The sequence below is a fragment of the Akebia trifoliata genome, chromosome 2 (assembly GCF_017979445.1).
Source record: "Akebia trifoliata isolate Shusen 1 chromosome 2, ASM1797944v1, whole genome shotgun sequence".
Lineage (NCBI taxonomy): Eukaryota > Viridiplantae > Streptophyta > Magnoliopsida > Ranunculales > Lardizabalaceae > Akebia > Akebia trifoliata.
This window is the reverse complement of record NC_141376.1, coordinates 32,557,655-32,629,743: the sequence shown is the minus strand read 5'-3', so window position 1 is coordinate 32,629,743 and position 72,089 is coordinate 32,557,655. Positions and strand designations below refer to the sequence as shown.

The 72,089-nt window shown below is 34.7% G+C and overlaps 4 protein-coding genes across 4 annotated transcripts in view; all 4 read left to right on the top strand.

Moving 5' to 3' along the window:
- Positions 1-3,200, top strand: part of LOC147410183 (uncharacterized) — a 7,559-nt gene extending 4,359 nt beyond the window's left edge. The window contains exons 7-9 of the mRNA XM_086432426.1: positions 1,957-2,073; positions 2,376-2,475; positions 2,909-3,200. Of these exons, the coding sequence (XP_086288552.1) occupies positions 1,957-2,073; positions 2,376-2,475; positions 2,909-3,066 (375 nt within the window). The 3' untranslated portion in view covers positions 3,067-3,200. The remainder of the gene's footprint in view (positions 1-1,956; positions 2,074-2,375; positions 2,476-2,908) is intronic.
- Positions 3,201-29,905: 26,705 nt separating this feature from the next.
- On the top strand, positions 29,906-34,701 carry LOC147410182 (small ribosomal subunit protein RACK1). Its single transcript, XM_086432425.1, has 2 exons — positions 29,906-30,842; positions 34,385-34,701. The coding sequence occupies exons 1-2, from the start codon at positions 29,997-29,999 to the stop codon at positions 34,484-34,486; spliced, it is 948 nt and encodes a 315-aa protein (XP_086288551.1). The 5' UTR covers positions 29,906-29,996; the 3' UTR covers positions 34,487-34,701.
- Positions 34,702-39,180: 4,479 nt separating this feature from the next.
- Positions 39,181-55,041, top strand: LOC147410181 (beta-glucuronosyltransferase GlcAT14A-like). Its single transcript, XM_086432424.1, has 4 exons — positions 39,181-40,033; positions 53,360-53,435; positions 53,531-53,649; positions 54,169-55,041. The coding sequence occupies exons 1-4, from the start codon at positions 39,523-39,525 to the stop codon at positions 54,687-54,689; spliced, it is 1,227 nt and encodes a 408-aa protein (XP_086288550.1). The 5' UTR covers positions 39,181-39,522; the 3' UTR covers positions 54,690-55,041.
- A 6,389-nt stretch (positions 55,042-61,430) lies between these two features.
- Positions 61,431-63,451, top strand: LOC147410180 (heavy metal-associated isoprenylated plant protein 21-like). The gene is made up of 3 exons (XM_086417485.1): positions 61,431-61,584; positions 61,741-61,816; positions 63,046-63,451. The coding sequence occupies exons 1-3, from the start codon at positions 61,504-61,506 to the stop codon at positions 63,336-63,338; spliced, it is 450 nt and encodes a 149-aa protein (XP_086273611.1). The 5' UTR covers positions 61,431-61,503; the 3' UTR covers positions 63,339-63,451.
- The last annotated feature ends 8,638 nt before the right edge of the window (positions 63,452-72,089 follow it).

Sequence of the window (72,089 nt, the reverse complement as noted above, 5' to 3'; positions counted from 1 at the left end):
TTCTTTGTTTTTCAGTTTTTTTCACCTCTTTCAAAAGTCAAAGACGAACCGCAAAATGGAACTCTGGAAATGATGGATGTTCAGAACAACCACAGGTGTGTGTTCTCTATGTAGACATATGGCAGTGTCACCATTGTGAAGCATAACTTAGTAGCATTTTTTTTTTTAAAAGCAGCGTGAGGTGGAAGCCTCCCTCCTTAGAATGAATGATGTTCACGCATCCATGAGTGCCTCGCGGCTCATCTGTTCACCTTAAAACATTTTAAGTCTTCTAGTTCTAGTTTCCATTTTTTTTTTCGTCAGTACAATGTGTTATAGTCAAGTTTCACCTCTACTGAAGTGCTTTAACATATTTGCTTCTCTTCAAAGCACATTTATAATAATTATGATTACAACATGATTGTTTGGTGACAGTGTTCAAGAACTGCTTGTTAAGACCTAGAACTGTGTTTTTTGGTAAAAGTAACTTATGCATACTAGATAGTGAAAATTCTTGGTTGACAGAAAGAGGAGAGAGGTTTAGTTCAGGGACTTTTTTTACACCACAGCAGAGGTGACCACTTTCTTTTGTATCGAGCCCAACAATGAATCAAGTAGAAGAAATAGATAAGCGATTTTGATGGGCTTTGTTGTTGTTAGAGATAAATTAAGAGATAAATTTGGATGATATTTTATTTTAGTTTTTTCATGACATAGGTTAAATATGCAGCACTGGAGCGATATATATGGATCATACAAAGGGTTCGCTCATATGGAATGAAGGTGATGTTGACTTTGTTCCACCACTTACTTCCTCCATGGGCTGGAGAATATGGAGGATGGAAGCTTGAGAAAACCATTGATTATTTTATGAATTTTATAAGGTTAGTTTCTTGCTTGTTGATCGGTTTTTTATTTTATCAAATTTCATTTTCATCACTTTTTCATTGAGAATCCTTCACTTGGTAATGTTTAAAAAATAATAACATCAAATAAAATTTGATTTTTTGTTATCAACACGGACTCTGAGTCCTTTATCTTAGGTACTTTTATTTGTATTCAATTTATTTATGCTTCTGATTGGACTGCCTTTAGAGTTGAACAATGGACATGAAGGTTTCTCACTTTATAGTCCTTGATTATCAGGAGAATTTGCTCAGACACTCATTTGAAGGTGCGGAAACTCATTGTGAGAGTATGTAATGTGGTGACACGAAAGACTGTTCGATTGGTAGTTGCGGGCATTTGATTCTTCCTTGTGAGTGTGATAGTGGGTTTCTATACTAACAGGTCACCCATGGATTGTGGATGATGGAGTTCCCCCGTATAAACCTCTAGACTCTGCTGTCTTATCACACCTCATGCGTTTCTCTACGATGAATAAATTCAAGAAGATTGCTCTAAGGGTAAGCTTTTATCAATTTCTTCTTTAATAATAACACTTCATCTATCATGGGTCATGGAAATTGCAGCTATTATGATGCTTAAAAAAAAAAATGAAACACAGGAAAGCCCGCACTGGAGAGTCCCTACCAGTCACAAAGAACCCTGGTGATGAAGTCTTCTCTGGGTCTACTTGCAAGCAAGGTGAAATCGAGACCATTGTTATAGCCACTGGAGTCCACACATTCTTCGGTAAGGTTGCATAGGTTTTGACTATTTATGAACTTTGTCGGTATTTTCAATCCACATCACATCATTAGTTGTGGCTGTCACTATATTTCAGTTTTGGTGAACATTAATGTGGGTACATAGCACAATCTTACTTGCCTTCCATGAACTAACCATTCAAACAATATGTAATGGATGCAAATGTCTACATAGATCGAACCTATATTTACAAATAGATAGTTGAAGGTTGTGCTGTTTGGTTTTCCTTTTTGACCATTTTTCAAGTAATATAATTGGATTTGCCTAATTGGATTAGGCTTCCTTGAAGCTTAATGTTCACTATTTTCGCACTTTTTCTAATTGCAGATGCTTGGTACTATTGAGGAATTGGAAGCTGCAATTCAAGATAATATTTCTGAAGCAAATTCTATTCTTTTTCTAAACCACAATGTTCTGGAAGAATATGAAAATCGTCAGCGTAAGGTAATTTTATCATTTTTTGGGTGTTTAGTTGTTTGATATCCATCCTCACCATTTTCCTACAAATAGAAGTCATTGCCACAAAACGGTGTTTAAGTAAAATAGACAGTCTGAAGGTGAAAATACAGATATTTAATTTTTTGGTGATTGTAGTATCTGTTATTCCTACTGTTTCTTTTCTCCATTCTATCTTCTCTCTCCTTATTATTCTGAAAGTTTATCCATATACTTTTTCTATATTTGTAGAATTGTAAACTAGTTGTCATTGCTTGAAAAAAAAATTTCTGATCCAAGAGATTTTGCAGGAAAACTGGCTTCCAACTTTGAGAAACCTTGTTGCTCAGATAAGCGAGACATTCAGTCGAAACTTCCAAGAGATGGCTGTTGCTGGAAAAGTTTCATTGGGTACTTAATTTCATTCCCACGGCTGTTAATAAATTAGTTCCCCTGGTTTTCATTTCGTTTTTTATGATGTATTTCAGATGAGCATGACATGGACTTTGATAAATTTGGGATCCTTATAAAAGTGAAATTCAGGTGAGTCACATTTTGGGAAAATGACTTTTTACTACATTTGTGCTAGTAATTATAACCTGTGACAAATTTTGCTATATCATCATCATCATCATCACCATTATGACCCACGACAATTTTTGCTATATAATCATCACCACCTCTATCCCAACTATATTGACATGAATCACATTCCTCCATCAATAATTCTTTGTAAAACAATAGGTATTTATTGTGTTCCATAGATAGTGAAATAATTGATTAGACAGCTATTTGCATCATCTTTGAGAGTGGAAGCTTATCTGCATCATCTTTGGTTGATCAGGAGCACTTGTTTCAAACACTCTTTTGAAGGTGCGAAAGCTCATCGTGAGAATATGCAATGTGGTGACACGAAAGAATTCTTTATTTGGTAGTTGCGGGCATTGTGGGATCTTAAAGAAGATAGGGAGGGATGGGAGTGCTGGCATTGCTTCCTTGTAAGCACTTGTGCTTGTGTAATGATTGTGAATGGTTTATCGATGTATTGTAATTTTGGATTTGTAAATTATGCCTCATTGCAACTCTTTTTGTGTATAAATTAATGTGATAGAGAACCTCGATGTTCTTTATTTGGATTTATTTTATTTTTATATATAAATTAATGTGATAGAGAACCTCGATGTTCTTTATTTGGATTTATTTTAACCGTGGGTAATAGGCAAATAGAAAAAAAAAATTAATATTAGATATCAATTTATAATAATTTTAGATATCGGTTTATAATTGATGTCTAAAGTATCAGACCTAGGAGATCAGTTCTATAAAATCCGATGTCTCAAATGTTTTTGGGGTATTGTGTGCTGTTATATAAAGACGCAGATTAGGAAGGGTTTTAAGTCGATCCAAATTCAGAGATCTGGAACGGTTTTTAGCCGTACCAAATCATGAAATATAGAACGACTTTCGGCCGTTTAACCTCATTAACGACGCCTCGATTAAAGACGGTCTGAAAGCCGTTTCATAGTGACTTAGGAATGGTAATAAACCGTTCCTAATTTCCATATTTATTGTAGTGAGAACCTCTAACAAAGCCAATTCCTCTGGCCGTGGTCGAAATAGAAGATGACGTAAGGGAATGGGGGAAGATGGAGGTCAAGAAAACAGGTTGTAAAGGTGCATGAGCTCGTTTGGTCGGTTGGGCTGGACATTGATGTTAAGACAGAAGAATCTGGTTTCTTGTTGGAACTCACACTCAAGAAGCATATATGAGCTTATTGGAGAGTGTTACGAGAAGATTATTTGGGGAAGGAGGGGATCCAATTGATGAAGAACAAATCTTTATCAAAAAAGAAGTAGAGAGTTTATTGAGAGGCAGAGGTGGATCGGGATGTGAATGAACAACAAATTCCTTGCCGTTTAGCACAGGCCTGGTAGTGGTGGACGAGAACAAAGTAAAGAAATTGTGAGTAAGGGTAGCCAAAGAAGTTCAGGAACTCCATAAGGTAGGGGGCAAGGTTAATGAGGGTACTTCATTAATTCTGAGAAGTGGGAGGAAAATCAATGTTGTCAATGTCGATTAAGATTATGTCTTGGTAAGTGCGTGGTGGCCGTAATGATAGGAGCAAAAGGGGCATCCGTTAAGTCAGTATCCAAAGTCGCAAACCTCACATTGTAACCTTATAAGAAACTAAATTGAACCAGGTGAACATAACGCTACTGAGAGATATTTGGGGTGACGGGAACAAGGTGTGGAACTACTTGGCTGCCAATGGGACTGCAAGTGGAGTGGGTGTTGTGGGATAAGAGTTTCATTGACGTAGAGGATTTTTTGATAGGGCCATTTTCCATTTTAGTTCTGTGCAAATGTGTGGGGGTGGAATCTAATTGGGTTTTCTCGGGGGTGTATGGGACAACAAAAGACTGGGAGTGCAAGAGGTTTTGGGAAGAATTAGATGATATAAGGAGTTTTTGGAGCCGCCTACTTGGGTGAGGATTTTAATGTTATCAGATTTTCGTGTGAGAAGTAAGGGGGTTCTAGAGTCACGAATAAGATGAAGAGGTTTGGGGAGTTTGTAAGTAGGAATGACCTTATCAATATCCCCTTAAAAGGAAGAAGCTTCACTTGGTCTAACCGTCAGGATGTTCTAGTACTCAACATGTTGGACAGGTTTTGGTCTCAACAGAGTGGGCAGTTTATTTGGGTTTTTCTCGCAGATGGCAATTCCAAATCTAGTGTCCGATCATTGCCCTACTCTTTTGGACACAAGGACGCTCTAGAAGGGGCCCATTCCTTTTATATTTGAAGTTATGTGGTTCAAGCAACAAAACTTCAAAGAGCTAGTGATAGGGTAGTGAGATAGCTTTTTCTTTGAAGTTAATTTTGGGTTTGTGTTCAGAAGTAAGTTGAAGACATTAAAGGAAATGCTAATCAACTGGAATAGGGAGTCATTTCAAAGAGTTGACATTAAAAAGAAAGAGGCGCTTTTTCAAAATTAAGGAACTAGACAGGATTGAAGAGGGAGGTCCACTTTCAGTGGAAGACAGGGTTTCGAGATGTAATATGAAAGTGGTTTATCAGATATTGGCATCCTTGGAGAAAATTAGTTGGAAGCAAAAGTCAAAGGTGAAATGGCTAAAAGAAGGGGACGACAATACTAAGTATTTTCATTGCATAGTGATTGCTTGCAGTAGGAATAATTTTTTCTCAAAGATTAAAGTGAATGGGGTATGGCAAGAGGGGGAATAAGATGTTTCCAAAGGGATTGTCGACTTTGATTCGTCTCTATACACCAAGCAGAAACATATTAGACAAAATCGAAGCTTCTGCAATTTGAAACAGTAACCGAAACCCAATGCGCGTGGTTGGAAAGAACTTTTGAAGAAGATGAGGTTTGGAAAACTATTTCAGGTATGAGTAATGACAAACCGCCAAAACCTGACGGTTTTCCTATCAGATTTTATAAGGTGTGTTGGGAGACAATCAAAAGAGATTTTATGTTGATGGTGGAGGCATTCCATAAGGAGTCAGAGTTGGACTAAGGGCCGAATTGCTCTTTTATTGCCTTGATTCCTAAGTTACAGGGAACAAAAGGCATCAAGGATCCGAGGCCTATTAGTTTGGTGAACACTTTTTATAAGATCATATCCAATCTCTTAGCCAATAGATTAAAAAGTATTACTCAGGGGTTGATCGGTAGAAACCAAGGCACCTTCATCAAAATGCGTCAGATACTAAATGGGGTTCTAGTGGCGAATAAGTGCATTGACTCTAAGCAAAAATCTGGGAAAGTCAGAGTGGTGTGTAAAATAGACTTAGAGAAGGCATAATATCATGTTAATTCAGATTTGTTGAAGTACATGCTTGGCAGAATGGGTTTTAGCATGGGATGGATTTATAGGTCATGGCTTGTGTTTTTTCCCCTTCATTCTCGATTCTAGTAAATGGGTTGCCACATGGTTTCTTTAAGAGCTCGAGAGTCCTAAGATAGGTAGATCCCATCTCCCTTTTCTTGTTTATCATCGTTGTGGAAGCACTAGGACATATGCTGGATTGGGAAGTAACGATTGGAAACCTTTCAGGATTTTCAATAAGGGATGAGAGGCAATTAGTAATGCATTTACATTTCACAAATGATACTCTAGTTTTCCTTGACACTATACTCGAACAAACAAGGAAGGCAGGTGGCCTTCTTTGTTGTTTTGAAGCAGTCTCAAGCATTCCAATGAACATGAGAAAGAGCAAGGCATTGACGGTTTTGAGTGTCCCAGTAGTGACATTTTTTGCACCTTCTTTGGATTAGCAAGTGGGTAGCCTCCCTACGTCCTATCTGGGTTTTCCTTTGGGGGATCCTTATAAGAGGCTTACAGAAGAATTATAAAAGAGTAATTATCAAGTCTCACAATGAGAGTTTGGCAGGATATTTATATTAATCAAGGTAAATAAACATAAATACCCTTACATAGAAACAAATATAAAACTAAAAAACATTATTTCCCAATATTCACCCTCAAGTTAGTGCAAATATATCAATTAAGTCCAACTTGATAATATGAAAGTCGGTAACAGAATGTCCAACAAATTTCTTAAGCATGTCGACAAATTGATCGAAAGAAAATACGAATATTGTTTGACGAGCACCAGATTGAACTTTCTCCCTAAGAAAGTAAACATCAACCTCTGTATGCTTGGTTCTTTTGTGAAGGACAGAATTAGAAGAAAGCATAATAGTAGACTTGTTGTCACAAAATAGTGTGGAGGAATCAAAAACAGGAAATCCCAATTCTGTCAACAAATATCGAATCCCAATAAGCCCACATGTGCCAAAGGCCATAGTTCAATATTCAACTTCAACAGAAGAACAGGAAAGCACACTTTGTTTCTTACTTTTTCAAGAAATCAAGTTACCACCATGGAAAATATAAAAATTAGATGTAGATCTCATATCCGTAATAGAACCAACATAATCAACGTCAGTGAAATATGATATGAGGTTGAGTAGTGGACGAACCCAAAATTAGAAAGTGACTTCAAGTAGCAAAGAATACGATAGACATTATCAAAGTGAAAAGTACACGGAACATGCTTGAACTGACTGACCACAATAATCGCAAAAGTAAAATCGGGTCTAACATTAGTCAGATAAATCAGACAACCTATGAATCTCTGATAAAAAGAAGGATCAGATAATAGCTCGCTAGATTCAACTTGAAGACAATGATTTTGATCCATAGGAGATGAAGTATGACGACAACCAAGCATACCAGTATCCTAAAGAAGATACAATGTGTATTTGCATTGAGATAACGAAATAACATGATGATAATGGGTCACTTTTATCCTCAATAAGTACTTAAGAGGACCCAAGTCCTTTACTTCAAAAGCACAACCCAATATCGTTTTTACCTTGAAATGCACTGGGCATCAGCTCCAATAAGGATAATATCATCAGCATAAATCATAACAATAGTACAACAACCATCCAATCCTCGACGAACAAAACATATATGATCTAGGCATCTAGAGAATCCTATAGACAAAATGACCTTAAAAGAAGATTGAAACCAGGCTCACAAAAATTGCTTTAGTCCATTCAAAGATTTGAGAATATGACATACCTTCATTGAATACTCTCCTTGAAGACGAAATCCAAGAGGGGGTCCATATAGGTAATCTCAGACAAATTACCATTCAGAAAGGCTTTCTTCACATCAGTTGGTGAAAAGGACATGAGTGACATACATCCAAAGAAATAAGGAAATGAGACAATAGAAAGTTTAGTTATAATGGAACATGTAGCATCAAAATTCTTTCCTAGAGTCTGTGTAAATCCCTTAACAACGAGTCGGGCTTTATATCAATTAACGATTCCATCAATTAGATATTTAACATTGAAACCCCATTTACACCCAACAATTTGCGTACCAAGGGGAAAAGAAATAAGCTCCCATGTATGATTCTTCTACAAGACATCCATCTCAATAGTCATGGCTACAGTCCACTAAGGGATATGGGATAATATCCAATTAGAATTCGAATAATTTGTATATTAAAAAAAATACAATTTTTCTTTATCCAATTGATTTTTCATTATTAAAAAAAACCTATTATATATTATACTATGTATATAATAAATAAATCAAATAAAATAATATATATATTATATTATTTATATAAAATAATATATATATTATATTATTTCAATCGGATATTATCATATTTGAAATCTTAATATCCGAATTCGTATCCGATAAGGATTTGATATATATATAAAACTATTCAAATTTGAATCCAATATCCAAATTTTTCACTATCCATTGACACCCCTACACACATTTATCTAAAAAGCTTATTTGTAATTTAAGAATCAATTAAAAGGTGATTTTGAAGATTACACGGATATTTTTGTAATTTCAAAAACTAATTGTAGAAGAAAATAACCATGCAGTTATTTAGACCATACACGTGTCAAGGCCAATTGAGTGGTATCATGTGCAGATCAGCATACGGGACACTGCCTAACATAAGGACAGGCTAAGGTAGTAATTATTTGGCCTGATCAGAAGGGTAGTACAACACTAAATAAGACCTGGTCTGCCAAACAGGGCAGACATGGTCAAAGAATATTTGTAATGTTGGTTTGCATACACCAAGCCCAAAGATCTTGGAGGAGAGCTCTCCAGTATAGTATATCCAATCTAAAAGATCCCCATCTCATTTAGGATCGTAAGAATCAGGAGATTCTCTAAGATCAGCTCCCGTGAAAAGGGGAAAACCTGATTCGGAGAAAGGATTTATAAATAGCACAATTTGCATAGTGCGAGGGATCTTTTAACGGATTGGAGATCTAACTAATATATTTAATTATTCCTCTACTTCTCTAACTTGAGCGTCGAAGAATTTTTGACAGGTACCACGCCGATACTAATAAAGAGGTGACAGGAGCGACTTCAGATCCGTGAAGCAGAGTTTATCAGTTTCGTTCACCGGAATTTGAGCCCACACTAACCAATGTGGTCTAGGATATGTGATTGTAATTTCCTAAGTTTTGATCCAAATGACCTGTATTTTATTAAATTTAAATGTTAAGATGGGGGCATTTATGGAATCTAAATTTTGATGTCGAACCACACTCCACCTTCTCTCATTATCATAGTAAAGATAATTACAAAGAAAGTTGATTTGCGGATATTGAGGTAATTTGGATTTTACTATTGGAATGTACAAGTAATCAATCAAGTGCATGGAAATAATTGAACCCAACAATTTTTTTAAAGTTGCTATAAGTACCTCAACTTTTACTTATTACACCTCATTTTCTTAAATAATTTTATTACACCCTAATTAAAGATTAAAACACGTCATCACAAATGTTTGATTCAAATTATTTATGTCAACATTAGAGCACTTGTTCAAACAATTCCAGTAGTTGTTACAACTATGATTACGCTTATATAAAATCCTAAACCGCAAAATAACAAATCTAACGAAAAAAATGAGAGCTTTCATTGGCAACCCCCAACTTTTACTTATTCTGAACCATTTAATCGGGGTATAATAACTAAAAGTTGGGGTGCCAACAACTTTCTATTTTTTCTCCCGTGATGGACCTAAAGACAAAGACACACACTGGTTGCCCCCACATGTCTGCAAAATACATCCACTTCAAAAAAAATTACTTGACCTCTAATATCGAATGCATCTAGAATAAATTTTGAATAGATTGTGGAGTGGGTTCATTTTATTTTTTTTTCTTTCGATCTCTTACACTAAATTCGTTAAGAAAAAATTGATAATAGGCAATCGAGTGGGTACATGTTTCTCATTTTAATTTTTTACAACTAGGGTGCATTTTGAGAAGACTGGGTACACGTTTTTCTTGTTAATTTTTTACCGTTTGGAAATCATTTTGAGAAGAATGGGGCAACAACTATGAATCAAAGATAAAACCTAAGGATTTTCCCACATATGTCAAGTTTATAGAATATGAGAGCTGCTATTGGCACCCCAACTTTTACTTATTAGACCCCAAATAAAAATAAAGAAAATAAGCAAATGGTTGGAAATAAGTAAATATTGGCGTGCCAATAGAAGCTCACTCTCTCTCTCTCTCTCTCTTTCTTTTTCTTTTTTTGTTCAGATTTCTATTTTTTAACTTTAAAATTTGAGAAATTTACTAAAACGGAACCATTTTCATTATTAATATTTTGTATCAAAACGGTAAAAATAGTAAAATGTAAATTCTTTTTACCGAAAATACCATTGTTTTTATTGTTTTTCATATGCATTTACCATTTTAACATTAGAAATAAATCAAAATCCAACTAAATCTTTCTCTTTTTGTTTAATCTTCCCAACACTAACAAAAACCGGCACTTCGTCTTCTCCATCTTCTCAAATCTGACCCAATACAAACGACACCAAATAGAAATATGAACAAGGAGAGAATTTTTTCGTAATTTCAATCAAAAAATAAAAAAGGGTATTTTTAATATGAAAAAAAAATTACATTTGACTATTTTTACCGTTTTGATAAAAAAATATTAATTTCGAAAACGGTAAATTACCATTTTCGAAATTAATTACTACAATTTACCATTTTGGTAAAAGTCGAAATGTGGTGCATGTTTTGATAAATTTTCCTTAAAATTTTATATAAGCCTAATCATCATAATTGTAAACAACCACTGAAATTGTTTGAATGACTGTTACAATGTTTGGGATAAAAATTTGAACCAAACCCTTATAATGGTTAAATGGCGTGTTTTAATCTTTAATTGGGGAGTGATAAATAATTTAAGAAATTTGGATGTAATAAGAAAAAGTTAGGGTGCCAATAACAGCTCTCAATTGATGGGAAATTTGTGTTTTGAATCATTTGCTAAAAAATTACTTCCTTTTGACAACTTTTCCACCGATTTTTGTACGCTATCACAAATCCAATCAAATACGTGACCAAGTTGATACTAATAAATAAAATCTTTTTATTCTACTAGTAAAAACAGGAAATTAATTTCTACAAACAGACAAGAAAGATAAGCTAAGATTAATTAACTAAGATGAAATTGAATGAATCCCAACAGATAAGATCCATCTGACAATCTCGATGAAATGAAACATAATCATAACCGTCGATGTGGATAAGCTTAATGCAAGAAGAGCCAGAATCCCCAATGCGAAGCTTGGCCTAGTGTTGATGAGATAGGTTTGAAGCAAACCCATTGCTTCACAGATGTCAGAATCGTAATTGGTTGCGTAATATCGCTTCTCCCAATCCATCCAATAGAAAGGGAGTTCTTCGTAATTTCCATTTTCAATCATTTTAATCTCATGGACTCTCTTTCGTAGAACAATCATATTCTCATCAACTAATTGGCCATTGTATTTGTAGTACTTCCCATCATCAAACAAATTATCTCCTCTTCTAATAGCGTAAACTCTACCAGTGGTAGAAGAAAATGATCTCTTTTGTTGTTCGGTCTTGATTCTACGATTTTGTTTTCTTGATTTGATCGAAAATGGTTGTGAGGGAAGTAGAGGTGTAAAAGAAGAAGAACATAAAGAGGCTGATGCTACTCCTTCCATTGCTCTTAACGACTGTGAGAGAGAGAGTTTGTGAGAAGTGGGGATGTAATCTATATATTTATAGTGAAGTTTAATTAATAAAGTTAATACTTAGTGGGGAAGTTATATAGCAAACCGTGTTATAAACGACACTTGGCATTCCGCGTTTTTTGTATTTTATTTGCGATGAAGATGACACTTGGATCAATATGGGACCAACACGTTTTATTACTTTTTTGGGTGATTTACACACGTCCCCCGTATTTGAGTAAATATTAGGGATACCCCTATTTTGAAAAGGTGATTTACACGTACCCTGCTATGTTTTGCTGAATATTAAAGATACCGCTATGTTTTGTAAATGATGACATGCATCCCTTGACCTCAGTCTTTTAAATGGATTAAGAAAAAAAGACTCAAATACCCTCATTTTTAATCTCTAGTCAAAACCATTATTTTTTCCTACAAAAATCAATCATCTTTAATCTCTTTGGATAAAAAATTTAACCCTCATCATTGTTCTTAAGATTATATCTATTTCAAGCTTTCAACATTCAAATCTTAAGAAAAGATACAATTTTTGAAGAAGTATAAAATGATGAAATTTTGGATAGAAAAATCTAGGATGTTTTACAAAAGGAGGTAAAATAGAAAATGATGGATGAAAATAAGGTTAAATAGATTAAAATTATCTTGGAGGTTGAAGAGCTTGAAAATAATTGATTTTGGAGAAGAAAAATCTAAGTTTTTGGCTATAGATTAAAATTGAGGGTCTTTGAGTCTTTCCCCCTTAATCTATTTAAAAGACTAAGGTCAAAGAATGCATGTCATCAGTCTCAAAACATAGGAAGGTATCTCTAACATTCAGCAAAACATAGGAGGGTATGTCTAAATCACTTTTTTTGAAATTGATAACATGCCTCCATTGACCTCAGTCTTCTTAATGGACTTGAGAAAGATACAAATGCCCTTGGCTTCAACCTCTAAGTACAAAAGCCTTAATTTTTCTTCTCATGATTAAGGGTTTTAATGGGTTGGTTCTAGTTCAATTGGTTCCTATAAGAATTAGAGATTCTAATCTAAAATCAGTGAAATCAAAATGAGAACAATCAAAAAAAAAAAAAAATCTCTCTTTATATAGTTTTAATTCTCAATTTTCATTGATTCTTAATAGTTTTATTTCTCAATCGGTTCGATTCCAAGAGACCAGATTCCAAGAAAGAAGGACTCTGAATCATCTTATCGGTTTTTTATTCAGTTTGATTTTGATTAAATGGGTACTCTAACACATTTACTGAAAACCAATCATCTTCAACTTCCTTAAGTAAAGTTTTAATTCTCAACATCGACCTTAAGATTCTATCTACTTTAAACTTTAAGGTAAGATATGTTTTTTGTTGAAATATATAATGGAATTTTGAATAAGAAAATCTAGTGTTTTTCAAAATAAAATAAAAATGGATTAAGGGAAGATAGAGAAATGATGGAATGAAGATAACATTGAATAGATTAAAGTTAATTTACCAATGAGGTTTATGAGCTTGGATGTGATTGGTTTTGGGAAGGAAAAAAAAGAAAGCATTTTTTAGAAATAAAAAAATGATGAAAATTTTGTTAGAAAATCTAGGCTTTTCTGCATGAGGTTTGTTAGACCATCAACTTGTGTAACACAAATTTTGAAGAAAAAAAAATGACATAATAGGCATGTTCTACTCACAGTCGAAAAAATTCTCAAATTGACATTTACTAACACAACAATTGCTTGAAATTATTTATTAGAGATTAAATAAGATTATAGACACCAAAGTCATCTTCTAGATTTAATAGAAAAAATGAAGAGACTAAACCCTAAGAATAAAATAGAGAGAACAATACTAAGGGAGAAAAAGATATGGAATGATTTGAATTAAAAAATCATATAAGAATCTTAGATTTCAAAATTCTAGATTTTAAAACTTTATTTTTATATTTTATTAAAAAGGTGTTATTCTAAGAAGGGTATTTTAGAAACACCCCCCTATAAAATTGGTGATATTAGGTTTACTCCTTGCAAAAAAGCAAGATTTGGTTTACCCCCCTTGACCATAAGTCAACATTGTATTTTCTTCATGTTTTAACAATGAAAATTTTATATTTTCTAAATTTTGATTTTGTAATTTAACTGTTCAAAGAACACTTTGAAAAAAAATTCAAAATTTTACCTGTAAACCTTATTTTTATCAACACAAGGGGGTAAATCTAATATCACCAATTTTATAAGGGGTTGTTTCTAAAATACCTTTCTTAGAAATCCTTCCCTGAAAGGAAGGGAACAAGGGAAGGGGGAATAAAGAAGGAGAAAAAGAGAGGGAGACGGGTAAATTTAATTTTATTTCAAAAAAAAAAAATTATTCTTTATTTAAAAATCTTTTATCAACGCAACTTCAAATTCCTCCGATTCTTGGATTCTCTGAAGAGGATTTTGAAGAAAAAAAAAGGTGATAATGAAAAAGAATAAAAATAACTACCTAGATCCAATTATGTTTAAAGAGAGGATGGATGTTTTATAAGTAAAAGTTGATTTGCCAATTAAATTCTCTTTAGAATTTTAAATGACTCTTGATGTGGTGACTAGGATTTGAACATTGAAATGGATAGAAATTTTTTAGAATGATTTTGATTCTTGATATTACCTCATAAAAATTTGAATAAAACCCCATTAGTGAATTTATTATAAAATGACACCATAAGTAAATGATAATTCATGCCTGCAGCATATATTTTTGGCATGACATAGTTTATATAGAAGATGAGAATAAGAGATTACAGGTAAACCTTATGCTTTGCCAACCATTGGTATATTTTGTTGCACTAAAATCATCTCATTATGAGGTGCACTCCAATGCCAGATGTCCAATGGCTTTTAAGGAGGAAAATGCTGAAGTAACATTGAAATTGACATCGTTTCAAACATTGTTGACATGGATGTGGGTATAAAATCATAGATGTTTTTCATCGAGATACGAGTGAGAAATATCTATAGTTATGTGCACACCAATGTATGATACAATGTCAATTTCAATGTTACTCTATAACAATTATGTAGACACCAAAATTTTCAAGAGGCTTTTACAAATATTTTAAATAAAAATCCCTAATTTTATTAATGGGCCTCAAATCCAAATTGAGTCCATTAAACAGGAACGTGCCTCTTACAAGCTTGGATTTTGGGTTTTCGCAGATAAAGCCCATGATCTATATACAAATCAAGTGATCCACACATTAAATATTAGGCCCTACACCAAAACAAATGAGTTCAGCCCAATAATGATCCATTAAATCCTTAAAATTGGATTTGGATAAATTTAACCTTTTAAATAAATTAATTAAATCTCTTTAAGTTGGGAGTATAATTGGAAAGCTAAATTACCTTTAAGGCACACCAACCTATACTTATAACACACCAACCCTTTTGAAATTAGGGTGTAAGTCTGTCAATGGATCGGATTAGGGTTGATTTGGTACTGATCCAATAAGGACTGGATCAGATTTGGGATTGATCCGATAAGTATCAGATTAGACCCTTATTAGATTGGGTTTTTATCGAAACTCAACAGTAAGATCCAAATTTGATCCATTAACAATTGGCTCAGGTCCGTCGAGCCAAATCCGATTTTATATACAAAATCTAAATACAATTCGTGCATCTCAATAAATATATAATATAATTTACATACTTTCTAACATATTATCGGATTGGATTGAGACATGGTTGGCCCATATCCAATCCAACAAGATATCAAATTGAACCTTAACGGAATCCAAAACATCGATCCAGAGTCGAAGTTATCGGATCGAAATGGATCAAGTTTTGGGTCTAATTTGATCCATAGGGTGAATCTCTATTTTGTATGCTCAATATGTCGAAATTCCAGTTCAGTATACTGTTCATTTTTAACTCCCCAACCATGTTTGTCAGTGATTTCGTCACTTTTATAATCAACGAATTCGTTGATAAAATACCATATCAGTGATCTCGTAAGTAATTTATCAACGAATTCATTGATCATAAAAGTGACGAATTCACTAGGGGGAAAAACATGTTTTGGGAATTAAAATGAGCAATGTACTAGAATTGGAATTTTTACATAAGTTTTGCACATTTTTAGAATATCTCTTGAAATTATTGTTTGCATATAGATTGGTGTGTTATAAATATAAATATAAATAAAATTGGAGGATTAATAGAAGCTCTTGACAAAACATAAAGATTTTAATTTTTAGAATGAGTGTGGAGAGTATGCATTTAGGGTGAAGGATTGAAGCCCTCGTCCCACACTTCAATACATGCCACGTAAGCCATAATGAAATTTTTAAAGGGAGATATTTTAGGGAAGTGGATCTTCTGTAGCACACGATTCTTGTAGTACACTTTAAATTGTTTAGAAAAAATGTATTTTTTTAAAATTAATATCTTAGCCTCTTGTGATCATGACTTAGATCTGATTTTAAAAAAATTAGAAAAAAAAAAAAGCATGTTTTTTAATGAAGATCTATGTCTTTAAAAAAGAATGGCTAATGATCTCTCCAAAATTTTAGTTTGAAATCTAATTTTTATCGTTGATTTGATTCTCTCTCAACCGTTTAAAGTGTGCTATAGGGTTATCATAGAACCATGTGCTACAAAAGATATCCTTTCATATTTTAGGCACTAAATTCTTAGATTATGGCTTGTGTGGCTTGTATTGTGGTTTGCGAGGGGAGTTTCGATCCTCCACCCAGGTGCATAGCTCTTTTTAAGATATATAAGTCATTTAGGGAAAATTACACTTTGACCCTCAATAGTTTATATAATTCTATGTTGACCCCTCCTAAATTTTTAATAATTGCACTTACCTTCCCTACCACAAATGTTGATAACTTTCAAAGTCATTTTACTATTTTACCCTCTTATTTTATATTTCTTTCATTAAAAATATAAAAAATGCCCCTTCCTAAATATCCTCAGATTCTCGTGCATGAACTTTTTTTTTTTCACAAGGATATTTTTTTGATGACATCTGAAAATCAGGTCAAATAATCGTTACAACTTTTCCACTGATATCTGAAAAATGGGTCCCATTCAGCAACAAACGTTTTGACAAACATTTTTGAAAACATGAGATATAAGTTTTGGAATAAGCTGATTTTTGGTGAGGACGATCTCTACAGTGAGGAGATCATCCTCACCAAAAATCAGCCTATTCCAAAACTTCTAGCCCCATGTTTATAAGTTGAAAAATCATGGACCGTCCATTTTTTGTAAACCATTTTTGATGGGGTTACAAGTTTTGGAATGGGCCGATTTTTGGTGATGATGATCTCCTCACCGTAGATATCATCCTCACAAAAAATCAGCCCATTCCAAAACTTCTAACCCATGTTTTGAAAAATGTTTTGCCAAAATATTTGTTGCTGAACATTTCCCCTGAAAAATAGGTCAAAAATACATGCTGCATGTCAAAAGTTGTTCTCTTTTTCTTAAAAAGGAAATTAATTTCCACATACAGACAAGAAAGATAGATAAGCTATGATTAATTAACAAAGATGAAATTTAATAAATCCCAACAGATAAGATCCATTTGGCAATCTCGATGAAATGAAACATAATCATAACCGTTGATGTGGATAAGCTTAATGCAACAAGAGCCAGAATCCCGAATGCGAAGCTTGGCCTAGTGTTGATGAGATAGGTTTGAAGGAAACCCATTGCTTCACAGATGTCAGAATCGTAATTGGTTGCGTAGTATCGCTTCTCCCAATCCATCCAATAGAAATAGAAAGGGAGTTCTTCGTAATTTCTATTTTCAATCATTTTAATCTCATGGATTCTCTTTCGTAGAACAATCATATTCTCATCAACTAATTGGCCATTGTATTTGTAGTACTTCCCATCATCAAAAAAATTATCTCTTCTTCTAATAGCGTAAACTTTACTAGTAGTAGAAGAAAATGATCTCTTTTGATGTACGGTCTTGATTCTACGATTTTGTTTTCTTGATTTGATCGAAAATGTTTGTAAGGGAAGTAGAGGTGTAAAAGAAGAAGAACATAGAGAGGCTGATGTTACTCCTTCCATTGCTCTTAACGACTGTGAGAGATAGAGAGAGAGAATTGGGGTTGGTAATTAGTGGGGGTGTAATCTATCTATTTATAGAGAGGTTTTATTAATAAAGTTAATACTTAGTGAGAAAGTTATATAGCAAACCATGTTATAAACGACACTTGGCATTCCGCGTTTTGTGTATTTTAAATTTGCGATGAAGGTGACACTTGGATCAATATGGGAGCCACATGTTTCATTACTTTTTGGGTGATTAACACATGTTGCACTTATTTGGGTGAATATTAAGGATACCCCTATTTTTGAAAGGGTGATTTAGTGATACTTGCTATGCTTTGCTGAATATTAGGGACCCTTACGTTTTGAAAATGACGACATGGATAGTTTGACCTCAATTTTTTAAATAGATTAAGAGAAAAATGCTCAAATACCCTAATCTTTAATATCTAGTCAAATCATTATTTTTTTATCCAAAAATCAATCGTCTTCAATCTCTTTGGATAATTTAATCCTCATCATCGTTCTTAATAGTATATCTATTTGAAGTCTTCAACATTCAAGTCTTGAGGAAAGATATAATTTTTGAAGAAGTATAAAATGATGAAATTTTAGATAGAAAAATCTAGGATATTTTACAAAAAGAGGTAAGATAGAAAATGATGGATGAAAATAAAGTTGAATAGATTAAAATTGTCTTTGAGGTTGAAGAGCTTGAGGATAATTGATTTTGAAGAAGAAAAATATGAGTTTTTGACTATAGATTAAAATTGAGGGCCTTTGAGTCTTTCTTCATTAGTCTATTTAGAAAACTGAGGTCAAGGGATACATGTCATTAGTCTCAAAATGTGAGGGGGTTACGTCTAAATCACCATTTTTTAAATTGATAACATGCCTCCATTGACCTCAGTCATCTTAATAGACTAAATGAGAAAGATACAAATGCCCTTGGCTTCAACCTCTAGTTCTATAAGAATTAGAACTAGATCGTTAATTTTTCTAAATTCTAATCTAAAATCAATGAAATCAAAATTAGAAGCATAAAAAAAAAAAAATTCTCCTTATATAATTTTAATTCTCGATTTTGATTGGTTTTTGATAGTTTTATTTCTCAATCGGTTTGGTTCCAAGAGACCCGATTCTAACCAATTCCAAGAAAAAAGGACTCTGAATCATTTTATTGGTATTTTATTCAATTTGATTTTGATTAAATGGATACTCTAACACACTTACTCAAAACCAATCATCTTCAACTTCCTTAGGTAAAATTTTAATTCTCAACATCGACCTTAAGATTCTATCTATTTTAAACCTCAAGGTAAGATAGGTTTTTCGTTGAAGTGTATAATGGAATTTTGGATAAGAAAATCTAGTGTTTTTCAAAATAAAAAAATGGATTAAGGGAAGGTAGAGAAACGATGGAATGAAGATAAGATTGAATAAATGAAAGATAATTTACCAATGAGGTTTATGAGCTTGGATGTGACTGGTCTTGGGAAGGGGAAAAAAAACATTTTTGAGAAGTAAAAAAATGATGAAAATTTTGGTAGAAAAATCTAGGCTTTTCTACAAGGGTTTAGTTCAACCGTCAACTTCTGTAACACAAATTTTGAAGAACAAAAAAAAATGAAATAATCTCATAGTTGAAAAAATTCGCAAATTGACAATTACTAACACAACAATTGCTTGAAATTATTTATTAGAGATTAAATAAGATTATAGACATCAAAGTCATCTTCTGATTTAATAGAAAAAATGAAGAGACTAAACCATAAGGATAAAGATAGAGAGAGCAATATTAATGAAAAAAAGATATAGAATGATTTGAATTAAAAAATCATATAAGAATCTCAGATTTCAAAAATCTAGATTTTAAAACTTTATTTTTGTATTTTATTAAAATGGTGTTATTCTGAGAAGGGTATTTTATAAACACCCCTTGTAAAATTGGTGATATTAGGTTTATCCCTTGCAAAATGCAAGATTAGGTTTACGCCCCTTGACCATAAGCAAACGTTAGATTTTCTTCATGTTTTAACAGTGAAAATTTTATATTCTTCAAATTTTGATTTAGTAATTTAATTGTTCAAAGAGCACTTTGAAAAAATAAATTCAAATTTTTACTTGTAAATCTAATTTTTATCAGTATAAGGGGGTAAATAGAATATCACTAATTTTATAAGGGGTTATTTCTAAAATACCTTTCTTAGAAATCCTTCCCTAAAAGGAAGGGAACAAGCGAAGGGAGAAAGAGAGAAGGAGAATAAGAAAGGGAGACGGGTAAATTGAATTGAATTTTTAAAAAATTTATTCTTTATTTTTTTCCCCTAAATTTAATAAATACCCTATAATAAGTCTTAGATTTTAAAAATCTTCTGTCAATGCAACTTCAAATTCCTCCCATTCTTGGATTCTCTTAGGAGAATTTTGAAGGAAAAAAAAAAAAAGGTGATAATAATACATCTATGGGACAGGCTCGTACACATTGAATACATCCTATACATGTATCATATATCTATATTGAATGTGACATTGGATCTATAAATTTTTGGAGTGTGATAAATTTCGATCTAGTAAAGATAACTCATATATTGTAGGTACCAGACGAATCAATGATTGAATAAAAACAGCTACTTAGATCCAACTATGTTTAAAGAGGGGACGGGTGTTTTATAAGTAAAAGTTGATCCGCTAATAAAATTCTCTTTAGAATTTTAAATGATTCTTGATGTAGTGACTAGGATTTGAGCATTGAAATGGATAGAAATTTTTGAGAATGATTTTGATTCTTGATATTAACTCATAAAAATTTGAATAAAACCCCATTAGCGAATTTATTTTAAAATGACACCATAAGTAAATGAGAATTCGTGCCTATAGCAAATATTTTGACATGACATAGTTTATATATTCTATCAAAGATAAGAATAAGAGATTACAAGTAAACCATATGCTTTGCGAATCATCAGTACATTTTGTTGCACTAAAATCATCTCATTATGAGGTGCACTCCAATGCCATAGATGGCCAATGGCTTTTGAGGAGGAAAATGCTGAAGTAACTTGAAATTGACATCGTTTCAAACATTGTTGACGTGGATGTGGGTATAAAATCATAGATGCTTTTAATCGAGATGCGACTGAGAACTATCTATAGATGCTTTTAATCAATTTCAATGTTACTCTACCACGACTCGTTTTTGTATTAATGATTTGGATTTACTAATTGCTTTTATAAGAAAATCAATTGTGGATTTTTATTCATATTAAAATATTATGCGGTTCTTTCACAGCCCATAATTTTTCACCGACAGTAGACCTAAAAGACAAAGAGAGATTCTATTGGCACATCAGCTTATACTTATAACACACCAACCCTTTTGAAATTAGGGGGTAGGTCTGTCAATGGATCGGATTGGGGTTAATTTGATACAGATCCAATAAGGATTGGATCAGATCGGACCCTTATCGGATTGGGTTTTTATCGAAACTCAATATTACAATCCAAATCTGATCTATTAACAATTGGGTTAGGTTCGTCAGGTCATATCCTAAATATATACAAAATCTAAATACAATTTGTACATCTCAATAAATATATAATATAGTTTATATACTTTCTAACATATTATCGGATTGGATTGAGATATGGTTGGTCCATATCCAATCCAATAATATATCAAATTGGAACCTTAATGGAATCCAAAACATCAATCCAGACCCGAAGTTATCTAATCAAAATGGATTGGGTTTTGGGTCTGATTTGATCCATAGGGTGAATCTCTATTTTGTATGCTCAATATGTCGAAGTTCCAAGTTCGGTTATAATCAATGAATTCTTTGATAAAATACCATATCAATGATCTCACAAGTAATTTATCAGTGAATTCGTTGATTATAAAAGTGACGAATTCACTAAAGGAAAAAAAAAAAACATGTTTTAGGAATTAAAATGAACAATGTACTAGAATGTAATTTTTATATAAGTTTTGCACATTTTGAGAATATCTCTTGAAATTATTGTTTGCATATAGATTGGTGTGTTATAAATAAAAATAAAAATAAAATTGGAGGATTAATAAAAGCTCTCAACAAAACATGAAGATTTTAATTTTTAACATGAGTGCAGAGAATATGCATTTAGGGTGAAAGATTGAAGCCCTCCTCCCACGCCTCAATACATGCCATGTAAGCCATAATCCAAGGAAATTTTTAAAAAGAGATATTTTAGGGAAGCGGAATCTCTGTAGCACACTTTAAATTGTTTAGAAAAAGGTATTTTTAAAAATTAATATCTTAGCCTCTTGTGATCATGACTTTGATCTGATTTAAAAAGAAATGTTTTTAATATGAAGATCCATGTCTTTAAAAAAGAATGGCTAATGAACTCCCCAAATTTCAAGTTTGAGATCAAATTTTTATTGTTGATTTAACTATTTTCAACAGTTTAAAGTGTGTTACGGGGTTACCATAGGAATCGTGTGTTACAGAAGATATGCTTTCATATTTTAGGCACTAATTCCTTGGATTATGGCTTGCGTGACATGTATTGGGGTTTGGAAGGGGAGTTTCGATCCTCCACCCTAAGTGCATAACTCTTTTTAACATATAAGTCATCTAAGATAAATTACACTTTGACCCTCAATGGCTTGGCATATTCTATGTTGACCCCCTTAAATTTTTAATAATTGCACTTACCTTCCCTATTACAAATGTTGATATTCAAATTCATTTTATTATTTTACCCTCTCATTTTATCTTTCTTTCATTCAAAATATAAAAAGTCTAAATATTCTCACATTCTTGTCCATGAATTTTTTTTTTTTACAAGGATATTTTCTTAATGACATCTAGAAAACAGGTCAAAATAGTCGTTACAACTTTTCCACTGATATTTCCACTGACATCTGAAAAAAGGTCAAAAGTACATGTCACATGTCAAAAGTTGCTCTCCTTTTTCTTAAAAAAGGAAATTAATTTCCACATACAAACAAGAAAGATAAGCAATGATTAATTAACTAAGATGAAATTTAATAAATCCCGAGAGATAATATCCATTTGGCAATCCCGATGAAATGAAACATAATCACAACCGTGGATGTGGATAAGCTTAATGCAAGAAGAGCCAGAATCCCCAATGCGAAGCTTGGCCTAGTGTTGATGAGATAGGTTTGAAGCAAACCCATTGCTTCACAGATGTCAGAATCGTAATTGGTTGCGTAATATCGCTTCTCCCAATCCATCCAATAGAAAGGGAGTTCTTCGTAATTTCCGTTTTCAATCATTTTAATCTCATGTACTCTTTTTCGTAGAACAATCATATTCTCATCAACTAATTGGCCATTGTATTTGTAGTACTTCCCATCATCAAACAAATTATCTCCTCTTCTAATAGCGTAAACTCTACCAGTGGTAGAAGAAAATGATCTCTTTTGTTGTTCGGTCTTGATTCTACGATTTTGTTTTCTTGATTTGATCGAAAATGGTTGTGAGGGAAGTAGAGGTGTAAAAGAAGAAGAACATAGAGAGGCTGATGCTACTCCTTCCATTGCTCTTAAGGGGAGAGAGAGAGAGAGAGAGAGAGAAAGAAAGAAAGAAGTGAGGTTGGTAATTTGTGGGATGAACAATCTATCAATTTATAAATGGGTTTATTAATAAATAAATAATTATAATATCAAATACTTAATTAGAAAGTTATGTAGAAAATCGTGTTGTGATCGACACCTGGTATTCCGCGTTAATGTGCTTTAAATTTTTGGAGAAAGTGACACTTGGAACAATTTAGAAGCAACATGTGTTATGAATGACCTAGGCATGCCCTCACATTTAGGTAATCCTCCATTTTGAAATTGATAACATGCCTCCCTTGGCCTAAGTCTTTTTGACTTGAGTCTTTTTAGTAGACTAGTCAAAAAAGATACAAATGGTATAAAACCCTTGATTTTTTTTCTTATGATTAATAGTATCAATAGGATGGTTCTAGTTCAATTTTTTCCCATAAGAATTAGAACTATAATCATTAATTTTTCAATGTTCTAATCTAAAATTGATGAAATCAAAATGAGAACTGTAAAAAAATTCCTCATTAGATGGTTTTAATTCTCAATTCTTAACGGTTACTAACAATTTTGCATCTCAATCAGTTCAGTTCCAAGTTCTAACTAACTCTAGTAAAGAAGGATTCTAAATTGTCTTATCAATTTTCGATTTATTTTGGTTTTGATTAAATTGGTACTCATTAACACACCTATTTTAAACCAATCATCTTGAACTTTTGAAATGTCACGTGTTGTGTGGGTTGGTGCATGTAGTTATGGATTAGTTCTGTAGAGTATGGTTGGGAAACATGGGTTGGGCCTGTCCTATGGATTGCCTGATAGACTAGGTATTGGTCCTCTATCAATGGAGATATCATGTTTCAAAAAAAAAAAAAAATCTTGAAAGGCAAAATTTTAATCCTCAACATCAACCTTGAGTTTCTATCTACTTTAAATCTCAAGGTAAAATAGACTATTTTAAAATGGATTAAGAGAAGGTTGAGAAACAATAAAATGAAGGTAAGATTGTTAAGTGTTAGTGATAGGTTGGAAACAATGAGGTTGGTGAGCTTGGATGTGATTGGTTTTGAGAAGAAAAGAGAGGATTTTTGAGAAGTAAAAAAATGATGAAATTTTTGGTTGAAAAATCTAGGAGTTCTTTTTTTTTTTTTTGCAAGGGGTTAGTGATAGATTGAAAATAATAATTGAAGTTAAGGTAGAATGGATTGAAAAATTTTATTTTGTGGTTGTTTTCATGGTTTACATAAAGTCTTTTTTATTATTTATTATTATAAATGGTTTACATAAAGTTCAAATCCGGATATTGAGTTATGTTCAATTTTAAATAGATAAATAGTAGCACATGTAATAGTTTATGAAGTTTAGCTATAGCCCTTCTCATTTTCATTGGATTACTTCAGCTGAGTATTCTATTCAATGGGGAATCATCAACTTTTTGATCTTTCTGATGTCTTGCGACCCAAATGTTGTCCAAGCTATTTTTCCAACTTTTTTAATATTTTACTTGTGAATATTTTTATATTTTAATATATAGCTCAGAAAGGGATAACTTGCCTAGATCATTTTTTCATGTTTTTGACCGTAGTCTAAAATAATATATATATATATATATAATATAATATATATATATATATATATGGAAATGTTCGACACCAAACATTTTGGCAAAACATTTTTCAAATATATATATATAATATATATATATATATATATATATATATATATATATATATATATATATATATATATATATATGGAAATGTTCGACACCAAACATTTTGGCAAAACATTTTTCAAAACATGGGTTAAAAATTTTGGAATTGGCTGATTTTTGGTGAGGATGATCTCTACGGTGAGGAAATCATCATCACCAAAAAGCAGCCCATTCCAAAACTTCTAACCCCGTCAAAAATGGTTTACAAAAAATGGACGGTCCATAATTTTTCAACTTGTAAACATGGGGCTAGAAGTTTTGGAATGGGCTGATTTTTTGTGAGGTTGATCTCCTCACTGTAGAGGTCATCCTCACTTAAAATCAGCCCATTCCAAAACTTCTAACCCATGTAAGAAAAAAATGGTTTGCTAAAATGTTGGCCAAAATGTTTGGTGCTGAACAGGACCTGTAGACACCTCAATTTGAACGGGCCACTTCTCGAAAGGGCCCAAAAATATCGATTTTCCAAATAAATGGGCCAACGGGCCTTAAGGGCCAAACTCATTGAAAATGGACATTTTTACCAAACCGAGGCCCCTAAGACCTCTCAATGGTTTAGGAGGCACCCAAAGGACTCGGCCTACCTTACGACTTCCCAACATTCACCGCTCCGCTTCCAAAACAAAAAACGGCAAATTTGCGAGAAAGTTTCACTAACGGGCCTAAAAAGCCCGAGGCGCCAACACGTGGCAGGGGGGATCAAAGGAATGATGCAAAAAGCGAAAAAATGAAAAAGGAAAAAGGTGAGACGGGAGAGCCGTACCCCGCCTCGACGAGCACCGCGCCGCCGCCGGAGGCGGAAAAAGGAGGGCGAAAACCCAAGCCCAACACGACAAAGCCCACCAAAGCAGGAAACCAGAGCCAAGGCAGGAGCCAACCCACAACCCGAACCCAGAAACACAACCCACATAGCAACCAAGCACGCGGGGGAGCAGCAAAAGAGGACACATGGCAGCACCCCAGCGCACCGCCCGCACCCAACGACCGACCCCAGGAAGGGGCGGGAAATCCCAGCGACCCACACAGCAACCCAGCACCGTGGCGCGCAAAGCAAACACAGCTACCACACCCCGAACCGAGACCCCCCGAAGCTGACCCGCAGCAGGCCCTACCAAAACCGACAGCGACAACCGAAACCGACACCAGCCGCGCAAGGCAAAAAACCCAACCGCCCCTAGCAACCGAGCCCAACCCGGCAGGGCCACCCACTGGAACAGAGGGCAGCAGCGCCGGCAGCCGCCCAAAAGAGCAGCAACCACCGCGGGAAAGCCGGCAGGCGGGAAACCAAACACCAGTAAGCGCAACCACCAGCTTAAACTGACCTCACCAAACACGCCACCCAAAGGGGTTGGGGAGGATCCAAAAACAAGGGGGGTCAAAAACGCACCAGTTAAACCCCTGTACCGAACAACCCTCCAATCTCCGCTAAAGTACACCCACTGGCTCCGCAAACTCAGAACCAGTCTACTACCGTTTGTCTCACTTCACCCCATTATATCCCTAAAATAACTCCTAAACATCTATAAATACCCTCTCCTCTTCCCAAAATGGCCCCCAACTTCTCATTACAAAACTTCTCCCCAAACTCTTTCTACTAACAAAAACCATCACCAATTCTCACCAAGTTTACCAACTCTCTCTCCAAATCCTCTACAAGTCTCACTAAAACAAAAGAAATCCCTACTCTCTCTAATCACCTCTTCCCCTTCTCATACTCCTATATTATACTAAGGACTCAAGAAGACTCAAGCAATAAGAAGAAAAGAAGAAACAAGATACAAGGTGGGTTTGAAGCACACCCCCCTCTCTTTCTCTAACCTTCTACTCTTTCCCTCTTCTAACACCCCCTTCTTCTATTTATTTACCCTTTTGAGGTTGGGCCCCAAGGCTAAGGTTCATACGGGTCATTTTCATTATGAAATGACCCTACGATCAAGCCGAAAATGAATCCCACTTAGGGAACAAATGCCCCACGTGGCACATTTTTCACCTTCTTTTAAAAATCAAAATGATCGAATTATTTGAGGTTACCGCCACGTGGCGGGGAGGAAAGGGTGCCTAACACCTTCCCTTTTCTTCAACCGAGCCGCTTACCCAAATCTCGAGGTTTGACTACCCCTTATCCATTGTGAGTCACTAAAATGCCAAAAAATCTCATCTTTTGGAAAATGTACCCCGGGTGACCATTCACACCTACTTCCAACTTGAATGGTGGCGACTCCAAATCATTGTAGATGTAGTCATCATAATGACGAAATCACGCGTCTACAGGACCCATATATATATATGAGAGCGGTTTGGCAACCCTAAAGTTTGCCAAGTTTGGTGCCAAACAATTTTTGATGGGGTTAGAAGTTTTGGAATAGGTTGATTTTTTGTGAGGATGATCTCTACGATGAAGAGATCATCATCACAAAAAATTAGCTCATTTTGAAACTTCTAACCCTAGTTTACAAGTTGAAGAATCGTGGACCGTCCAATTTTTTTTAAATCACTTTTGATGGGGTTAGAAGTTTTGGAATAGGTTGATTTTTGGTGAGGACGATCTCCTCATCATAAAGATCATCCTCACAGAAAATCAGCTCATTTCAAAGCTTCTAACCCATATTTTGAAAAATGTTTAGCACAAAACTTGGCAAACTTTAGGGCTGCTGAACCGTCCCCTATATATATATATATAGGGAAATGTTCAGCACCCTAAGTTTTACCACACACTTTAACAAACGTTTTTTGTCCTACATGGGTTAGAAGTTTTGGAATGGGCTGATTTTTGGTGAGGATGATCTCTATGATTAGAAGATCATCCTCCCCAAAAATCAGTCCATTCCGAAATGTTTAGCCCCATGTTTACAAGTTGAAAAATCGTGAACCGTCCATTTTTTGTAAATCATTTTTGATGGGGTTAGAAGTTTTGGAATGAGCTGATTTTTGGTGAGGATGATCTCCTCACCATAGAGATCATCCTCACCAAAAATCAGCCCATTCCGACACTTTTAACCCATGTAGGACAAAACGCGTTTGTTAAAATGTGTGGTAAAACTTAGGGTGCCGAACGAGACCCATATATATATATATATAGAAGCATGTTTGGCACCCTACTATTTATCCTATGTTTTATTTTACATGAGTTAGAAGTTTTGGAATGAGCTGATTTTTAGTGAGGATGATCTCTATGGTAAGGAGATCATCCTCACCAAAAATTAGCCCATTTCGAAAATTCTAACCCCATCAAAAATGATTTACAAAAATGGACGGTCCACGATTATTCAACTTGTAAACATGGGGCTAAAAGTTTCAGAATTGGCTGATTTTTGGTGATGATGATATCTATTTTGGTAAGGATGATCTTCTTACCATAGAGATCATCCTCACCAAAAATCAGCCCATTCCAAAACTTCTAACCTATGTAGGCCAAAACACGTAGGCCAAATAGTAGGGTATATGTATATTACCCTAACTTTTGTCTAGCTACTCTTTAACAGGTTCTTTGATTTTTCTTCTATACTTTAATTTTTTACTTGGCTACCTACCCTTCTAAGAGTAAGAAAGTCATATTTTTTGCAAATCCTAACTTTTTCCTAAACTGTTATTTCAGATTTCAATCAAAGGGTTTGTGAATGATTATGCTATAGATGATGTCTTTTTATTTTTTAATGAAGAGGGTGTCCGGACCGTAGGCTAGAGTAGCAAGGGCGAGACAAGTGGCCTCTAACAACATCATATCTCGCCCAAATCCCCTAGGTCCTTGCCACACTTACTTGGCAAGATAGGATAGATCTCTTTTTTGGAGGAGGCCCTGGTCATTACGCCCTACACCCTTGTTGGTTTAGATGATAAAAAACTATCAAAGTGGGAAAATATTAGCCTCGAACATACCATCAAGCAAAAAAGTCTGATAGGAGGAAAAAAAAAAAATCCTATTGATCATTATAATTTTCTTATGAGAATGATATGGTAATTTGCAACTCTCAGTAAAAGTAAAGAAAATGTTTGATATCATTATTCCGAAATTGTATTGTGTATTGTATGTATAAATCTTATGGTATTCAAATTTCTTGTATTAGACAATTTTGTCTTTGAGATTGTATTAGCCAATCTTGTATTAGAATTAGGGATGTTGTCTACGTCCCACCTTCTAATTGGAGATTATACTAGATCGACACCTAACCAAGCTATTTTCTACCTGTTACGTAACCCAATGTATTTAAATCTCTAGTTAGAAAGGGACTAGGGAATAAAATGGGTTGAATTTTATTCGAAATTCAAGTGATGCAAAATACGATTTAGGGGGTTTGGGTCCTTGGAGTAGATCCGAAAAAATGGGTTGAATATGATTTGACATCCCGCAAGTCAGATATGGATCCATCCATATATCCACCTAGATCCGAATTATGTATTGCTTTGAAATTATATTTTTAAGTTTTTTGGAAGATCATTTCTATTGCTTTAATGTAACATAAATTCTTATAAAATAAAATGATTATAATGATAAAATAAATAAGTGTAGCAATTTACAAGCAAAGTATAGAAGAAAAAATATTGAATGGTCCGAAATTATCCAGCTTGACTCGAATCAAGCAATTTGGTCAGGTCAGATCCAGATCCGGCTCCAAATTAAGATGAAATCAAAATAATTTGAAAATGATTTATTAGTAGGATTCGAGTCGGATTCAAATACAGCTAATTTGGATCTGAATATGAATATACCAAAAACCGGGCCGAATCCGGCCCATTTTAGACCCTAAATGGGACAGCTTATCGGATCAAAACTCCCATGGAGTCGATCTACGTGGTCCGTTCTGATTGGAGGCTAAAAACATAGGCTTCCCTTATAATCTTGCACGTGGCAGAAAATGACTGGTCGCCGGATAGAAAGAAAACCCTTTCCTACCGTAAACCCTAGTGTACCATTTAGGGTTTCTTTTCTTTTTTGCTCTTTGTTTCCTTCTTCGTCTCTCTATTCTTCTTTCTCCAAACCCTAACCCTAACAGAGAGACAGAGAGAGAGAGAGAGAAAAAAAATGGCGGAGAGTCTGGTTTTTCGTGGATTAATGAAGGGTCACTCAGACATGGTGACAGCGATCGCAACTCCAATCGACAACTCAGACATGATAGTCTCCTCCTCACGTGACAAATCAATCTTGATCTGGCACCTCACCAAGGAAGATCCAACGTATGGAGTCCCACGTCGCCGCCTCACTGGTCACTCTCATTTCGTTCAAGATGTGGTCATCTCATCCGACGGTCAATTTGCTCTCTCTGGTTCTTGGGATGGAGAACTCCGTCTCTGGGATATCAACACCGGTGCCACTACTCGTCGATTCGTTGGTCACACCAAAGACGTTCTATCCGTCGCTTTCTCTATTGATAACCGTCAGATCGTTTCGGCATCTCGTGACCGTTCGATTAAGCTCTGGAACACATTGGGTGAGTGCAAGTATACAATTCAAGATGGAGATGGTCATAACAATTGGGTGAGTTGTGTTAGATTTAGCCCTAATACTCTCCAACCTACGATCGTATCGGGTTCGTGGGATCGGACTGTTAAAGTTTGGAATTTGACCAATTGTAAGCTGAGATCCACATTAGTTGGACATGGAGGGTATGTGAATAGTGTTGCAGTATCGCCCGATGGTTCACTTTGCGCTAGTGGCGGGAAAGATGGAGTGACTCTGCTTTGGGATTTGGCGGAGGGAAAGAAATTGTACTCTCTTGATGCAGGAGGTATCATTCATGCTTTGTGTTTCAGTCCAAATAGGTATTGGCTTTGTGCGGCCACAGAGGAGAGTATTAAGATTTGGGATCTGGAAAGTAAGAGTGTTGTTCAGGATTTGAAGCCTGAAGCAGCAACTCAGGGGACTACTAAGGTATATGTTAATCTGAAGGTTTTGTTATTTATTAATTTATTTATTTCTGTTGTATTGGATTATTTGATCTAGGGTTAGGGTTTTATTTGTTGCATCGTTTTGGAACTTGAGTTAGGTGGAATGGAAACTTCATTGATTCATCCTATAAAAACTAAGTCAATTTGTTTAACCAAGATTTTGAAAAATAAAAAAAAAATCTGCCTTTTTGAAATTATATAACTCTTTGTGATTGTGTCATCTATTAATCCATATTATTGAAAAAAATAATTATTTTTTGAAATAAATACAAATTTTTAATTGAATTTGAGAGGTTTTCACTTGTGCGAGACATATTGGATTGGACTTAGTGCGTACCGATACTGATAGGAGCCAATCCAATCCATTGGTTCTTAGAGCAACTCCAAAGGGGATACTCGTTTATGGTTACCATGTGCTTATGAATAGCCACTTTGGATATTCATGGGGTATCACTCTAACTCTGCTACCAGAAAAATGGCTATCCATAAATAATTTAATATTTTTTTTTAATTCAACCTAAATTTTCAAACAGTCTGAAATTGTAATATTTTTCATCCAATTGTCTGAAATTTGTTCCCTCCAAAGAATGGAGAAGCCATGTGGAGTTACCCATCTTGGGCTGTGAAAATCCCATGGCACAAAATGGAAGTTGAGAGGTGATGGGTAGTGGGATAGGTCGTGCGTTGGAGTAGCTCTCAAAGCCAGGGTTTGTTGACATAAAAGTTTTATGGTAGATTATATATATTTTTTCAAAATTCATTAGTACTTATGTTTTTTGTATGTTTTCTTAAGTGATAATTTCTCGCTGGTTTGTATTTGTATTTTTAATGTTTATCTTATTGGGAAATGACATTTTAGTTGGATTGGTTTTTATTGATTCATCTAAAATGTTAGTTATAGATTTGACGCATATTGTTTTTGAGTTGAATTGTGCCTCTTCAAATTTTCTTTGCTTCTCCATTCTTGATCTTTAATGACCTCTCTTTATTTGTTCAGTACAAGTTGTGGTGAAAACTATTAGAAGAAAAAATATTGCGATCAATTAATTTCAATGTTGCATGGATAAGAATTGGTATGGGTTTTAGTCTTACATGGAATGAAGTGTCGGATTTGGTAAACCTTGGAAAATAGGGATTGGACCTTATATTTGAATTTATTTTTAACATAGTAATAAGAATACAATTGATTAATTGATGGGACATATTTGTAAAGTCCATTATATACCTCTAGGCAAGGAGTAATTGTGTAAGATTTTCTGCAAATAAAATTTAATTGGATATGTTAGGACTTTAGTCTATATTCTATAGTCTATAATGTATTGTAATCGTTAATATCTGTCCTATGTTCTTGAAAGCGTTAATATCTGTCCTATGTTCTTGAAAGCTTGTCTTGACCCGACTCATTTGGCAGCTGAATTGAGTAAAAAATAAATTGTTGTGTGATTGGTTTAGCGCCTTCGAATTGAACTGTCTTTTGTTTCCTTTGTATTGGATTGGTCTTGCCAACCGTCCCTCTCTTTGTTTCTAAACTTTTTACTTATCAAAAAAATGATAATACTAATCCCAAGGGGTTGGCTTAAAGGAAATTTCAATCCAATAAGCGGTGAGAGTCCGAAGGTTGTGTTTGATACCCAGTATTAGCAATGGCTCCTCAAGGCCACCCGCGAGGGCATACTCTCACTTACCTTGTGCATATGATGTGCGGGCGTTGCATGTGCCTAGTTGAGGGACCCATATGCTTTAGTCTAGGCCCTGACTCACCCAATCCCCCTAGTTGGATGTAAGTTTGGATACCCCTGTTAACCAAAAAAAAAAAAATGTTAATACCTTGCTGTAAGGAAAGAAAAAGTTCTGAAGTGTCACACAAGAAGTCATGGAGTGTTGGAATTCAACACATATATGGGGTACCTCATCCGGTAGAAGAGTTCATGCAACATGAATTAATTTCTCTTGACTTTTGTACAATGTGGTTAATTGCGGAGAGGTGCAAGAACGTTCTTTACATCTGGAAGTTGTAATTCTCTAAACTATTTGATACCTTCCAAATCTTGTGCCACTGGAAAATATTTTGAATATGCTTAATTGAACTTGTAACTGTATTGTCAAAAGTGCTTGGCAATGCCCCACTGATATGAGTCCTTGGTGAGGTGATGCTTAGGTGAAGCTTGGTTTAAAACATTAGGGGAAATTTCTTTTTATTCATTTTATCATTTATTTATTTCATAAAATTAATGAAATTTATTTTTATTCATTTTATCATTTATTTATTTTGTTAAACGCTCTAAAAGTAAAGTGGATCTACTTACGAACAAACCTCATTGTCATTTATTCTTTGGCTAATTGAGGAACCCAATATATAAAGCAAATGAAAAAAATAAAAAATATTGGAGAAGAGAGTGGGGTCAAACAAAGAATTATATGAGTTCCACATATATAGTTTTCCTAAAACAGAAAAGAGAGAGAGAGGTGTCTGGTGCCTTGTTACACATACACTCCCTCTCCAATTTTTATTTATTTATAAAAGAAAGATAAACAAGAGGAGTAGAAGATGGGAAACTAACTAGCAAAGTTTACCATTTTGGTTAGTTGGTTAAGTTTAGGAGTGGTAATGCCATAGGCCTAGGACCAAACCCTGAGTTCACCCTTTTACTTAACAGAAATAAAAGAGAGATGGTTCATGTGTACACAGATCCTTTTTGTAAAATTAGAAGAAAATTACAGTAGCTAGGGTTTCAAAACATGATAAGACACTCTAGAATGTGAATGGATGAGAGAAATAAAGTAAAAGGATCTATGGAGTTATTTATACTCCATAGTTTAGGTTTGCTTTTACGTAGAAGATTAAGTTGCATGCATTCCCCAGGTCAACACTTAGAGCCTAACTGGACTACCTAATGAATAATACCTGTCTAGGGATCTAGGTGATCATCCAGCAAATCAATGCTTTAAAACATGATGATTAGGACTCCAAAATGTGAATGAATGAGATAAATAAAGGATCTTTTGGATTTATTGGTACTTCATATTTAGGTCTTCTTGTGTGTATGGTATAACACTATATGAAGTTACCTGTCTATGTTTCTTGGCTAGGTTAGGTGATCACCTAGGAAATTTGTTACTACACTGACTTATAAGGTGTTAAAAGTTATTGTTCGGGGGATTACTTATGATGATTTTATTTTTAGATGGAACTCTTTATATTATCACTGATGTTGTATTTTTCTTTTCTTTGTTTCTATCTGTGAGGCTGTCTCGGCCTCCGTGTTTCTTGTATCCCCCCTTCATTTTCAATATATTATACTTTTTCAAAAAAAAGAAGTTATTGTTCGGAAACAAATGATCTGGCCCACTTAATAGCCCAACCATGCTACTGTTATTAATTTGTCAATTTTGTTACTGATTGAAAATGTTAGTTTGCCTGGCATTTTTTTGTTTGTATGGAATTATAGATCATATACATCATAGCCTTGTGGGCAAAAAGCTAAACTTTGTTACCTTGTTATTCCCTTTGCACTATATCTGCAGATATTGTACTGCACAAGCTTGAGCTGGAGCGCTGATGGAAGCACTCTGTTCAGTGGTTACACAGATGGTGCAATCAGGGTCTGGGGAATTGGTCGTTATTAGAAAAGCTTTCTTCTGCACTTGGACCTTTTTTTGAGAGGCTAGTCGTTTATTTCCTGCCATTTTGAGGCTTATATTATAACTTATTTTGGGTTGAACATGTTGATCGTCTATCATCCCTCTTTTATTCCCCGACTCTATACTTATGATGGATGAATCAGGTTTGAGGCCTATTATGCAGTTTTGATTATATTATAGATATTGAGTATCTTTGTGTATTGATGTTATAGTCCTGACAATTTGAGGCCTGTTATAGGCATTGATTATCTCTGTCTATTTATAGTCCTGACAACATACTTATGGACTTGATCTGGTTTATTTGCCTACCTTCATGACCGTTTGAACTCTATGGGTGAGGAACAAACAATGTGTTTATTATGGCCGAGCCAACATGTGATGCCCAAATACCCCATTTCATGGACCTTGCTTGTGGCCTCATTTCTTATTTCACGAGGCAAGTAGAATGGATGCTTTTCTCCTCGACAACTGATTTGCCACAGTTGTTTACATGGATACTGATTGAAATGAACACCATGGGTTGTAAGCAGGACCCAATGAGCATATTATTTGATGCTTGTTAAATCTTGGATCTCTGGAAACCAAATGCTGGGGCTGATATTAGTTAACTACTTGTTTGATTCGGTTCATCACCAGATTGGTAATGAGGGTTAAGCATTTGACTGTCAGCTTATCTGGTTTAAATTTTAGGGAGTGGTTTAAATGATGGTTTTCGGTCCATTTTCATGAAGTGTTTGTTGGCCATTTCTACAATGTTGATGAAATATCAAAACCACCATTGTTTGTATTACTACCCCAAACAGATCATAATTCACAAGTCTTCTACACACACACCCCCTTGTAATCTCAATTTATTATCTACGTCGCTGTGCTCTCTCGCCAAACTTCAAATTCTTTTTACTCCATTAGAATGATCATTGTTATCAGTGGCCACTCTTCAAACCAGCCAATTCCCAGTGTCCCCTATACCCAACTCAAAGTTAGCTTGAAAATTGGAAATGCTGTATTATATCTAACACAATTTAAGTCCTGAACTATTTAGAACCATCTAAAGTCATTTACGTGGCTCTTATAAATTGCACACTCTGAAATTGAAGTTAGTACTCAAAAGTGACACCAAGCAAGAGAGAAAATCACACTAAGCAATAAATGCTATTGAATCAGTTCTCACCAGTTCTAAAGATTTGTTTTTATGTTATTCCTGTTGGAAGCTCTCCCCATTTGTCCATCATCTTGGCATGCTTCCTCTCTAAATTTAGTGTGATTTGATTCTAGTATATCTGCAAGGTCTCCTATTTAGTTTTAGGATACTTGGTGTCATTGTGTGCCTATGTGCATTTTTTTCTTAATTTTATTTGATTGCGTGATTGTCCAGACCGTAGTCCCAACTAGCAGGGGTGATGCAACAGACCTCTTAAAGCACCATATCTTGCCCAAATATTCCCCCGGGTACATGTAATACTCCACAAACCACCAGTACCAGGTAAGCTGGGATAAATCCCCACTGGTGGTCAATGAAGGGGTTTGAACTCAAGACTCTCCCTTTTTGAAGGGAGGCCCAGGTCATGATGCCCAATACTTGGTTGGTTTCTTGTAGTGTCATTGTTACTCAAGGATTTGCATGGTTCTTTCTAATTTCTTGTTCCGGTGCATCTATCTTGAAAAATTAAATTAGAAATTTAAATCATACATTTCTAGCCAAAATATCAAATTATATTTTTATCTTGATGCGGCCACACATGGCTGATTTTAAAAAAGAAAAGAAAAATTGTTTAACCCTCGCAACACTCTCTGAAGTCACCTAGGATGGCCTAGTCCACATTGAAATGAAGTCTCTGTCGACAAAGTTGGGAGTATTTCAATGAGGTGGTCTTGGTCATCTTGTTCAAAGAACGGTACTCTTACCTAAGTTGCCTAAAATTTGGAACCCAAGTAGGACATGAGACATCTTCAAGGGTGACTGCCTACTACTCCCCCAAGTGCATCATGAGATCAGGCCTACTAAACTAATCCCTCGAACATTCTTAGCTTAATTTTACAATGTGACCTTTCAAAAAAAAAAAAAAATAATTTTACAATGTGACCAAAATGCTTGCTGACTGGAGCTTGGTTACAGCTGATTTGTCTTCCAGGGTGAGTATTGGAGATCCGTTCCATCCAAAGCATGAAAGATAGTGAGTAAACTTAATGGGGGTGCCTTGTTGCCTAAGTTAGGACATCGAAACACTCTATTTGTGGTTTTACAGAGGTCAGAACATGAGCCTCCCAACAATATTTAGTAAAAAATTCTCTTCTCAATATACATCATGAATGGTCCAATTTGCATTCTTCAATTGGTCCTTACAAAATCTTACCAATCATCCATGATCCAAGTACGCTTCAAAGATTGAATCAAGAATCCAACTTTCTAGTCAATATATACTAACCAAATTGATGAATTTGAGGCCTTTTTTTGCTAAGCAACATTATTAGATGCATATTGCCAAAAAAGGAAGAAAAAAAGTTCTACAAGCCAACAATAACTGGGCCTGTTTTCTCTCTCAATACATCCTTCACTGGCAATCCCCAGATTGTCTAAACTTGAACCATTTACATTGACTTTTATTGATCCCTCTGAGGGAGTAAGGGGTAGACCAGCAAACCCAAAAAAAATCCAAAACTTTTGGGCAGCAACTTAATGTCCCAGTTTCCTTCTTAAATACCCCCCCACACAAAAGTTTTGTAGTACCGGAAAGACTAATGATAATTAGATGCCAAAACATATGTATTCTGTACGCGGTTGATGTGGCAAGGGCATAGAAACGTTAATCTGTTTTCCTTGTGTATCCTGAAGAAAAATATCTATGGTTTTGTGCCCTTGCCATGTCAGCCACGTACAGACCGTGTATGTTTTGCCACATAGATTTATCATGGCTCTACTTGAAATACCTTTCCCACCATTTTTCTTTTTTTTTTTGAAATTAAGTTTTTTTCCGTTGGGATTGTGATCCAATCTCGTAAATGAAAAAAACAACATACTCATAATTTCAAAAAATTATATGTAATATTTTATTTATTCAATGAAATGACATGTGAAGAACAACTCGCAATTTTTAAGATTTAGACATAATTTTTTTTTTAATCCAAGTGCCTATTTCATTATATATGGGGAATGCTAATGTTTAAGATCTCATAGGGACATTAGCATTGTTAGTTACATTTTTTTTTCAATAATATCCTTTTTTATTTTGTCTTTTAGTGAAAAAGATAAAGGTATATTGATCTTTTACATACTAAATACTTATTTATATAATAAATGTTAATACTATTTTAATATTTTGAAACTCTCTTTTTAGTAATAAAAAAAAAAAAAAAAAGACTAACATACAATTATTTTTCACTAAAAATTGGCATCGCAATAGGAACTCTCTTTTTAAAGTATCACTACTTGTCAATAAATAGATCTTTAACAAAATACTCAAAATTCATATTTGTTCTTTCCATCTAATATTGACACTGTGAGTTCTCAAATTTAGAATGTTACCAATTGAGAGTAAGTATGAGATGAACATTTTATATTACAGGAATAATAGAAGAGTCATACTGGGGTGACACAAAGGGGGCCACAAGTGTGACACAATGACGTGGTGACACGCACATAATTGTAGATGCTTTTTTACGAGATACTAGTAAAAAACATCTATGATTATGTGCACGCCACCACATCATTTGTGTCACTCTGGCATTAGTGATGATAGAAAGGAAAAAAGGGACCAAAATAAAAAAAAGTCAAACTACCGCCCACAACTTCGATGTGGATCCTCTCACATTCACAACTTGGAAGATTTTATATGAAAAACACTTTCCTTAGTAACATTTTAACTCGTGCTAAGTGTCCTTGAGTTCAATGCATTACCTAACACAACAATCTATATTTCATGGAAAAACTTGATAGAAAAAGTAATAATTCAAAAATTAGTTATTGTTTAGACTTTATCTAAGGTTTTGAAAAATGGATGACTACTGATCTTCCAAGTTTAAGATAAAAATATAATGGTAAAAAATAATATTTTTTTTATTATAAATTTTTTTCAAAGTTCATACAATTTTTATCCTCTAAACCTTGGGGCATCAGATCATGTTTTGGATGCAATAAAGTGAGTTCAATCATCTTTAGTTAGAGTTTAAATCTTACTAAATTAGTAAGACTTATCTAAACTCTTTTTTATTTGGTCCACCTACCAAATAAATTTAATAAATTTAGAGAAACACTTTCCTTACTAATTGAGTAAGATTTGAAATCTTATTAAAAGATATTGAGATCCAATGGATTACCAAATTGGGAATCCAACATAACAACCCTCTAGATTTCATGGGAAAACTCATAAAATAATTCAAAAAAGTCTTGATCCATGATTTTGAAAATGGACAGCAAATTTAAAATTAAAATTCAACATTGAAATATAATTTTTTTATTTTTTAAAATTTTTTCATCAACTTCTTAAAATTTTGTCCTTTGTATCATCTGAGCATGTTTTTGGATTCCACAAGAAGAATTCAACGACCATTAGTAAGATTTGAAATCTAATTAAGTTGGTAAGTCAGTCTGACTTTACTCTTTTATATTTTGACGAGCTAGGTCACTATCAAATAATTTTATTTATTTATTATTTATAAAATTTAGAATAGATTAATAAACAATGCATCATCAAAGTACCACTTTTCAACCCAACTTTCCAGCACAAGAAACAGAATCCAAATCTAACCACCAAAACCAAATTCCTCTGGATTCTAAACCCTAACCCTAATCTTAATCTCTACCTAAACTAAGCAAATCTATGTTTTTTGAATATCTTTCTTGTCCTGCAAATGCAATTCTCTCTAACACTAACCATAACCATAACCGTAAAAGAGATCAAGTTCATACAAGAGATCTGGAAATTCTACAATCTCTTCAATTTTCAATCTCCAAATGCAATCTGAGCACTCAACCCTAACCCTAACCCTAATTCCATGCTTTTTCTTCACCAAATTACACTTCCATGGCATTGGCAGCTGAGAAGAAATGGCTCTTCACCCTTTTCTCTGCCACTTTCCTCTCCTTACTTTTCCTCCTTTCTATAATCTCTGGTTTCAGCTTCTCTTCTTCCTCTGCTTTCAATTCCCATACCCCATTTCCCTCCACAATTCGTCGTGGTCTCCATTACCCGCCCGCCTTTGCTTATTATATCTCAGGTGGGAGAGACCACAAAGACCGGATTCTCCGATTATTGCTTTCCATTTATCACCCTCGTAATCGATACCTTCTTCATCTTGGATCTGATGCATCCGCTGATGACCGGAATCGATTAGCGCTTGCGGTTAGGGCTGTTCCAGTGATCCGTACTTTTGGGAATGTAGATATTCTAGGAAAACCAGATCCCATTACATATATGGGGTCTTCGAATATCGCTGCCACGCTCCGTGCAGCTGCAATTCTATTGAAGGTTGATAGTGATTGGGATTGGTTCATCAGTTTGAGTGCAACGGATTATCCGTTGGTTACACAAGATGGTATTATCTATAATACCCTTTTCTCTAATTGTAGTTTGTTTAGTGAATTTGATATTGATTATTGGAAGATATTTTATCTTATGAGAACTGGGTACCAGAGTTTTTCAATTTCCAATTTTACAATATTTGGCACAAGTTTTGCATGTGAATTTTTCATACCATTGTTCGTTTTTTGAGGCTAATTGATTCTAGTGCATATGAATGTTGGTCTATGATTTTTTTTTTCCTTCTTTTCTTGCATAAATAAATGTTTCGGTTAACAAGAGTACAATATGATAATGTGAAATATGAAACAAGTTTTTAAATAGTTTTGAATTAGAACTAGGTTACATGGGTAACTATATGTTTTTGAAGGTTGTTCTATCTTGACACACAGAGAAGTGGCACTGTAGCCCAGATGCTTATAATGTTTCACAGCAAAGATATGTAGGTCTAAGTTTAATCGAGCAAAAATTCATTCCATTGAGTCTCTTAACATCTCCCCAGGAATTTTGTATTGTTTTAGTTATATCAATCTAGGAAAGTCCCACTATCTCTTCAATGAATGGGTTTGTGTTTTCACAATATTCGAAGCTTGAAGCTATTGAGGAATCTGATCTAAGATGTCATTTTTCTAAGCTTCCTTTCAATCCATTGCATTAGAGATGCTAATACATCTCAGTTTTCTCTTTTATCATCTCACTTGCCCAAGCTGACTTGGTGAGTAATTTCGTAAAATGTGGGTTAATTATGCATGATTGTACTTTAAAACTCGTTTCTTGGGATCGATAGTGTGTGGAAGATTACTAATGTGAGGGAGCAATTAGAAGATGCAGTTTAATGACGGTTATATGTCTAGAAACTAATTTAAAAACTTACCAAAAAGATTGATAAAAAAGGTTATCTATTGGAATCAGTTCCATATTACTTATCAGGGTTGGATTTTGGGAATTTCAAGCATGAGGGAAGGGAAGCTAGGAAGAACAATTTACTTCTGCCCATAAAGGACGACTATTTGTGCCTTCAGGTGTTTCTTTGGACTGACTTGAGGAAGGAGATTTGATGGTCCTTGGTAGATTAGCAATGAGTGTGTTGCAATGAAGGCTATCAATGAAGTATAATATTTTCTATGCATCAGGTGCTTTCTTCCATGATTTTTTATGATTGCGGTTTTTGACTTGATAAGTGGCAAAGGTTATACTAGTCCTACCAATCAGTTCTTTAACTATATTAAACGCATCCCTCGAGGGCTCTCTTTATGATTGCAGCCTTTCCCAAGGTAAGTGTTTGTCTCACATATCCCATTCACCTTGTAAGCAATGGTGATAAAATTGGCACAAAGAAGAATCTGGTAGGGTTGGCAGTGAAGAAGGTGGTGGCCCCTAATGAAATTGAACTAAGTGTTGATAAATAACACAAAGACATGAATGAATTTTTCTTTGAAGACCTGTGGAGGTGTGGGAGAAGGGGGGGGGGGGGGGGGGGGGGGTTCCTCTGAAAGTTGCCTTCCCTAACTTGTTTCTATTATCATCCAAGAAAGGTTGCATCATGAAGGGCTTTTTGTATGTGAGTGGGGGGCAAGGCTTTTCATGAGATTTTTCTTTTGTGAGAATATGATGATTTGGTACTGGGATCAACATTGAATATCCTTTCATTTGGGTTCCCCATCCCTTTCCCTTGTGGAGGACAAGAAACTTCAGTGATTTGATCAATCAGGAATCTTTTTCGCTTGATCCTATTATTTGAATATTTTGCACTATTTCTTTGCCTCCTTCATTTGGAGATCTCTTACCCGAAGGTGGCATTCATCATGTAGACTATTGGAAATAATCTAGTGTTATTTTAGTCCTAGTTGTTTAGTAATAACTATTTTAGTTCTAGTTGTTTAGTAATAGCTTTTATTCTTTTATTTTTTACTTGTAAGGGTTTTTTTGTCTTTTAACTCTTTTATTATTATAAATTCTTGCCAAGGTCTCAGATTGAGACTTTACAATTCTTCTTCTCTAATTCTTCTTGGTATCAAAGTCAAGGAAGATCCTTCGACAACTTCTATTTGGGTCTCCCTCTTCTCGTCTATGGACTCTTAGAAACTCACCGCAAGCCACCCTCTTCTTTTATTTTCTCTTTTACAACCCCTATTTGATCTTTGAGACCACACGACCCAGCATGAGCTTTCATTAGTCTCTCCCCTTTTGGGGGTTCCTTTTTTTTTTCTAATTCTCTTTTGGTTTGGAATCCATCGCATGTCACGATAGGGGTGTTCTTGCAATTGTAGGGCTGTATGGCTGTTTTGCGATGGATTTATGGGACAGAGTTGTGTCACTGCTGGGTTGATACATCATTGTATTGCGGCTTTGTTGTGTTATGACAAGGCTGTTGTTTGCTGCGATAGGGTTTAGGGTTGGCTGTTGTCGTTGCCCCCCTCCTTTTTTTGTTTATGCGATTGCAACTGCCTTGTGATAGTGCTTAGGGCTGGCTGGTGTGGCTGCCCCCTCCCCCCTCCCCCCTCCCCCCTCCCCCCTCCCCCCTTATTCTGTTTGCTAGTTTTTGTTTTCTGGTTCATCTATTGCTGTTTGGCTGAGATTTGGCTTGGCAGCACTACTGTGATTTGTTTTGTGTGGCTGCGATAAGGACTGGCAGTACTGCTGTGATTTTATTTTTGTGTGGGTGCAATAAGAACTAACTGCTGTGTTAGGTTTGGCTGTGCTACTGCGATTGGACTGCTACGGTTTTATTGCAATTTTTTTGAGCACTATTGCTGCCCCACAATAGGGTTTGGCTGGGTTGTGTGATAGAGTTTCAACCCCCCCCCGGTTATTGTTTGAGGCTGCTATTTGTTCTTTGGTGATCGCGAGACCTCCCTTTGAAGCAAAACAATGATTTTGGAACAAGTAATTATGACTTCCGCTACAATTTTTGGGTCTAATTCTTTAGCCCAACGTATTACCACTACTTTTCTCGATGGTCAGAACTTTCAGTCATGGTCTCGATCTGTCCGATTTTATCTCAGTAGTAGATGAAAATTTGGATGGCTCTCTGGTATCATTACTAAGCCTCCCCTTACTGATCTCAAATTTGAATCATGCAAGATCAACAACTGCACCATCCTTGAATGACTATTTAACTCTATGGAGCAGCGCATCTATACCATGTTCATATACTATGAGATTATCTTATCTTTGTGATCCGCACTTACTTAGACATATGCACATGCCAAGAATTACTTGAGGATTTATGAGCTCTATCGAGACATTGCCCAGGCTACCCAAAGGACTCAGAGTATAACGGATTACTTCGGATTTCTTCAATCACGTTGTGAGAAACTTTCTAAGTACGAGTCTATGGCTTAATTGTCTTTAGAAGCAGTCAATTATGTGGTTAAGAGGATTGTTTGACATCAGATTTACCAGTTTCTTATGGGTTTACGACCTGAGTTTGAGGCCCTTCGGACACCGACCCTCAACATTACTCTTTTATCTTGTTTCTTTGAGGTGTTTGCGACCATCGATAGTGATGAGCGTTATCGTCGTATTGTTCCTTCTCATACTCAGGTCCCTGATATTTTTTTGCTCCAGCTACATATCAAATGACTTTAGTTGCTAACTTGAGTTTCTCCAACTCTCGTACCCCTAGATCAGGGAGTTGTGGCTGTAGCAACCGTGGTCATGGTAAGTGACCTTACTTTCAGTCATTGAAGGAAGACTGACCATGAGAAGGTCCGCTACTTTCAGCTTTATCCTCATTTGATACTATAATCTCCTTCTACTCCATCTTTGGGACAATCTGCTCCTCGTGCTGTTATAGTGGAATCATCATCCACTCATCTCACTAATCCTCCTTCACTTACCACGATTGACTTGCAACAACTACAAACTTAGATTGTCACTATTATCTGGGATCAGATTCATGCCCACACTTACTCCTCTTTGACTGTGGCCTCAGTTATTATGTCTCTGGGTATATCCTTTACTTTTCATGTCTTTCTGTCTAACTCTGCTCCATTGACATGGGATATTGATTTAGGTGCTTCTGATCACATGACTAGTGAGTCTAGCCATTTTACCTCTTCTACTTTTTCTACCACTCATAGGAAGGTTCGTCTTGCTGATGGATCTTTTACACCTATCCACAATAAGGGCATTATCCCTTTATCTTCTAAAATTTCACTAGACTTTGTGTTTCATGTCCCTCACCTATCTTTTAATCTTTTGTTTGTGAGTTTTATTACTAAATCTCTAAATTTCTCAGTTATATTTTTTTTTCTACTCAATATTTTTTAGGACCAGATTTCAAAGAGGATTTTTGGAAGGGGTATGAGAGGGATGGGCTGTACTTGTTTGGATCTCAACTTACTGTTGTTCCGACTTCTGTGCTTTCTTCCTCTAGAAGTCAGACGTTTTCGTCTCAGACTCTAGATTTATGGCATGTTCTTTTAGGACATGTCAATTTTTAACACTTATGTTCTTTATTTCTTGCTTTAAAAATTCTAGTAGTGGACATAAGTTTCAATGCTTTGTGTGTGAACTTTTTAAACACACGCATACTTACATTCCTCATATGCATCGATTTAATGCAATATTTGATTTAGTTCATTCTGATGTGTGGGGGCCTTCCCTTATTACCGCTTTTAATAGTCCTAAATATTATGTTACATTTATTAATGACTATTCGCGTTGTACTTGGGTTTATCTAATGCTTTTTCGTTTTGAGGTGCTTCTTATTTTTGTCAATTTTCTTAAAATGATTCAAACTCAGTACAATATTATTGTTAAATCTCTTTGGTATGATAATGAGAGAGAAAATATATCTGATGGGATTTGCTTCCATCTTCATGAGCATGGTATACTTCACCAGTTGACTTGTCCTTATACTTTTGATCAAAACGGGGTGGCAGAATGTAAGAATCGTCACCTTATGAATGTTGTTCGGTGTCTTCTCTGAGGAATGCATGTTCTTAAGGCATATTGGAATATGATGACTCTTACACAGTTTTTCTTATCAACCGTGTCCCGAGTTTCACCTTAGAGGGACAAGTGTCTTTTTATGTCCTTCAACCTAACAATATACTTTTCCCCATTACACCTTGAGTCTTTAGGTGTATGTGTTTTGTTCAGGACAAAACTCCTAATCGCATCAAATTGGATGACAAAGTTATTCGGTGTGTTTTATTGAGTTACTCCTCTATGTCAAAAGGGGATCGGTGTTATGATCCAATTTCTCACTGTGTCATACATTTTCTTGATGTTACTTTCTTTGAAAATATTCCCTACTTTAGTGCCACATTTATTTTGCAAGACCCATCTCTTATAGTGTTGTCTTCTCCAGTTTTTTCTCCATCTTCGTGGACGCTTAAAGTCTATATTCGTCGCCTTCGCCCTCTTCCACCTTTGCCAACCTCCTCCTTGGATTCAGGTATATATCTCTTCTACCTCTACACATATACTTGTCCTTATCCCTTCTATTTTTGACTCTCACTTGCGTATTGCCATTAGCAAAGGTAGGCAGGAGTGTGTGACTAATCATATCCTATTGCACAGTTTGTTTTCTATCAAGGTTTTTCTTCCTTTTATTAGGCCTACCTTGCAATCATTGATTCTATTCGCATTCCTTGGTTTGTATCAGAAGTTTTGCGAGGCCCTCAATGGACTAGAGCTATGACTGTTGAGACGGATGTTTTGCAGAAAATAATACCTGGGAGCTTGTTACCTTTCCATTTGAGGAGCAGCCTGTTGGTTGTAAATGGGTCTTCACTGTGAAATATCTCATCGATGGAACTGTTGATCAGTATAAGGCATGTCTTGTTATTAAGGGGTTTACACAGACTCCTGGAAAAGATTTTAGTTCCACGCTTGTTCCGGTGCTAAACTTTCGACTGTTCAACTTCTTATCTCTTTAACAGCATGTCACTCTTAGCCACATCACTAACTTGATGTGAAGAATGCCTTTTTGAATGGTGATTTGATTGAAGTTATTTATATGGACCCCCCTCCTAGATTTCTTCTTTATGGGTAGTATTCTAAGAAGGTATGTCGTCTTCTTTATATGGTCTGAAACAGTCCTTGCAAGTTTGGTTTCATCGTTTTTCTGAGGTTATTTTATTTATGGAGTTTTCTAGATGCCACTCAGATCATACTTGTTTTGTTTGTCAAGGAGTGGATGATCGTTGTACCATTGTCTTGGTTTATGTGGATTATATTATTGTGATTGGTGATGATGCACAATGGATTGACAAAGTTAAGATGCTATTGGATTGTGTTTTTAAAGTTAAGGACTTGAGTTCTTTCAAGTACTTCTTGGGGATAGAAGTGACCACTTTCGCTATGGTATTTCACTATCTCATCGTAAATACACATTGGATCTTTTTCAGGATACATGGATGCTTGGTTGTCGTCTTGCTTCCTCCCTTATGGGTCAGAATCATTGTTTTCACGCTATCGGATCATTTTTCTTATCAAAGACTTGTAGGTCGTCTGATTTATCTGACTAACACTAGATCGGAATTGTCCTTTGCGGTTAGTGTGGTCAATTAGTTCATGCATACTTCATGTACTTCTCATCTTTATCATATTCTTCGTTGTTTCTTGGTGTCGTGTTTTTCTACTCTTCCATTGCTCAGTCGCATTTGTCTTGTTTACAAATGCTGATTATGTTAGTTCTCTTTTACATAGGAGATCTACCTCTGGTTTCTGTACTTTTTATGGTAATAATCTTATCTCGTAGAAAAGTAAGAAACAAAATGTAGTTTCTCATTCTTCTACTGAAGCTGTATATCGTGCTATGACCCTTGGCACATGTGAGCTAATTTAATTTCGGCCTTTGTAGACAGAGTTGGGATTTCCTATTTTCGATTTTTCTACTTTGTTCCGTGACAACAAGTCTGCTATCATGCTCGCTTCTGACTTAGTTTTTCACGAAAGAACTAAGCATATTGAGGTTGATGCTCACTTTCTCAGGGAGAAAGTTCGATCTGGTGATCTTCAGACAGTCTTCGTACCATCTTCAGATCAGCTTGCCAATATGCTTACGAAGTTTGTTGGTCCTTCTATCACTAATTCTTACCTTGTCAAGTTGGGTTTAGTTGATATATTTGCTCCAGCTTGAGGGGGAGTATTGGAAATAATTTAGTGTTATTTTAGTCCTAGTTGTTAGTAATAGCTATTTTAATTCTAGTTGTTTAGTAATAGCTTTTATTTCTTACTTGTAAGAGCTTTTTTGTCTTTTAACTCTTTTATTATTATAAATTCCTGCCAAGCTCTCAGATTGTGACTTGAGAATTCTTCTTAGACAACTCGTGTGCACAGCATACTAATGGTAGATAACCTCATTTTCATAAGAAGATTTTAGTTGGTAATTGTGTGATGTGCAATAGCAGTGAGCAAACTCGACCTCCTATGTTTTCATTGCAGGTCTGCTAAAGAGAGGAGTACTTTTTTATTGTTGTTTTCATGCTGGACGATGAGGGGAGAAGATGAAGTAGGGGGGTTAGGGAAATCTGATTTGGAATTGGGTTATGATAGGGTAAACCCAATAATTATAATAAAATAACATCCTAAAACTAAAATATGACCCAAATAGGTTAGGCTCATGAACTCTGATGTCCTCGTCATGTTTGGTCCATGCTCCCTTTTGTGTTAGTTTGTGGTTTTGGAAAGAGGAATAATCGCACTTCTTATGAGAAAGACGCAGAGGAGGAGAAGATACTTTTGAAGATTAAAGCCTTACTCTTCCAAGGTTCCATGATACTCCAAGAATGTAAAAGCTTGTTTTTTGATGATTTTGTTTCTTGGTGGAACCTAGTCTTTGTAGGTGTCCTTTAATTGTATAGCCTTTGTGGGACGCCTTGTTCCTTAGGTTGCACTTTCTATTGAGACTCATGGTTTTACTAACTTTTTATTTATTTATAATTTTATAAAGATAAGATTAAGAAGGCCTATCTACAATACAAAATCTTCCCAAGCAAACCTCTCGTGAAGTGTAGCTAGCTGGTGAAGCAATAATTAAATTTTATGTTCCAGATTTTACTGGATGTTTAAAACCTGATGAAACCCTTGATTGGCTTGCTTGATCATTACCTCCAATTTCTAATGATCATAAAGTTTCCATGTTAGCTACCACATTGAAAAAAACTATGGGGTAAAGGGTAAAACAACAAGCAGGTCCAAGAAATTCCTATGAGGTCCATTATGGTATGAACCTGTTTTGGTTGAGATCATAAAAGAATACATGGAGTAAAATTTAAGACTATTTTCTCATGGTAACCTTCAAGAGACTAGTGAGGTGGCTGCCCAATGGTGTACCGTCACACGGGCTATGTCAACACTTTCTACTTGATTTATTCTATTCAGACTTTGTAATGGTAGACAAGGCTTATAAGTATGTGCTTAGCGAATAAGAATTAACTGATATTCAGCAGGAATGCGAGACATAATACTTCCTGTGAGTTCTACCTTCAGCCAAGGTCATAGTGCTCTTAATCCATGAAGAGAAGGACGTGTGTGGTAGGAATGAGGGGAGATAGAAGGACACTAGTATTAAACAAGTCTGCTAGTGACAAACCCGTGAAACATGGTGACAAGGACTGAGAGTTGCATACTTTTGAGATCAATTAACTAAGTGAAAAATCAAAATTTGGTGGAGCAACATTGGAAACACATGCGTGTATATCAAATCATGGGAAATATTCCTTTCCATGGTGTGATTTGCCTTATTACTATAATTTCAATGGGGGAAGTGAGATGAATGTAGTGTCGTGTGCGTTGATTGCGGTTTTATGGGTGAAGTGTCACTTGTTCCTTATGCCCTGGGCATAGGAAAGGTCAGGGAGAACCAGTTAGTTCAGCATGTAAATTGCATATTCAGCACAATGACTCGGGGGTGGAGATCAGATCTTAACTTCTCTTTAATTGCTGATAATAAATCTAGTTCTCAAACATTATTATCGTATTTCTATTATTATTATAACGTTGTCAATTTCACTGCCACCTCTCTCTTCATTTTGAGATTTCCTCTAATATTGTCTCATATCTTCTGAGGATTTATTATTATTTGTTATTTGGGTAGTTTAGACATACGCCTCCAGGTTTTACAGAATGTTTGAGATACCCCCCCTGCATGTTCATATTGATGACTTATCCCTTTTACCGAGATCTTCTATGATAGACTCACATGAAATGATGGAAATATCCTGGTAATCAACTCTTGTCAAAAAAAAAACTTAATTTTTTTTTATAGGTATAGGAGCAAAGGTGAGGTTTTGATCTCAGGCCTGTATAACCTCTCACAGACTTAACCAACTTACGAATTTGGTACCTTCAAAACTTGATTTTTTTCACAAAAAATTATCTTCCAATCTTTCTAGGTTAGAAATGGAATCCAATGTTAGATTGTTTGTAAATTGAGGAATGTGAAAGCAGCTGGTAAAGTGTGGAACAGGGACAGATTTGGTTTGGTTTCAACCAGAAAACTGGTAGCAGAATTGAAGCTGACAGAAATTCAGGAGAAGATTCAATTAGATCCTCTAAACAGTGATCTTGCAACTCAAGAAAAAATTTCCACTGTTCATCTTAATAGAGAGATCTATACTGAGGAAACTTTCATTTGTCAAAAATCTAGAATACAATGGCTTAAAGAGGGAGATTGGAACCCAAAGTTTTTTTATGCTACCATTGCGTCAAATATTGCTTCCAATGGAATTTCAGAAATTGTGGATGAAGATGGTACGAAGATCCAGGAGGAGAAGCAAATTGGACGGAAAGCTATTGATTACTTCCAAATGGTATTTGCTTCTTCCTCTATTGCACCTTGCCCTATTATTCCTTTCAAAAATAAACTTTGCAGAGAGCAATCGAATTTTTTATTGAGTCCTGTATCTAAGGAGAAGATAAAAGATGTGATTTTTAAGCCCCCCTTAAATAGGGCTCCAAGCCCTGATGGGTTCTGCGTAGAATTCTCTCTCTTTTTGGGAGTTGGTTGAGTCAGATGTGTATAAAGCAGTCTTGGATCTTTTTAATCATGGAAAAATGCTAAAAGAGTTAAATTTGACTCGTATCACATTAATTCCAAAGAACCGAATTCCAATCGTTTTGATAAATTAAGTCCCATTTCTTTATGCAATTGTATTTACAAAGTCATAGCAAATTTTTTTTCAAATCATCTTACTAGTTGTCTTCCTTCGGAGATTAGCCAAAATCAATCCGCTTTTATTAAAGGTCGAACATTACTGATAATATCCTATTGGCTCATGAGTTATTTCGCAATTCCCATTTATTTTCGAGTCACCCTTCTCTCTCTATTAAAGTTGATCATAGTAAGGCCTACGATAAAGTTCGTTGGGATTTTCTTAGAAAAATTCTTTTTCAAATTGGGTGATGAAATCTGGGTAAATTGGGTTATGGAGTATATCTGTACGCCTAGGTTTTCTGTGTTAATAAATGGGATGCATAATGGCTTATTTTCAGGTCAGTGTGGCCTTCGTCAAGGAGATCCTTTATCTCCTTATTTGTTCACCTTGGTTATGGAAGTTTTCTCAAGTTATCTAGAAGAGGGAGTCGAAAATTCTCGTGTCCAGTCCTAGAAGAGGAAATCTCCCTGTGGTTTCTCATCTAATCTTCGTCGATAATAGCCTTCTTTTTTCTAATAATTCAGTTGAGTCGATTCAGAATATTAGAAAAATTCTTGATGAGTTTTATTTAATCTCGGGTTTGCAAGCAAACAATGAAAAAAGTAATGTGTTTTTTAGTGCTTCTTGTGCTAATAAAACTGAAATTCTAAATGTCTTGCAATTCGGTGAAGGGTCTCTTCCTATCCGTTATCTAGGCCTTCTTTTGTTCTCTTCGAGATTAACTGCCTCTTTGTGTCAACCTCTCATAGATAAAATTCTTAAGAGGGTAGAAGGGTGGAAAGCTCATCTTTTATCGTCTGCAGGTCGTGTGGAATGGATCAAGTCTGTTCTTTATAGTTTTCAAATTTTTTGGACATCTTGTTTTGCAATTCCAAAGGGTGTTATGGAAAAAATTGAATCCATTCTGAGTCAATTTCTTTGGAGTGGTCCTTCCTTACCTCGATCAAATCATCCAACAAGTTGGAATCCTGTTTGTAAGCCTTATAAAGAAGGGGGGCTTGGTATTCGTAGAATTTGATTGGGCTAATGAAGCTCTACTGGAAAGTTATTAGAAATGATTCCATTTGGAGTAGATGGATCAAGGCAAGGTATGTTGGGAATGGAGATATCTAGTCTTGTACTTGCCCAAATGATGCATCTTGATCTTGGAGAGGCATTTTAAATTTTAGAAATCTTGCTGTCCCTTGTATAAGATATATTGTTGGCAATGGTTCTAATATGGGGTTTTGGAAGGATCTTTGGCTAGAGGATGGGTCCCTTATCATGCAATATGGGAGAAGGAGCATCTATAATTTGAATAGCCATCTGAATGCTGTTGTATCAGATTTTGCAGATCCTAATGGGTGGATTATTCGAGGACATGATGATGAGAGAGACCAAGAAATATGCAGGAAAGTTCAAAATCATCCTCTGCCTTGGCCGAATGAAGTTGATAAACTTGTGAGGACATTAATGTCAAATGGCAAATTCTCTTTCAACAGTGCGTGGTAGTCTACAAGAAGGATGGACACAATGGTTGCTTGGGAAAAGGTGACTTGGAATAAATATCGAATTCCACGACACTCTTTAATTGCTTGGTTGGCTGTTAATAGGAAATTATTGATTGCTGAGAACCTAAGGAAAAGAGGGATGGTGATTATCTTAAGGTGGTATCTATGCTGTCAAGACATTGAAGATAACGACCATGTTTTTTTCAAATGTACGTTCAGTTGTAGCATTTGGTTGGAGGTGTTACGACACTGGAATCATAAAGAAATCAGTGGAATCAGTGCCTGAGGAAGCAACTTATGCACTCTCATTTTGTGGGAAAAGCAAATTAGCAAAGGATATTCTGTATGTTGCTTTTTGTGCTATGGTTTATATCATTTGGAAAGAACAGAATAAGACATTGCATGAAGGAAAAAAGCAATCTCATTTCCAGATTTTAGACCAAATTAAAGTGTAGAACCAAGGAGTGTTTGATGGTTTCAATTGTTCTGATTTATCTTGTGATGATACCTGCTCCATTTTTAAGAATTGGAATTGTAGGGGTGTGAGGAAAGTTAATCTGATTTAGGGTTCCCCCAGAAGGCTCTTACATTAAGATCAATACGGATGGTTCTTTGTCTGCAGAAGGGAAAGGTTATGGGTTCATAGTGAGAGATTCGGATAACAGATTCCTTTTTGCAGGAATGGCTAAATCAGCGAAAAGTGATATAGCAAGAATTGAATTGGAGGCTATCCTAAATCAGAGAGGTTTCCATATTGTCATTGTTTGTTCAGATTCTCTTTATGCTACCATATGTATTACAAAGGAATTGGAGGTTTTTTGGAGGCATCTAAATTTGGTTAGAAGCATAGATAAGGTGGGGAAGAGGTTTATCAACTCAAGAATAGAATTTGCGTGGTGAGAAACAAATCAAGCGGCAGATTTTTTGGCGAAAAAAGCATTGGGTTTGAATGGACTGATGATTGTAGACGATGATCTTGATATTCCCCTCGAACTTAAAGTTATTTTAGACTAAGGCATAATTTCTGAATTCCATCATTTGTAATCCCCCGATTTTATTAATATAAGGGTGGGCCCTCTATAGCCCCAGCTTACTGATAAAAAAAAAAAACTTTGATTTGTCCCCCCCCCCCCCCCCCCCCCCCCCTAAAAGTCCATCTCCATTCCTTGATTTTGCTGGCAAAACTTTGTTATTTTCTTAAAACTGATTTAGAAGATGAGATACTACATAAAATCAGAGTAATTAATCAAAGTGTATAAAGAACAAGTGGCGATCTTGTCATCAAAATCCAAGGTTGATAATGATTTTATTTTATTTAACCCAGGAAGTAACATTAGGGCCGTCCCCTTCATTCTATGCTGACCCCGGCCCGGGCTGGCTTTTTGGGAAGCCCGTTCCCACCGCGCTCACGGCCCGGCTGGCCTGCCAGCGGTAGTGGGAATTCTCCCGTTCCCTGGTCAAACAAGGGATTTTAGGCAATAGGTTAAAGGTGTTTCTCATTTTCAGTTAGTCTCTCATAGAAGACAATGATCAAGGGACACATGTCATCAATTCGAAAATGTGCAGGGGGTATCACACATATTCACCAAAATTTTGGGCGGGAGGTGGGGATATCAAAATTAATTGTATTTATTTTTAGCTTATTATATCTTGGCTTTCATATTGACTTCCTCATTTTAGGTGTATACTGGGCCTTCATTCTTCTAAAATTACATGTTTGTGTTTTGTTGTATTCAGACTTATCCCATGTGTTCTCTTCTGTGAGGAGGGATTTCAATTTCATTGACCACACCAGTGACCTTGGATGGAAAGAGTAGGGATCATAAACCTTCTTCTCTCGCATCATAAGCCCCAACTCACTTGATTGATCATGTTGTCATTATTAACAATTTATGTCGTTGCCTGCAGGAAACAAAGAGTGCAGCCTATTGTGGTTGACCCGGGTCTTTACTTGGCTAGGCTGAGGAACCAAATCTTTCATGCTTCAGAGAAAAGGCCTACCCCAGAATCTTTCAAAATTTTCACAGGCAAATCCTTCTCTTATCTTCTTTCTTTTGCATCTCATAGTATGGATTGTGGTCTTTTACGAAACACTAATAGAAAGTGACCAAAATACCCCTCCTCATCTTCAAGCTTTTGCTATCTTCTCATTTATGAAGACGAAACAGTAGAACATGGTGTAAATCGTATTGTATGGAGAGCAAGTGGTGAATTTGGCACCAAAACCCAAGGCTGAAGATGATGAGGTTAGAAGACAAGGGTATTTTGTAGTCTTATTTTGGGGATGGGTGAGCTGGATTTGAAACCCAAGATCTCAAAGTTGCTTTGCAATTTTTCAAACCAACTGAGCTATGGGTCCAAGCCCCATTTTTTGTTGGTCTCTCATGGAGGACCATTAATGGGTATGCCATCAGTTTGAAAATGCAGAGGTATCTCAAATGTTCATCAAAACTTTGGGGAGATTTTCATCTTTTTATGAAACTTTGGTGGGAGTGTTTTCTCTTATCTATATTAATTGCTATATGCCTAATTTTCTTATTCAACAGGTTCACCATGGGTCATTTTAAGCCGATCATTCCTAGAATACTGTGTTCTTGGATGGGATAACCTGCCTCGAACCCTACTAATGTATTTTACCAACGTAATCTTATCCCAAGAAGGCTATTTCCATTCCGTCATTTGCAATTCCCCAGAGTTCCAAAACACAACTGTGAACAGTGATTTAAGATACATGGTCTGGGAAAATCCTCCGAAGATGGAACCTCTCTTTCTCAACGTTACTGATTACAATCGGATGGTGGAGAGTGGAGCTGCTTTTGCAAGACAATTCCAGAAGGATAACATGGTCCTGAACATGATTGACAAGAAAATCCTTAGAAGGCAAGGTCCCAATCGAGCGACCCCCGGTGCTTGGTGTACTGGACAGAAGAGTTGGTGGTGGATAGATCCATGCTCTAAATGGGGCGATGTAAATGTTATAAAACCTGGGCCTCAAGCAGAGAAATTCCACGAGTCCATGATGAAGCTTCTCAAAGACCCAAGTTCAGAGTTGAATCAGTGCAAATAATATCTCAACCATAAACAAAATTCAATTTCCTCTGGATCCGAGTGCGCTTACATGATGGAGAGACTAGGATCAGTTGAGATATATTTTTGGTCTCCCCTCTGTAAGGCAGTTTGTTATGGGTGGTGAAAGGAAATCAAATGGTTCTTTAGAGTTTCGGGCTGGTGTGGCTTTAGAGTCCACACACACACACCCTACCACCCCTAAATGTGGGTTAGGAGTTAGGACTTGGCAGCAGACAAATTCTTTTTGTTGTAAAGCCGCCGCTGATATTATTATGAGTTAATAAAGAGTTGTTGATCCTACGATGGATTTAACATTTTTAAGATCAAGAAACCAAAATTTTCGACGTGCATATGATTTGTTGAGACCACTTCATCCTATGTTTTACAGGTTGATGAGATAATAGTTCAATGATGCATGTGACCTGATATTTTGTAATACACACGACAGAGAAGTTTTCATAACGTCGCGTGTTATTAGCATACTAACAATGCGTCTAAAACAACGTTCACTACAATCGGGGATTTTGCTTTTATAAATAGATGAGAGACAAAAGGTAAAGAAACGTAATTTCGCTTTCGTAAGTTGAAATTGTCATAGATTACTTATTTAGATTTAATTGTTAGAACATTTTTCGCAAAAATCATTTCAAGTCAAATGAGTTCTAACACCACCATTGGGATTACTTAGCTTAGATACATTAACATGGATCCATGTTCTAATTCTTGATTACTTAGTTTAGGTTAGACAAGAAAAATAAATAATAATAAAAAAAGAAAGAAAAATATAGCATTGATCGATTTAAAATTAGAGTTTTTCATTTCTTTCTTTGATCTCTAAACAAGAAACTCGATGGAGTTTCGTCCTTATTCTGATTTAATATTTAAAGAAAATAGATTAATTTTCTGAGTCCGAATCAAAATAGAAGATAAATCCAAGAAAATATAGATGAAGGTGTATAACGTGATGGGCCCAATAATAGCAATCAGCCTAAGTCCTTTAGTTTTCAATTAAAACAAAAAAACAAAAAAAAATCGGATTTGATTTGAAATGTCGGATGATTCAAGTCAAGTCGGTTTAATGACTCAGGAGTTTATAAGAGCCAGTCAGATAAATATATTAACAATTAAAGTGAATTTTAATATCTTAAAATTTAAAATTATATTAAAATTCACCATCTGCAAATCAAATTCTAGTTCGCTTGACTTGTGTGAAAAAACGAGACAACAAATTAACAGACAAAGAGTGGACCTACATCCTCAGATCAGAACAAGAGCAATTATTATTTAATAAAACATGTCTATCTAAACCTCTAAAATAAAAAATTCTTAAGAAATTAAATCCTACCCGCACCCCCTCTCCCCTCAACAAAATTTCAAACATTCACACAACTTAAACAAGTTTCGAGGGATGAATCAACTCAAAATCCAAGCGAATTGAGTAGACTTGTTCAAGTTTGATGTCCGAACTTTAAACGAATTTTAAAATTAGATTGTCGTATTAAAATAGAATCGTGATAATTTGATTCCCCCATGGCATACTCACAATACTCTCTTGATGTGGCATGTGCTAAACCATGGTTTTTTTTTTGCCTTGGGATACACATGCACATCCCCATAAAAATTTGTAGTTGTATATCCCGAGGCAAAAAAGATCCATGGTTCTAGCACATTCTTACTTGACGTGATTGGCTCGGGAACCGTAGATATCCTCTCATCGGGATATAGAAACGCGGTTTCCATAAAAATGAGTAGTTTTGTATCCCGAGCAGAATAGATCTATGATTTTCGAGTCTGTTACGTCCCTTGTTAGCAATTCAGAATATGGCAAAAATTTAATTTGTGAAAAATTCAGGTTCTATTTGATTTGGATTGCAAAAATCCGGTTTAAAATTTGACCAAAAATTTGATAAATGAAAAATATACGGCATATGCTTCATACGTGTATTATCTATTTCATTTCAAAAATTTGAAAACCAAAATTTCGGCCATATAATAGTGATGGTGATGTTAATGGTGATGGTAGTGATAATGAAGACATTAAATTTATTGGTAAAAGAATACCAAAGCCAAGGGACAAATCACCAATTTAGAAAATTAAGGTGTAATCTTAAATAAATGTAGATGGCCATGTCATTATATTTGTAAAGATAAAACGGACATTTGTCACATAAAAATGTGGATTTCTTTAAAATTTTGAAGCATGACTACTTCAAAGTCGACTTGAGTTACACGTCACAACTTACAAATTTACACTTTACAACATACAACAAGTTATAGTAGCATTTTTTTTTTCCTAACAAATTAAAAAAAAAAAATCTGTAAAAATCACATTTTATTCTTTTCAAACTTAAAATTCATGAATTATTCAAAATAGTCCAATAATCTGAAAAATAATACTTTTATTCAAAAAAATCAAAACATTGGTGAATCTTTCAAGAATAAAATAAGCGATTACTAACAAAGGTCACATCAGGTAAGTTTATAGAATATGTCACGTACCTAAGTTAGATTATCACGACTCTTTAAAATATCCTAGTCCCTCCATATATGTAGTTTTGAAGTGTTGATTTTGTAATTAAAAAATTCACCGACGTGGCAGGTGCAAGAATTGTAGATTTTTCCCCTTAGGAATGTACAGTTGTGTATTTAAGGGAAAAAAAATCTATGGTTCTTGCAAGATACACGTCAGTTGACTTTTTGAGGTTGAGTTACAAAATCACTACACATAGTTTTGATTGATGATTTTCTCACGTCTCCTCTGATAAATGCTGTTGACGTGGCATGACTTAGAATCATAGATTTTTTTCTCTTGGGATATACAATCATACATCCTTATAAATACATGGAGTTGTGTATCTTGAAAGAAAAGAAATCTATGACTCTAGCACATGCCACGTGGTTATAAATACATGGAGTTGTGTATCTTGAAAGAAAAGAAATCTATGACTCTAGCACATGCCACGTGGGGGAGGTCGTGTCAAAAAATCATTATCCTATAGTTTTCGTGTAAATTTATTTAATGTGAGGTGTCAAAGGACGTGCACCAAAAGTCCTCACACCTGGCTTTGTCTGACCACGATTTGGTTCCACATGTTCTATCTATAAGATTTCAGTGTTGGCCTTGTTCACTTCAATCAACACTAATGGGGGGTTAGAGTATGAATCTCAAATAAGAAATTATTTGAATTTAATATTTTTATTTGTAGATAATATATGGGTTAGGTTCCGGTGACTTAGGGAAAATGACTCAAGATCCTAACCATATAAATACAAAATCTAAAGGTTTGGATTTTTGTGTACCTAGATGTATAACACTGAGATTTTATTCTATTCTAAAGTTCAAAATCTTATAATATTATTAGGAAACGTTTCTAATGAGTTAATCAAATAAACACACGTAAAAGATGATGAGTACCCCGGCCCCTTGTATATGAATTAGTCCAAGTCCACTTTCAACTAGGGATTCAACTTGGTCCGGTTTAGAACCAAATCGAACTAGAACTAGACAAAATTGAATTTAGAATTGAACCGAACCAAACCAAACAGAATTAAGGTTGGTTCGGTTCGGTTCTTGGGTTGTCAATATCTGATAAATCTACTTCGAAACAACATATATTTTAGTGAAATAAATAATCAACAAGAAATATTTCGGACTTATGGATTGGAGTAATATTTCAGTTTTCACTCCCACTACATGAACAGGGGTGGATTTATAGTGGGGGTTGCGGGGGGCACTTGGCTCCACAAGAATTTTCAAATTCTAAGAATTAGTGAGTTATTGCAACAGATCTTAGCAGCGGATCATCAAAACATTTGTTATTATTGTCCCTACAAATAAATTTTCACTCTTAATTACCCCTACAACTATTTTTTTCCACTCTTAGTTGTCATCACAAAATTTTTTCTACTCTTACTTGCCCCCACACAGGAAAAAATCTTGACTCCGTCCCTGTACATGAAAACTGGAAATTTTGACAAGAAACTTCGACGGGCAAAAGTTCAAAATCTTATGAGACATTAATATATTATTAGGAAACGTTTCTTGTGCCATTCTAATGAGTTAATCGAATAAACACACGTAAAAGGTGATGAGTACCCCAGCCCCTAGTATATGAACTAGTCCAAGTCCACTTTCAACTAGGGATTCAACTTGGTCTGGTTTAGTACCAAATCAAACCAGAACTAGACAAAATTGAATTTAGAATCGAACCGAACCAAAACAAACAGAATTAAGGTTGGTTCGGTTCTTGGGTTGTCAATATCCGGTAAATCTACTTTGAAACAACATATATTTTAACGAAAGAAAGAAATAATCGACAAGAAATATTTCAGATTTATGGATTGGAGTAATATTTCAGTTTTCACTCCCACTACATGAATAAGGGCAGATTTATGGTGGGGGTTACAGGGGCACTTGCCCCCACAAGAATTTTCAAATTCTATGGATTAGCGAGTTATTGCAACAGATTTTAGCAGCGGATTAAAAAATCTACCATTATTGCACCTACAAAAAAATTTCCACTCTTAATTGCTGTCACATCTATTTTTTTCCACTCTAAGTTGTCCTCACAAATTTTTTTCTATTCTTATGTGCCCCCACATGGGAAAAATCTTTTCTCCGTTGTCCCTATACATGAAAACTGAAAATTTTAACAAGAAACTTTGAAGGGCCAAAGCCCCACAAATTTTAGATAACATCATACATCTAAACAAAACGTACACAACTTCAATTTATCCAAATAAAAATTGACTATGAAAAATTTGACAGCCTTGAGCCATTAAATATAAGCTTTTTTCACATTGTGGATCCGTAACTTAGTTTAGAAGACACTTCTTTGATGCAATAAGAATCGAATCGGATCAGATCCAGAATCAATTTAACATTTATCAGATGAGGACTTTATTGGATCATCCAAATCCAACTAGATAACAATTGGATTTAACCCATATTGACAAATAATAGATAGATAACATCAAACACCTAAACAAAATTTTTAGTATAATTAAGATACTTTCACATGTAGTACTATCTGATCAAGTCTCCCTATCCGATTGGATATGATCGATCCTAAACTGAACCGATAGATTATCCAGTTGGATTATTATTGGAACCCAAGTCCCCAATATGGATCCAAATTTCTTGAATATATCAAATATCAGGTCTGATCCGATCGATTGATAGCCCTAATGTACTGTAAAGACCTTTCATGTTACATAACCACTTGAGAGGGATAGAGAGGGAGTCATCCTCTAGAAAAGGTTTCACCTAAATCGACCCCATCTCATTAATTAAACCCATCTCCCTCAAAAAAAAAAAAAATAATAATATCTAAGGTTTTGCTTTGTGGTTATACTTGTTTTGCAATCCTCGTTCAATAATGCAGGAGAGATGGGGTCCATGGCAATTAATTTGAAAGGTTGAACTCTATGTACCCAAACAAACCATCATTATCGATATTAAAAACCAATCAAGAAAACATAACAACAACAAAAATGAAAATACAAATAAAAATAAAAAGAGGAAATTAACTTCATATTTGGATGTATAATATAAATGATGAACAGAGGTTCTAGAGCATAAAAATGATTAATTGTGCCCTCATTGGTGTCCAATTTTTCCCTTTTCTCACAATAATTTTAATATACCATTCTAGTCAAGGTTCATTTTATTTGGCAAAGTTGAGACTATCAACTAAATTTTTATTTTATTTTGTTTTATTAATTTTTTTTTTGAGGTATTCAAAAATATTAATTTGTAACCAAAAATATTACGCAATATTCAATATTTCGTTATGATCTTAGCGAAAACATTTCAAGACCTCATGAAAATTTAAATCATGATCTTATCTTAGTTAAAAAATAATAATTAATGATTTAATTCTTGATTGATGGCTTTTTCCAAATTAAAAGGAGTACAAAGATGAAATGTGTTTCAATAGAGGCCACAAAATTGTCACTTGAGATTAAAATTCAAACTAACTAGAAGAGCAAATAGAATCAAATAAAAGAGCAAAGAGATATTATTGTGCTCATTTATGATTAAAGAATTAGGAAAGCAAGCCGGGCACCTTATTGATGATAATCAAAAGCAAACACAAAAGCACTTTACAACAGTTTTCCATTAGGCCAACAAATAAATAAATGATAAAACCCCAAAAGCCTTTGTTGCCCCTTGTATGATCTCGAGACACCAACCATGATATTGGGGTTTCCTTGGTTTTATTTTAGTTTCCAAAACACAACTTGTTCATACCTCCTATATTAAAATGGTAGCGATATAGTCACCCCAATTACTAGCTACCAAGGGCACCTCACACTATAACTTGCTTTGTTTTGTCTTTTTTTTTTTGGTCTTATATAAGTAAGAAGTTTTTGAATGAACTGATAATTGGTAACCAAAAATCATCCCATTCTGAATCTTCTAACATCATCAAAACAAGTTCAAGAACAATAAATCGTTGAATTGTTTTTATAAATCACTTTTGATGGGATTATAAATTTTAAATCTGATTTTTAGCATGGATGATATCTTCACCTTACCAAAGAGATCATTGGCACACAAAAATTAATCCATTCCAAAACTTTTAACTCATATAAGACAAAAAATTTGACTATGGTGTTGGGGTGCCCTTGACAATAATTGGGGTGCCAAACTGCTAACCCTACCCATATCAAAATCCATCATTCAGTCCCTCTATAAATACCAGACCACATTATTGATTAATCACTCCATATCTCTCTCTCTCTCTCTCTCTCTCTTCTCTCTTTTAATTTGAAATTCTCTGAGGTTGCTTTGTGGAAAAGAGAAGAAAATGGGTGCTCTTGACTATCTCTCTAACTTTTGCACAGTTTCTAGCACAAGTGTAATAAGGAAGAAACGAAAACCAATGCAGGTACTTGTTAAGACCATCACGATCTCCTCCTTTTAAGTCCTTTTCTCCAACTACTTTGCTGTCTTGTCTTCTCTTGTAGTGATTTTGATCTTTGTTCCATAAACAACCTTTAATCAGAATTAGGCTTAGCTAATTAAGTTATATTTTCTTTTTCAGACAGTGGAGATCAAGGTGAAAATGGACTGTGATGGCTGTGAGAGGAAAGTCAAAAATGCTGTTTGTTCTATGAAAGGTTCAAATCTGAAAGCTTTTTAAAACCTTCTCCTCATCTATATATATGTGTGTGTGTGTGTAAACTGTGGTTGTACCTCTAATTAATTTAACAAATAAAAGAGAAAAATACAAGTATTTAACAACTCATGAAACTATAATACTGCTTAAATTTCAACTCTAATTTAAAAGGGTTTTAACTCTATATACAGTTTCAATTGAACAATAAAGAAAAAATATTAGATATGGAAATTGAATTCATCTTCATTAACATAAAAAAGATGGATAGAAACCAAACTAATTTGAACACATCAACCCTACTTGATAGCATATCTCATCTCATTTCAGCACCCAAGGAGACCGAGTTGACTCGTTTGAGTTAACTCGTCTGACATAAATCAACCCCTTTAAAGTTAAAACCCAGTTTTGATAAATATTATTTATTTATATGATTCATGTTCTAATTAAATTCATGGTTGTTAGTGTTTAATCTCATTCTCTTGTAACTTTATCATATATCAATCTGATTCTTCGACTATATAAATTATTGCATAGTGACAAAGTTCGGATTCTGTAATTAATCAGTGAGGGTTCAATTCGGCTAATTCGGATAAATTTGAATAATTTTTTTTTAAAAATTGGCAAAATTTTTTTAAAAAATTGGCAAAATTTCCGAGATAATATAAAATATTTTATTGAATTTCTTATCAAAACCTATCATTATCAATTTCTCTCTCTAAATACTAATTTCTTAGATGTTTCAATGTTGAAAAAACTAAACTAAAATTTTGGAGGTGAAGGATAAAACTGTTTCCATATTCCATGATTAATTGAGGGATTCACTGAATTAACCGGTTGGCCACTAACTCAAAGAATTTTACAAAATTTTTTACTATGAATTATTGGGTAATTTAGAAATATATCCCTCATGTAATGTTGAGTATTTAGCTAACCCTTCATTTTCAAATTAGTTATACATACCCCTCAACTGTGGTCTTCTATGAGAGACTAACATAAAGTGACCAGAATACCCTCTTGGTCTTCTATGAGAGACTGGTTTCATAGGGATCAGTACCATGCTTTCAGGAGATTCATTTTTTTTTTTGGTGGGAATCCCTAAGATTAATATCCTAACATCTCATCAGCTGCCCATTTTCACTTAATTTTTTCCTAAAAAAATTGAAGTATGATGGGTGGTGATATATTAAATTAAAGGTGATTGATTATAAATAATTGATGATGTCATGTCAGGTGTGAAATCGGTGGATGTTAGTCGAAAAGAAAGTCGTGTGAGTGTATCGGGTTATGTAGAGCCGAACAAGGTGTTGAAGAAAGTGCAGAGCACAGGAAAGAAGGCAGAGATTTGGCCTTACGTCCAATACAATTTAGTAGCCTATCCTTATGTGGCTCAGGCCTACGACAAGAAGGCGCCATCAGGTTACGTGAGGAATGTGGTGCAAGCTCTCCCTAGTCCCAACAATTCCGACCAAATTTACACCTCCCTCTTCAGTGACGAGAACCCACATGCATGCTCCATTATGTAAACAATAATTATTAATTTCCACCTTCCACCATGATCATGTATATATACCCTTGACACTACTTAAATGTTGAGTTTGTATCTTTAATCTGTGATTTCATGCTTGATATGTTCAAATTAATCTTTTGGGAAAGGGGAAGAAAACCAAAGATTACAAGTTGATGAAGTATTAGGAATTAATGTTATAATGCACATAGTATGAAATAATTTATTGAGAGTTCTTGGATGATTATTACATAAACCCTAATAAGGGGTTTAACTATTTATGGAGATTACATGAACAAAGATATGGAAGGTAAGCCTAATCTGATAATCCTAATGAACATAAATAACTCCTCATATTTAAATTTAAATATCTTACTAATTAATCATTCCTAATATATAAAAATACTAATAGATATATTCGTTGCAACCTTCTATTTGTGATGAGATTGAAGAAAATGTTTTAGAAAAAGTACTGTAATACACAAGTGTCTCAAAAGAAATATTTATTCAAAAAAGGAAGGAGGGGCTAGTTAAGACACCAAACTCATTGGAAGCATCCTCTTGATTTAAATCTTGATGGAATGTACATTGGAAGGTGCCTTTCGGAGTTGAAACTTATTAAATACCACCCAGTTTCTCTAGGCATGTATTGTTAAGAAAACAGGTGCAATTGAAATAACAAAACAAATCGAAAAACCAAACATAAGATGTAATTACACAAAGAAACAGAGATTTTTCGTGATTCCCTCTAGATTGAGGTACGTCCACGGATCACACCGATTCCACTATGAAGAAAAACTCACAATTATATATTACACACTTTCACCAAAAAATAAGAAATATAAATATTCTAGGAAACCTAATTAGAATTTTACATAATATTAATAAAATTACAAAAATATCCTTGAAAAAATTTACCAGCGTGAAGGCGTGATTTGATTTTCAATGCCTCATTGTTGATCAGTGCTATCAAGCTTCACAAATCACAACACGTATTCTTCTAAGTTTGAGACTAATAAGACACCCCCTAAATCCCTAAGACACCCTTTGAACTAATGAGCAGTCCTTTTTTGAGTCGGAGACCTATAAGGTAGGATCCATTTGATCCCCTTTGGACTAATGAGCGGTCCATCTCTTTGAACGGATTACTCTCTCTTTTTTACATTAAAAAGCGTAGCTTAGCAAATACTAGATATTAACACATTTTGTCATTGCATATCAGATAATTAATTTATATATTTTGAATTAATATTTTTTAGGATTTTCTTATTATAGTACTTGTGATAGAAAACTAGCCTACTAAACTTGGAATTACACAAAGTAATTCCAACGTACAAGATTGTTATCCCCCCCGCCCCCTCCCTTCCCGGTGCATGCCCTCTGAGGCCATGACAAGCAGACACACTTGGCCCACCAATTCTTGTGCTAGTTGTTCATTTAATTTTAAAAATAATAATAACTATGCAATAATGAATTTAAAATATGTAAAGCTATTGTTATAAAGTTGACTAGGATGACCTAAGTTGAGTCAAGTCATCAAGGTGAGTCAATTAGATGGACAGTCAAGTTACGTACGTCAAGTTTGAAACCAATTAATGGTCGGCAAGGAAGTATTTATATATTTTGTTTTCAAAATAAATGTTACAACTACCTTACAACTAAGGATTGAAAATAGTCATCATCATAGCTTTTGATAAGTAACAAAAATCTTGATCATCATCCAATTCTCTATTATTGAAAACTTTGGAAGATAATTTTGACGACCCATGAGATCGTGCCAAATGGTACCGTTTACGAACTCAATAAGTACTGAACTATCTGAAGAACCAAGTTTGATAATGTAGCATAATAGGTCGGACTCAGTACCACAACTCATGATACAAACCGATGATAGAAGTGAATCCCAAGAGATTAGGGATTCTGGATACAGAAAGATAAGGTTTGACCTGGAATTCGAGGGATCGTCCTAAAATAAAGGAGAATCCCCCTAAATATGAGGAATGATTAAAGACACATTTCTCAGTAAGATTCATAAGATAGATTCTATGCAATAATTGAGAGAAATCCTTATAAATAAGGGAGAAACAAGAAATGAAGAGAATTAATTTTTTCTCTTTTAATTGACAAATTACTACACAATGGTTTAAGGTTCTGATTTGAGCGTTGAAAAGTTATTATTGCAAGAACACCTAGGGGCACGAGAGAAGGAGATCGTGAGGTATTGTCACAGATCTTGACGTAGTATAAGTTTTTGCATCTACAAAATTCATATGTCATCCATTAGAGCATGAGTCTAAAGATCTTATTCTTATCTCAGTTCATGTCATTTTGATATTCCCCTTGTTCTTATTTGGAGGGTGTTACCTCACATTGTTGTCATTATTGGTGGTCATCATATATGTATAAACTATCTCAATTGACTTGTTTTATTTATAATTATATAACCTATAAGGGTTACTCCTGAATTCCCTCACATATGATCATTTATAATTTTTTGTTTCCCAATATTTGTCACCCACCTCTACATATCATAAACTTTTTCTTTTGATAACCGGGTATCCTTGTCGAAAGTGGATGGGGCTTGGATTTGGGCTTTGCCCAGTCCATGGGGGTATGTGCAATGCCCGCATATCAGGTGGCCCCTGAGGAATTAATGCTTATATTGGGTATTGAACTCACGACTTACAGACATTAATTGCTTATCGGTCCGGAATTTCCCTTGAGCTAATCCCTGGGAGTTGACATCTCATAAACTTGTTTTCTTGATTGCCCAATATATCATTCCCTAAGATATGATGGGCAAGCTTTTACGTATAGTTTCACCATTACAATTTTTGGTTACGAAGTTCTTTGAGAGCACATCATCCTTAGCTATGCATCCAGCTCTATCTATGTAGGTAAATTATTCAATTTCTCACTCTTTATGGATATCTCACATATTGGAAAATTTGACGATGGAAGAAGAAAATTAACTTCTAGGCTCGAAAAGATTCGATCTCTTTTAGACAAATATTCTCCCCTACTGGTTGAACCAAAGTACACAAGGGATCGACGAACAAATGCCTTCAGGATACAAAGAAGCCTTACACTCAATATACTAAATCAGATTATGTACGATCTGATTTAGCCTAGAACACTCGGAAAAATAACAAACTGATGATGTCTATATCTTAAACTTAGAGAGAGGAGAATACAGAAATTTTCGGTGAAGAAATCTGAATCCTGGTTGGCTTTTTATAGTCATTTCTGTGTCTGTTGACCAAGAGTCATGATATAATGTCTCTTGGTCTAATAGCCGTTAGATTGTGCCTTATCTGAGATCTAACGATCTAGATTGCACCCTATCGAAGGAATGTGTCTCATGTCCTTTAACTAATACTTTTAGTTGAATCTGTTTGATCTAGTAGCTCTGATCGCGTCCAATCAGTTGTCATTTGATCTAACGGATCCGATCGTTTCTGATCAGGTACTATATCAATTCATCGCACCTGATCATTCTGATCAGGTACTACCTTAATCCAATGCATTGGATCGTTCTCGATTCGGTATTATTTCGATCCATCGTATCCGATCGGATACTAACTTGATCGTACGGTGCTAATCGCACCCGATCCATCACACATGACGGATCAACCACCACTGTTGGATGGTTTCGTATCCCGAAAACTTTAAGGCTCCCCAGCTCCTCGCGACGATGCGTAAGTGCAAAGTGCGCCTCAAAGCGCCCTAAACGCCCAATCGCCCTTTCGCACGTCGCACGTGTGCGTGTGCGTGCGCGGGTGGTGCTTCGCACCACCTCGAAGCACTGGATCAAAACCTAAAGGTGTGACACAAACACAACTAACTATGTTGGCTATTACTTATAAGGTACACCACTTACTTACTTGTGAGCGATGTGGGACTAAACTTTATATACACAAAAAACCTCAAAATCTAACTTAAGAAAAACAAAACAAACAAAAGACTATAAAAATTCTTATTTTATTTTGAAAATATACAACATCACATAGATAACAAAAATACTCGCTTTTCTATATATATCGCTCTAGTCTCGATTAACATTTTTTATCCTTTTAGATCCGAAAGTAACTTTAATTAGTAATAATTTTTAGTTTGATTCCTGACTCTCTCCACTCTATAGTTGTCCAAGATTTGTAATTAATAATCAAGAAGGAAAATTATAAATACCCCTTGGGATTTCAAGGTGATGACATAGACCCCTTACCTCATTCTTCTTTGAGAAACTGAAAAAAAAAAAAAAAAAAAAAAAAAAAAAAATCAAAATACCCTCATCTTCAAAATCTTGTCAAGAACCTTGAGTTCTCTTCTTAAAAACCCACCCACTGTGGTACTTCACATTGGGGGTTGAAAGAGATAGAATCATAAAGACGAGTGGAATTTTAGCTAAGCAGCTAAAGAGGTCTCTCTCTCTCTCTCTTTTTTTTTTTTTTTTTTGGAAAGAATCAAAGATAATCGAATTTTGGTCATTTTCTTTTCTTATTGATTGACCTTTTTGTTAGCCTCTTATGGAAGACCGAAGTCAAGGGATGTATTATCAATTTGAAAATCTAGGGCTAGATATAATTTTCGCTAAAATCACATAATTACCCTAAAATTACTCAAAAAAATTGTGATGTAATGGTGCTTTTGGTCATTTTCAGTTAGTGTAATGCGACTAGGTCACACTCACCACAGTAAGCAAATATATTTTATGTTAAAATATTAAAAAAATGAATATATTTATATTATATAGATTACAAGATAAGAGCGGGAGAATGATTGAAAGGAGTATGATATTTTGTCTGATTATTATTATTTAGAGTTTTTAGAAGAGAAACTTGTACCAAAAGAAACTTTTAAGCTTTTACCACTGTTTGGTTGATTTAAGTAGTTAATCTTATGAACCCACCACCAATCAATCATCACTTGTTAAATCAAAACCTGCATTATCATTTCACCATATAATAAACATGTCTTGAGATTCTAAATCTAATTAACCAACTTTCTTAATTAATTTTCTTTAGTGGTATTTTCCAAAATGCAATCAAATGGTTGAATTCATTTGTCCACTTTATCAGGTTTCCCAGGCCATTTCCTGAGGAAATTCAATTTCCTTGAGAAATAATTTTCCCACAAATCCTTATTGGATTAATTCCAAAATGACCCTATCCAATCCAAATCCTAGTGTGTTATTAGCACTTCTAATAATTTGAAGAATGGTAAATAAGAGCTTCTTGTGATAGTCATTTTTGTTCCTACCTAAGACCATAACACGTACCCCCAAAATATAAAATAATTCTCACGTAATAAGACGAAGTCCAAGTTCCCGAACTTATTTAAATCAATATCTTAAAGCAATTCACATATCGATTCACCTTCTTGCTTCTTTCCTCCCTGGCTTGATTCATGGACCTATTCTCTTTTGTTGCTTGTTCTGTTCTCCTTGCTTTGAGACCTTTCACTAGCAAGCTCTTTACTACTTACTACTCTCCTCAGAAGAAAAAGGTCTTCCCCGCTGCTTTCGCTTTTGTCTCACCTTGCAGTTTAGAAAGAAAAAAAAAAAAAAAAAACAATATCTAAGAAAATGATTGTTTTGTTGTTATGTCATTCCAAGGCTCAGGCCCTTAGAAGTAGAAGTTCGAGAATGGGGAATGGTGCAGCTTACCCTCTTGTAGTAAGACATATATGCATGCGGTAGAACTATTAATAGAGTGGTCCAATTCCAACCTTTAGGGTTGAGTAGCACCTTTCAAGGCCCTATTTCTACACAAATCTAGGAGAACAATATGATGTGACGAATAGAGCCCTTATATCAATATCGCTTCGTGCCTTTTTTTTCGGTGATTAATGATACCTTGTAATGGCGAGATGAAGTCCCACCCAAAGGAATAATAGCATCTGAGAGATATTGCATACTTGATTTGAGCCTAAACTTTTATCTGATTCTGAACTCATATTTGACTTGAACCCGATCTCATATTTGATATGAATTTAAGTTCGTATATGATCTGAACCCTATCACATATCCAAATTCAAGTATATCCTTTTATATTAAATAAGATACAAATAAAATCTTGTCATATTGATGTGACATCAAATGTCAAAATTTTATATTTCTCTACTTTACATTAATCATTTGGATCACTTATATAACAGACTCAAGTGTCGACTTTCAAGTAATGGGTACATCTTCTAAAAAGCACTCTAGTGTATTTCAACTACCTAACTCATCATACACTTGGACAAGTAATGTAGTGACACTTGTCTCCAGGCTTGTCTATAATTATATCCTCTAAAAATTAAATAGTTTTAGTTGGTTGGTTGAATTCTAATCTCCAAATCTTTGAGTATTATTCATCTTCTTCTTTATTTTTTTTTTTTCTATTTAAGTACTAACTTGACCATTATAGCATCCTTGGCAGATATCACATCGGAGTTAACATCTCATAAACTTGTTTTCTTGATTACCCAACATATTGCTCCCTAAGATATGATGGGCAGACTTTTACCTATAATTTCCCCATTACATTTTTGGTTACAAAGTTCTTTGGGAGCACATCATCCTTAGTTATGCATCTAGCTCTATTTATATAGGTAAATTATTCAATTTCTCCCTTTTTATGCATATCTTATATAGATAACAAAAGTAGTTGTTTTTCTAGATGTATTGCTCATCAAGTCTCAATTAACATTTTATCCTTTTAGTTCCAAAAGTAACAATATTTCTAATTTTTCATTTAATTCCTAACTCTCTCCACTATGTTAGTTGTCCTAGATTTGTAATTAATAATCAAGAAGGAAAGTTATAGATACCCCTTTGGAATTTTAAAGTGACGACGTAGACCCAATTAATTGAGTTCTTCTTTTAAAAACTAAACTAAATTAACCTAAATACAATGGTCTTCAAAATCTTGCCACGAACCTTTGAGTTCTCTTCTAAAAAACTCACCCTTTCTTGTTCTTCACATTGAAGATTGAAAGAGACAAGATTATAAAGACAGTGAATTTTTTTAACAAAGAGGCTAAAGAGGTTGAGGACAATTATTATTTGGGAAAAGTCTATGATTTGTGGCAAGAATCACAAATAAGGGAATTTTAGTCATTTTTTAATATTATCTATTGACCTTTATGTTAGTCTGTCATAGAAGATCAAAGTCAAGGGGTATATCATCAATTTGAAAATCTAGGGGTACATGTAATTTCACCCAAAACAGACAATTATCCTAAAATTACTCAAAAAAATACAATATAATAGTGCATTTGCTCATTTTCATTTAGTGTAATGTCACGTGACCACACTAACAACAATAAACTGTAAACAAATATATTTTATATAAGATCAAAATATTAAAAACGAATACATTAATATTATATATATTACAAGATAAGAGCAGGAGAATGATTAAAGGGAGCATGATTTTTGGTTTGATTATTATTTAGAGTTCTTAGGAGAGAAGTTTCTACCAAAAGCAATTTTTAAGATTTTATTACTGTTTTGGTTGATTAATTTAATGAATCCACCACCAATCAATCATCAATTATTAAATTAAAACCTACATTATCATTTCAACATATCAAACTTTCTTAATTGATTAGCTTAGTAGGGGGGAGAGAGAGAGAGAGCGAGAGGATAATTAGTGAATAAAGTGGCCAAAAAAAAGCATAAAGAAGAAGAAGAAGAAACATCCATAATTGAGCTGAACTGATTGGATTAGATAATTGGACTTTTATTGTTCAATATTTGGGACGAGAAATTCAAATGTCTTTCAAAACATTTATTATTGTTATTTTAAAGGGTATATTGGAAACACCACCCTGTAAAATTGGTGATATTAGAATTACCCCTTGACCTTAAGTCATTGTTGCTTTTTGTAGATGATTTAACAATGAAATCTTGATATTTTTCACATTTCAATTTATTAATTTAAGTAGTTATAGAGCATTTTCAAAGATTAAAAAAAAAAAAAAAAAACAATTTCATTGTTAAATCATCAAGAAAACACAACGTTAACTAATGGTTAAGGTGGGTAAGCCTAATCTTACATTCTGCAAGGGAGTAAATCTAATATTATCAATTTTAACGGGGTGTTTCTAAAATACCCTTTTTTATATCTACAAAAATTCAGATGTTCTATTATACCTACGTACAAAAGTGTCGTTGCACATGAAGATAACATACTTTATTTTATTTTTTCATATAAAAAACAAAATAATGGTATGAAGTATTTTAAGGAAAATCAAAGTTTTGAAAGCTTGATAACATTCTCATTCATGAATTATTGTATGTTTGTATTATCCATAAATATAGGATTAGGTTTGAACCGGATTAAATGAATACTATATGACATTTTAAGCTCTGGGTCTAATCTAGTATAATTTGTTGTTCTGGATCCGATCTGATTTCAAAATAATTTTATTTTGAATAATGCTGAAGTGACCTCAGGATGGACTTTCATATCATGTGAAAGTGTATGAGAATCATAGATGCTTTTCATCGAGATATGAGTGAAAAAGCATCTATGATTCTTATCCACTTTCATGTCAAGAAGTGTTATGTGAGGTCACTCCAGCACGATTCTTTTATTTTTTGTATTGGTCCTAAGTCAATACTTTCTGATTTTATAAAAGTTTATATAAAATATAATAGACATCATATTTCTGAATAAAACAGATATTATAAGAAGTATGTATCATTTAAGAAATAGACATTGGGATATGGGACCCTCTCATATCATTGTGGTGTGATAAATACTTTTAAGAAAATTGGTCT

Coding starts and splice junctions, on each gene's coding strand:
- LOC147410182 (XM_086432425.1), top strand. CDS start 29,997: ATGGCGGAGAGTCTGGTTTTTCGTGGATTAATGAAGGGTCACTCAGAC. Junction 30,843..34,384: donor CAACTCAGGGGACTACTAAG/GTATATGTTAAT, acceptor CTATATCTGCAG/ATATTGTACTGCACAAGCTT.
- LOC147410181 (XM_086432424.1), top strand. CDS start 39,523: ATGGCATTGGCAGCTGAGAAGAAATGGCTCTTCACCCTTTTCTCTGCC. Junction 40,034..53,359: donor TCCGTTGGTTACACAAGATG/GTATTATCTATA, acceptor TGTTGTATTCAG/ACTTATCCCATGTGTTCTCT. Junction 53,650..54,168: donor ATCTTTCAAAATTTTCACAG/GCAAATCCTTCT, acceptor CTTATTCAACAG/GTTCACCATGGGTCATTTTA.
- LOC147410180 (XM_086417485.1), top strand. CDS start 61,504: ATGGGTGCTCTTGACTATCTCTCTAACTTTTGCACAGTTTCTAGCACA. Junction 61,585..61,740: donor AGAAACGAAAACCAATGCAG/GTACTTGTTAAG, acceptor TTTCTTTTTCAG/ACAGTGGAGATCAAGGTGAA. Junction 61,817..63,045: donor TGCTGTTTGTTCTATGAAAG/GTTCAAATCTGA, acceptor ATGTCATGTCAG/GTGTGAAATCGGTGGATGTT.